General features: G+C 36.2%; 2 protein-coding genes and 1 long non-coding RNA gene across 9 annotated transcripts; 2 read left to right on the top strand and 1 right to left on the bottom strand.

Annotated features, from left to right (window-relative positions):
* The first annotated feature begins 12,245 nt into the window (after window positions 1-12,245).
* Window positions 12,246-13,677, top strand: LOC122294802. 2 transcript variants are annotated; one of them, XR_006237739.1, is made up of 3 exons: window positions 12,246-12,364; window positions 12,443-12,517; window positions 13,204-13,677. It is a non-coding gene; the product is annotated as an uncharacterized LOC122294802 (long non-coding RNA). The 2 variants fall into 2 exon arrangements; XR_006237740.1 differs by having other exon boundaries at window positions 13,013-13,677.
* A 1,961-nt stretch (window positions 13,678-15,638) lies between these two features.
* LOC122295190 (NEDD8-specific protease 1) lies at window positions 15,639-18,430 on the bottom strand. Its single transcript, XM_043104300.1, has 2 exons — window positions 18,266-18,430; window positions 15,639-16,743 (listed from the first exon to the last, which is right to left on the bottom strand). Exon 2 carries the CDS (start codon window positions 16,718-16,720, stop codon window positions 16,016-16,018), a length of 705 nt encoding a protein of 234 aa, XP_042960234.1. The 5' UTR covers window positions 16,721-16,743; window positions 18,266-18,430; the 3' UTR covers window positions 15,639-16,015.
* Window positions 18,431-30,240: 11,810 nt separating this feature from the next.
* On the top strand, window positions 30,241-51,109 carry LOC122294298 (V-type proton ATPase subunit a1-like). Of its 6 annotated transcripts, XM_043102917.1 has the most exons (19): window positions 30,500-30,641; window positions 31,313-31,357; window positions 34,221-34,278; window positions 34,971-35,093; window positions 35,284-35,391; window positions 35,931-36,041; window positions 36,132-36,305; window positions 36,509-36,646; window positions 36,997-37,104; window positions 37,640-37,747; window positions 37,904-38,052; window positions 38,169-38,322; window positions 39,270-39,430; window positions 46,635-46,841; window positions 46,952-47,135; window positions 47,217-47,300; window positions 48,790-48,983; window positions 49,068-49,127; window positions 50,404-51,109. In XM_043102917.1, the coding sequence occupies exons 2-19, from the start codon at window positions 31,317-31,319 to the stop codon at window positions 50,606-50,608; spliced, it is 2,367 nt and encodes a 788-aa protein (XP_042958851.1). In that variant the 5' UTR covers window positions 30,500-30,641; window positions 31,313-31,316; the 3' UTR covers window positions 50,609-51,109. The 6 variants fall into 6 exon arrangements, with proteins under 6 accessions (XP_042958852.1, XP_042958853.1, XP_042958855.1 ...); XM_043102916.1 differs by lacking the exon at window positions 34,221-34,278 and having other exon boundaries at window positions 30,242-30,641; XM_043102918.1 differs by lacking the exons at window positions 34,221-34,278; window positions 35,284-35,391 and having other exon boundaries at window positions 30,241-30,641.
* Window positions 51,110-72,089: the final 20,980 nt, after the last annotated feature.

Here is a 72,089-nt window from a genome sequence, read left to right as displayed (position 1 = left end):
TACAAAAACCAAATAGCACCGAATGCTATACCGGAGGACAACGGCCACCTAATGCCAAAAGTTAATAGAAGATCATATCATTATCAAAGGAGAATGATTTACTAAAATTATCTCCTCATTGAAAAGAGTTGCGCTAGTTGCACTGTCAGGCCTCAACCCCGAGACCCACCAAGCATCCTCTTCATTCCTTTAGCAGCAACCTACGCCATCAAGGTCCACAATTGTAGCCAAGACATGCTACCTCGCTACTGCACAGCACACCACGAGCAGTTTGAGAGCCACGCTACCAAGTTCCCTTCTACAAGGTGAAATATGTCAGTCCACTGCCTAGCCAACGTGAAACCATGCCATCACTGCCCAAAAATTTTCAACCCACCACATGTCTCTGTTTTTGCTTCCCAAAATAGAGTAAGAAAAGCCCTCCCCATGTCCCTCGGTTTTTTAGCCATGTTACACGATGGAAGCCGCGGCACGTAACTCCCGATCGGTCGCACACCTCCTTGTTGTCCCTCGGTGAGCAATTGACCGAACATCTCTCTCTCACCCTTCATCTCTTTTTCTCTCTCTCCATCTCTTATCAACCCTTTCTGTCTCATCACTTTGTCTCTCTCTCTCTCTCTCAATCTTTATCCACATCGCCGACCACCCAGTACCGCCCTGATCCACTGTTGCGAGCTCCCTCTTGTGAGCAAGGCCTCCGTCGCATGTCTTCCCTCTCTTGTGAGTTTCGGCTTTCCCTTCTAATAGATGGGTGCTTATGCAATTAGGAAAAGTTAATGAAGATTAGATATAGGATATTACGATTTTGTCCTCGGTTTAAATACATGGTGTTTTAGGGATTTATTTCTATGAGCTTGTTTCTACTTGGGTTCTTTTTATTTATTTATTTATTTATTTATTGTGTTATGTTAAGTTATTTTGAAGTAAAATATTTTTGGGTTGAGTTCGGGTTCTAAATTATTTTGGATCGGGTAATATTTTTATTTCAACGACTTTTCATTTTTAAATGGTTGGGTTTTGATTTTTTTTAAATAAACTTCTGAATAAGTGGAAATTTGGTTAAGTAACTATTATGTGGACATCGATGAATTTGGGAAGTGACGATATTTTAGAGTTAAGAGAATTTTTAGATTTTTGAGGAATTAAAATAGTTATTTCAAGTGTAAATATGAGGTAACTATTCATTATGAGATTTAAAGTTACATAAATTTTTTTCTTTAGGTAACGATTAATATTCATTTGGCACTGTTGTGAGGATATTCTAAAAAGTTAAGAAGTTCAAGTAAGCGGGATTCCTATACTAGACTTTGTATAAAAATAAAATGAACTAACGTTGATTTATGAAAATGTGCATTATATGTTATGAAAAGAATTATGAAAACAACATCAGTTATTTGTTCGACATCATTCATGAACTTTGATGAAAGAGAAATCATTTTTGTCATGATAGATGTAGACATGAGCTTATTTTCCGGCATTTTGTTTATGAACTGTGCAAAAGAGAGCGAATATGAAATTTTGTACATAAATTATATTTTTGTGATCTGATTCTGTTATGTTTTAAAGATGTTCTAAATTCTGATATAATATGATATAATTTCTGAAAACTTTTGGTATGATATTCTGAATCTGAATATGGTTTGTGGATGGTAATCTGTTTGACCTACCACGGGTGCTAATAGTGGCTTCTGTTTGGGTTGGTACCGGCTATTCTGTTTTTGGTGCATTCACATTGGAAAGAATGTGATTTTTTTGGTGGTCTTTCCTATGTGCACACTTGGGGTTCTGGGAATAAATAATGTGATGACCCGCTTTTACATGTATTTTCACTGAAGGGTTATTTTTAATTTAATTAATATATTGGTTTATTTATTTTAAATTAATGTATTTAAATTGGTTTTTAATTTATTTGGTGTTGTGTTTAATTTATTTAGTCATTTTACGGTTTTTAATATCGTTTTTGGCGGATCGGTTTTAGGTTTCTGGAGTGAGGATTGGATCTCATTTCTTCTCTTTTCTCTTTTTCTTTTTTCCTTTTCCTTTTCTGTTTCTTCTTTTCTTTCTTTTCTTTCTTCTTTTTCTTCCTGTTTTCTCTCTCCCCGCGCAGCTCTTCTTCCTTTTCTCCTTACCGTCGCCACCCCTTTGACCGCCTGGTGCACCACCGTCCGGCCGCCGTGTAGTGCACCACCCCCACCATTCTCTTCCCCTCCCACCAGAGATCATCTCCACCAATTTTTAGAGCCATCACACCAGCCGTTAGCCACCACGAGCCCTTAGAAGTCACGACACCTGCTCTGTTTTTTCCCCTGTCGTCGGTTGCTTTCGCAGCCCAAAACTGCCGCTCGCAGGGGCGTGGCCTACACCACCCACCCATTTTTCTTCCCCTCTCACCGGTGAACATCCCCACCAAGTTTCACCTCCATCCGAGCCACCGTTAGCCACCACGAGCTCCTCCAAGTCACATGCTTTTTCACTGATTCCGGCGCCGTCGCACCACCTCCGGCCACCATCTCTTCAAAACTTCTTCCCCTACCTCTTGCCGACCTAAACCACCCATTTTCGGTCTCGATCCGTTGCTAGAGTAGCTCCCACGAGCTCAACTCTGATTTGAGCTTTTTCCGCTTCCTTCGCCATTTCTACCGCTACCCACGGCCAAAACTCGTTTCTTTTAACTTCATAAACACCTCCAAACCATTCCCTATCAATTCCGAGCCTTGGTTTTTTCCCGTTCGAAAATGGGTAATTTATTACCCACGGCCACAGTGTAAATTACACTGTTACGTTGCTTTTCCTCCGCCGTTTGCAACGCCTCGAGCTTTCGAAAAATACCATATAGCGCTGTAAATATTTTCCAAACTCTACTTTTAGATTTAAATGTATTTTTCTCTTACAATAAATATTTATCTGCTGGTTGGTTGATTCCGGACTGAGTCCGAGGAGTTTAGGGTCGGATGGATGAAGACAAAGTTGCTTGGATTGTTGTTTTGTGCATTGTGGTTGCTTTTACATGGTGCATCCACGTGCATTTTAATTAAATTGAGAAAATCCCGTTTTATTGGCGTAAATAGATTTTGGGAGTGTGTCTCACGAGCCCAAGCTGGGATGGGTTATTATCTCAGTGGAGCTCCTCTGGTCACTCGAGAGCGTAATATACTGAGTGACATCCCCTGAGTTGTCGTTGGGCGACAACGGGAGCGGGGGCTAGAGGATGCTTGGCTACGAACGCGTCGGGCGCGAAACTGGGCATCGCTCTACGCACCAACTTCGTGGCCCTTCGCTGGTGAGGGTTAGAGGATGCTTGGCTACGAACGCGCGGGGCATGGAACTGGGCATAACTCATTTAGGTGTCACACTGAGTGGTCGTTACCTGCGGTGTGACACAGGAACCAGGGTGTGCGGATGACCCCTAGGGGAGGTCATGGTGCATACAGATTAATTGGTTAATGGATTGAGTTGGTTATGGGCCAAATGTGACTTTTGGCGTGATATTTGGAAATAATATGTTTTTGGGCCAAATGGAATTTTTGGCGTGTGTGGAATAAAATATGGTTTTATGAGTTTCATGCATTGGCATTCTTCATGCATATTGTTTGAGTTTTAATATGCTTTTATCTAGTGATATTTAGATTTTACTTACCTACGGCATCATTTTTGGTACCGCAGTTTTTGGTGCAGAGTTCGAGGAGGAGGAGGAGGCTGAGCCCGAGGATGCGGCTCCGCCGGAGTTTTGAGTTGAAGTTTAATCTTGTAGTTTGGTTTGAATCTATATTTATGTTTTGTAATATTTTAATATGTAAGTTTTGAACAGCTTTGTATTAAATAAAAAAAATTATGGTACTTAGTTATGACCTTCGTTATCCGCTACGTGTTTCTTTTTGCACATTTGTTGCTTTTACACACACTTGACACTCGTCAATATGGTGGTGACCCGTGTTGTCATCATCCGGACGTCTCGATTTTCCCGTGTCTGTGCATGGGGATTTGGGGGCATCACAAATAAAGGGAAGATTCACATTATGTTTCTGCTCTGTTAGCTATCAGGGTTTGCACAACCCTACTGCGGAGGCCAAACATGGTTTCTGATGTAATATGATGTTTTGGTATGATGGTGGTCAGTTATACTATGTCAAAAGACTTTGAATAAAATTACTTTTGAATATGAATATTTCTGAAACTTCACTCTGAGTTTTGATAACATGTTTCTGCTTCCGTACTCTGAAAATGAAAAGGAAAATATTCTATTCTGCATTCTAATTTTTGTAAATGTTCATGTTTACATACTAGTATATGTCATCTGCTTACTGAGTTGTTAATAACTCACAACTTATCTTCATAACATTTTTCAAATATTTTTTATGGTTCAGTTGGAGAACACGAGTAGGAAGTATTGGAAAAGTTTGATGATCATATATGAATAAATGCTAAGGGTACAAATATTTTTGGAGGATCATATTTTGTAAGTTTACCTTTGGCGGTTATTTTGGTACATCAATTTATGGAAAATTCTAGTCTTTATGGAGTTGTTCTTCTATTTTATTGAGGGTTTTGGTTAGTATTTCTATATAGGAACATGGATATTTTGGTTGAGCAAATGAAATAATATTTTATGGAGTTTTTTCCGATTTTATAGTTGTGATATTAGAGTTAATATTCAATAATAAGAGCTAATTTCGGACCTCCAGGATTGAGGCATTACAGTTGGTATCAGAGCTAAGTTTGAGATTCTACAAACTTTATGGATTGAGGTTTTGGGAAAGTTAAGGTTTTAGATTTGATTGGCTTATACTATAGGTGTGACGCCCCCAAATCCCCACGCATGGATACGGGAAAATCGAGACGTCCGGATGATGACATCGCGGGTCACCACCCTATCGACGTGCCAAGTGTGTGTAAAATCGACGAATGTGCAAGAGAAATACGCAGCGAAAAGCAAAGTTAATAACTAAGTACCAGAATTTTTCTCAATATAATACAAGCTGTTTAAAACATACATAAATAAAATATTACATAACACAAATATAGTTTTAAAAACAGCTACAAAGCATAACTTCAACTCAAAACTCCGGCGGAGCCGCATTCTTGGGCTCAGCCTCCTATTTCTCTTCGAATCCTGCACCAAAATCTACGGAACCAAAAATGGTGCCGCGGGTAAGTAAAATCCAAACACCACCAGATAAAACATATAGAACTCAAACAATATGCGTCTTTTTATATAGTAGTTTTTTTTTTTAAGTAGAATTTTTTGACATAGCAGTTTTTTTTTTTTTTATAAACAGTTTTTTTTTATAATAAATATATATTTTATTAAAACCGAAAAACCGGACCAAACCGGACTCGAAACCGGTAAAACCGGAATACCGGTTTAGGAGGGTAATTGATAAAGGGTTAGAATTGCATAATTAAGTTGTTTAAATGAGTGATTTATTTTATCAAATAAGGATTGAACACTTGATCAAATTCTAATATTGAATTTCAAATTAATTGATGCCAATATTTTTGCACATCAAAGTCTCATATTTGCCCTTGAAATACTTAAACTATAACATCATTTCATTTATATATTGTAGGGCATTTATGGGAGGAAAGAAAGAGTGGGACTTATAAAGAAATAAAAGAATTGATTATGAGTGGAGTAGGAACACTCACACAAGCAGCATTACATGGACAGCAAACAAACTCACTCGGACTCACACATGCAACATACACATATGCAGTGGACTCACAGCACTTGCAGAAAAATCTTCATGCAGCAAAGACACTCACACACGTTGCAACACACTCACACATGTAGAACAGAAAGTACTCGGACAGCAGCCACTACAGCAAAAGAAAGAAGACCACATGGACAGCACACATGCAGCCTCATTCGGATAGCAACTCACGCATGACAGCACCCACACCATTCACGCATGCAGGAACACATGCACACATGCAGAAAATGCAATCATGCAGCAGACCAAACCCACATGGACAGCACGTTACAGCAGACCAACACATGCAGACATGCAGAAAAATGCAAACATACAGACCAAACTCACATGGACAGCACACCAATGCAGAAAACATGTTGCTGGAAGGCAAGCTTTTCTTGCTTCTGCACATGGAAGGTCAATGACAGCTCACACTTTGCATGCTGGAGCAAATCACGTTGATCAGGACAGCAAGAAATCAGATGGAGTTTTCGGTTTGGCAGCAGCAGGAGGCAAGACTTGGGCAGCTGTTTTTCTTGACTTTTACTTTCATTTATCTTTCTTTTTTTTTTTTCGGTTTGGCAGCAGCAGTAGCTGGGGAGTATTTTCTTTTCTTTTTCTCGTTGAGAGAGGCAGCAGAGGAGGGGGGCTTTGAGTTTTTATTTTCTTTACTTTTCGGTTTTACACCAGTCGGCTGGCTTTTGGCTTTTTAGTTTTCATTCTTGTTTTCATGTAGCTGGAAAGGCAGATTCGGCCACAGCAGAAAATTTTCTTTCTCTTCCGTTAGTAGCAGACGGCTTGCTTGTCTTACTGGAGTTGTCTTCGTTTGGAAGCAGCAGGTGGCAAGACAGCAGCCGGCTGGTTTTGCTTTACAGATTAGTTTTCATTCTTGCTTTCTGTTTTGGACGCTAGAAGCAGAGATTTCATTTTATTTTCTTTGGCTTTTCTTTCCTAATACAGATTGATCTTTCGGCAGTTTTTTTTTTTAGCATTTTAATTCTTTTGGTTCATACCTGAGCAGCAGGGTAGTCCTTGGTTACCTTGGTCGGCTGGTGTGATTTTACTTTTTTTTTTTTTTTCTGCTTTACGTTTTACGTTTACATTCGGAAGTTGGAGTTTTAGTCGGTCAGATTTTTATTTTTATTTCTTTCTTCTTAGTTTTGTTCCGACGGGACTTGGGAGCTCTCTCTCTTGTTTTTAGTTTTTTTTTCTTTTTCGTTTTCCCAATTTTTGCTTCTTAGTTCTTAGTCGTTCCCGCTTATAGGTCTTGCGAATTCATTGGGCGTTTTTACTTTTCAGCTTAGTGTTTATTTTTATTTTGGGTATTTTTCTCTTAAATTTTAGCATGGTTCAACTTAGCTTAATTTTTGTTGTTAGAGTTATCATGTGTAGCTAATTTCTAAAACTTGGGTTGTGGAATAAGACTTAATTTATTTTGGGATCTAGTTTGATGCAATATTTTGTTGTTGAATGTTGATTTCACTAAGTTACTAGTTGAATTTAAATTGAAAATAGATTGAAGCTCTTGCTCTTGTTTTGTTGTTGACGTAAGGCACAACAAAAGCTTGAAAATTATCAAGGCTTCTCTCGTTTGTTTGTTAATGTGTGTTCGGCTAGTAAAATAGAAAATCCCTTAGGAAAATATTGCAAAAACTTGAGCTTAACCTTTTTATCTTCCGATTATCAATACCTTGATTGGGTTGTTAATCGAGAAAATTATCTAGAATCCAAAATAAAGAGAATCTCACACCCAACCCAAGTGTTTGTTAAATTGCCTTTTTTAGAAACTCTAATTTCAACTTCGATTATCTTTTTGCATTGCATTTGAATTTTATTTTCATTTCTCATACTTGATTCATTTGTTACTCACAAATCTCTTATACATTTTGATAACCCATTGTCCCTGTGGAATACGATCCTGGACTTATCCTTAATACAACTTGACACTTCTACACTTGGAAGCACATTCGAAACCGAGTCAAGTTTTTGGCGCCGTTGCCGGGGACAACTGGTGCTTATTAGAGCATTCCTCTACTGCTGAGAGGACGTTTGTGGAGCTGTGAATCTCTTTACAACCTGGGTGACATCTAATCTTTTTCCCTTCTCTCTGTTTATTCTTCATAGTCTTTGATTTTCTGCTCCTGTTTGTATGACTGGTTGGACTAGAGACCATACATCTCGACTGTTTAGGACAGAATCATTGACATCTTTTAGCTCTGCATCATCTTCTGTTGAATCATTATCAGACACTGATAGCATCATGGCTGAAAATGAGCATCATGATAGGGAAGTGGAGAATCCAAACAGGACACTTAGAGAATATCTTCAGCCTGTTAGGACTAGCACACCTTCTTACATCATTTTACCTATTAATGCAAATGCTTTCAATTTCAAACCCGGAATGATTCCATTGTTACCACACTTTCATGAAAAACCGTATGGCTTGGAGGAGCTCGTGGAGGCTAACGGTAGCTCGGATGGAGGTGAAACTTGGTGGGGATGTTCACCGGTGAGAGGGGAAGAAAACTGGGTGGGTGATGTAGGCCACGCCGCCGGCGAGCGGCGGTTCTGGGCTGCAAAAGCAACCGGCGACAGGGGTAAAAACAGAGCAGGTGTAGCGACTTCCGGCGGCTCTCGAAAGCTAACGACTGGTCCGATGGCTCTGAAAATTGGTGGGGATGATCTCTGGTGGAAGGGGAAGAGAATGGTGGTGGCGGTGCACTAAACGGTGGCCGGACGGCGGAGAACTGGGCGGTCAAAGGGGCGGCGACGGGAAGGAGAAAAGAGAGAAGTGCTGCGCGAGGAGAGAGAAATCGGGAAGGAAAAGAGGAAGAAAAAAGGAAGAAAAGAAGAAAAGAAGAAAAAGAAAAAGGAAAAGAGAAAAAGGAAAAGAGAAAAGAAAAGAAATGAGGTTCAATCCTCACTCTGGAAACCAAAAACAGATCTGCCGAAAACGATATTAAAAACCGTAAAACGACTAAAATAAATTAAACACCACCTCAAATAAATTAAAAACCAATTAAAACACATTAATTTAAAATAAATAAACTAATATATTAATTAAAATAAAAACAACACTTCAGTGAAAATACACGTAAAAGCGGGTCATCACAATAGGCTATAGGACATTACTTGGATATGATTTCAGGTTTAGATTTTGAAGTGAACATAAGTTTGATTGAAAGCCAGGTTTGAGGTTTGGCATACTATAACATATGAGGTGTTAGACATCTGTGGGTTTAGGTAGTAACTTCAGATTTGAGGCATAGAAAGTTGAGAATTAAGAAATGATTATGTGGAAATTTAAAGGTTTGGATTTCGGGTTGACTTCGTGGAATGAATTTTGGTTAAGAATTGGAGGTTTAGACTTGCAACATAGATGTTTTAGAGGAATTATTAGGTTTGTCAATCCAATGTGGTGGTTAGTTCCTTTCGGATGTACTTGATTGAGATACAATGCATTTGGGACTACAAGTTGTTAGAGTGCACAACAGAAGCGTGGTTTTGGTAATATGATAATTTGAGATTTTATTTTGCTATTTGTATGAGGTTCATGGATTATGTAGAGAGTTTAACTAGGTATAATTTTTATGGTGGTTGCTAAGAATCATGGTCCAAAACTCAAAGAGTTGTGCTCGCCTCCAAATCTGAATAGCCTTGTCGTTGTTTTCAATGTTTATGTATATTTTAAATTTTTTGCATTTCTTTTCCCTGTTCAAAGAATAAATTATACTTTGAACAACATCCCTCTATTTTTTAAGACCTAGAAGAATCTAAAGGTCATAATTTTGATAAGGTCCTCTTCCTGTTTCTCTTTTATATGCTTTGTCTTATTGTTGGTTTTACACAAATTCTTGAAAACAGTAGGGGTTTCATGGACGTGGAAACTGAAAAAAGCCTAAAAAAATGATAATGAAAAATGGGTGGTAAACATATAAATATATATAATATATCTATATTCATTATAATTAAAAAAAACTTACAAACTGTTTGTCTTATTTCTCTTGTGATTGCAGGTGGACTAGAAGCAACTATGCATTTCTGAATGAGCCACCAGTTTCTGAGGCTGCTTCCAATAGTTACACTTCACAGTTTAGGTACAAGGACAAGCTTGAGCATTGTTTCTGCTAGTTAGCTAATGGTGTCCTGCATAGACTGATAGACTTGTTTTTGATTGAATTCTGTTTGGGAATCGTTGTCTACTAGTTATTGAATGTGAGTTCTTTTTGAATGTGAGTTCTTTTGGTAGTATAACTGTATAAGGCTTTGTTGCTTTTTTTTTTTTTTTTTTTTGAATCTTTGTCTTTGCCTTTGTTACTAGTTCCTTATCTTTTATTTCCTTGGATATATTAAACCATGAGCTTCGCAGATTTTACACACTGAAAACACCTAGTATGGTATAGGAGAGATCGAAAAGTTTATGAGAAGGAGGTCATGCTACCACTTATGTTGCTTTAATTCATAAATAATCTACTAATAATCATACCAAAAAGATCTGAAATTTTAACTAACATTCATTCTTGGTGATGTTATGCAAGTTATATAAGATCTGAAGATTTAAATGAAAACCATTTTGCATTTTGCATTTTCTTCATGTTTAGAGGATGATCATACACAACTTTTTTTTTCCAGCACTAATAGCATTATGAATGTTTTTACACACACACACACACACTCTCTCTCTCTCCCTCTCTCTCTCTCTCTCACACACACACACACTAGGAAGAAAAAATATAAGTGTAGGGTCATGGTGGTCCAAGGTCTGCATGCATCCATTCAATTAATACAAGATGGAATAAAGAGGTATGAGAATGTTTCCCACATATGAGTTAGAGGCAATACATCTTCACCAGATTGTGCATACCATCTATTGTGTGAACATTCATTATAAACATGTACTGTGGCTATTGTGGAACATCTTTAATCTCTGTTGTCTTTATGAATTTTTCTCCCAAATTTTTGCTAGAGCATGCCTTAATTAATCAGAAGCTGTTATGTAGAAAGTCCTAGCTGACTCCGTACATGTTAGTGAATTGACTCTGTGTTAGTATTGGATAGTCTAATACAAAGAGTAATAGATACAACACTAAAATTTTGTGTGAGTCCTAATCTGATATGATACCATTTGCCATTGTATGTGTCATGTGTCACTCTACCTAGTATAGTACTCCTGGATATGATTCCATTTGCCATTTTATCATATAGATTTGCTAAAAAAAAATGTGCAAGACATAGATATGGGTGCAAGTTAATAAACAAGAAAAATACCCTAAAATCTTATAGCATGAGTCTCTAGAATCTACAGAGAAAAGAAAACTTTTAAAGGGAGATGATATTAAAAATAAAAATAAAAAATTGGTAAGTCAAAGTAGCACATCTTTGATGCTTAATTCCCTCTATCGATTTTACAATTCCACTTGCTTGTTTCATTTGAGTTATTTGATTTGGTAGTGATATTAAAATGGCACTTCCGTCCCTGTAAGGGGTGGATGGTTGAGGTCATGGCTGTGGGTTTGATTTGTATTGTGTAACAGATTCATGCTTGGGGTACTTGAAGCACAAGGATTTATATTCATCAATTCCTCATATAAATTAGATCCCTTAAACGATCCAGTACGTCCAGCTACTTGAAAAAATCTGTTTCCATGTCATCTTTTATTTCAATGTACATTAGATCCCTTGAATGTACGTAGCGTTGCTCATTACTTTCTTAGTACTTGCACTGTAAACTTCCTCGATCTAATAACTTTTTCTATTCATAATCATGTACAGATGGAGCGGTCAATACTTACTAATACCATATTATCATGCAGCATGGTCGTGTTTCTTATCATTCAAATTAATTAATAAGTTCATATTAATGGTTTTGCAGCAACTTAGGAAAAAAGCTTTTAAGTATGCTAAGTTAACAGAAGACCAAAGAGTACGAAAAAATAGAAGACCAAGCCTTGAAGCTTATTAATATTGTGTATTGGAGTTTGATTAAATTAATGTATGTGTTTTGTAATGATCTTAGCAAATTAGTTCAAACAATGTAATATGTAGTGGATTGTTTCGTGCATCTTGCATGCATTTTACATGATGAATATTGTTTTGTTTTTGTTTTTTTTTTTTACATGCATTTAGTTGTTTATATTTTTAGTGTTCTACATTTTGCTATTTTTTACTTAAATTTGCCTCATTTACTTTCACAAAACTTTTTATCTCATCTCATATCATCTAATCATTACAATTTTTCAAAATTTCTATATAAAATAAAATAAATAATTCAACTTTTTCAAATCCTAATACAAAAATAATATTAAAAAAATATATTATAATAATATCTTATTCAACTTTTAACTTTAATCTCAACTCATCTAATTTTATCTCATCTCATTTCTGAAAACAAACTAGGCCTTTAGTTTTCCATTTTGATATATTTTATGCTTTTAGATTAAAAAAAATGCTTCTCAATAATATTTTTTCTTAAAAAAAAAAACATACAAGCTTTTGAAAAAAAAAAAAAAAAAAAAGATTTCCTAGTTTTAAAAATCCAAATTCATCGGAGTTCCGGCCCGGATCTATAACCGGGTTAACCCAGGTCGGGTTCTGGATAAGCCTGGAACCCGGGCCAGAACCTGGTTGCACAGTCCCATAATAAAGAGCTGAAAAGGGTTCTTAGTCATTCGCAGGTGAGGGAGATTTTACATTTCTGCTTCATTTTTATGCTTTTGCGCCTGTGATCTAATCGGAATTGGGTCATATTTCAGGCAAGTTCAGTGCGAGGGCACATTAACTAGGTTGGGATTGGTCAGGAAGCAGTTAACACTGCTGGAGCTGCAAAGGTACACCTAGACTTAATAATGGAGCAGCTGCATGGTTTGCTATTCTTCCCTTTTTTTACTGGTTCTGATGATACATAAATATGGGTATACTTGAGAAACTCTGATTTTGTTGTGGGATATTGACTTTCATGACTCAGGGATCAGAGAGCCTTGGGTGTTGTTTATTTTCTTGACTTAGAATATTGGATACTTAAATATTTAAACCAAAATTTCAAATATGAATGGCTTTTTTTACTGATGTTGCTGACTTGAATTTGCTGAAACTGCATGGCATATTGCATCATACAAACTAAAAGTTCTACAGCTGTAATAATCTATGGATTGAATATACTTGCTCAAAACATTTAGGTTGTATCCTAGCTAGCCTTGTGGGTGTTTTGATAATTTTATTGGAATTTGGCAGCTTGGATTGCTCATATGCCTTTTCTTCCCCTTCTTTTACTTTTTTAAAGGATATTGATTGTGACAATGTTACTCGATTTCTAATGCTTCAAGGGAACGCATAATTCCAGACATAATAGATTGGCAATTCAAGGTCAACCCTTACAAGATGCGAATAAATTACAGGCAGTAGAATTACCATTTCATTTTTGTTTGCTTTTAGAACTGCTCTTAGTTGGTCATCCATGCCAACAGATCTGTTTTCAAACTGAGTTTAATTACTGATTGTGGTATATATTTCTCAGACAAGTAGAGTTTTCTCACTAGAGGAGGGTCCTGGAGTTCTTTTCAAGGCACTTGCTGTTTTTGCTCTGCATCAAATCAACCTTACAATGGCATTTCCTCTCATCCTCAGTCCTCTAATTCCGTTCTTTTCTCTTTTTCACCAGATTGAAAGCAGCTGTTGGGAGCATCAGGTGATAACAGCAATGACACTATTTTAATTCTTTTTCTTTACTCTCTTGCAGAGCATGTTCTGTTTATACTTGCAAAATGCAATTCTTCCTCTTCCACAACCATAACTTGTTTCAGTTTTCAGAAATCTACTCATTAAGAGTGTATCGATTGAAAACAATCACTTCTTATTTGCCACACACTGTATCTTTAAATCATATTGCAAGTGCATGGTACTATTAAATTTCAAAAGAACAGTTGAGCCTGTAAATGAACCAGGTCTCATCATGCATAGAGCTTTTGTGTAGTTTCTAAACACTTGTACGTATCAGATAAAGAATGACTTGGGATTTGATTTGAAGAATGAATAGCTTTGTGAGAATTGAAGGCTTATGAAGTGAAACTAGGAGTAGAAACTGGCCACTGGCCGAGATTGATGGCTAGAAGGAGATCCTACTTCAAGTAAGAAAATTGGCGGACATCTACTGTCGCCGTGCACGATCAAATCACACAATTAGTTTATGAACTCGATCCAAATCTTCTTTCTTAAAGTAATTCAGTGCTATTAATGTGAATCTGATATCCCATGTCAATTTATGTTTGAATCACACTCTTTCCCTATAAAAGCTCTTAGTTCAGTTTGGTTGGTGATTACGTCCAAAGAATAATATAATAATTATAACACAATTTTGGGTTGTCAATTTCATAAAGAGACAAATTAAAAAAATAATTAACAGAATGAACAAAGAACTAAAAAAAGTATTAAATGATTGATGGAGAATAAAAATTAATTTTAAAAGCAAATTAAAGTGAAGAAAAGCGACTAACGGAAAAAATACTCAAATTTGACGAATAGTAAAGTATCAAGAATACCTTGCACAAATCTAGTATATTAATTATTCTTAATCCATTGAATAACTCAACTGGGAACTTAATTCCCAAAATTCTCAATCGGAAGCTATAAATTTATAAACCAAATGTAAATTTTTGAAAAATCATTCACTATTTTTAAAATACGTATATTATTATCATTATTGAGAAAATCCAATGATGATAATATACTCAAGGAATGATATTGCAACAAAGAATTAAATTAATATAAATAAATAATGGATTCAAACATTATCAAAGAACAAATCCATTCAATAGAAAAGCATGACTGAATCCATAAACAGAATAAATTTTATGATTATTCGAAGAAGAAAATATCAACAATAAATTGAGAATGATAAAACAAAAGAATTTTAGTAATTGAAAATCAAATACATAAATTAAAAATACAATTTTATGTGCAAGTTCATCTTCTACTTGAGAATTTAGTTACTCATAAATATAATGGACAATAAAAATCTCAAGAGAAAAATAAAGCAAACGGTGGCCATGAAAATTAATTTTGTTTCTTCATTCTTCGGTTCGTCCTCTCACCAAGGTGTGGTTAGTTCCTCCCCTCCAGTTTCGTACTAATGATATATTTATATAGGGTAAGAAATAAACTCTAATGTCTTTTTGATTCCCGTAAAAAAATCGTTTAAATTTTAAAACTCATCTTGGCAGCCACGTACGTGTTTCAGGAATTCAAATTTGGTAATTCATATTAGAGACAAATTTATAACCCTTTAAGATAGCTTTCCAACGTATCAAGAATCGAATCAATCCGATATGTAATTAGAAAGTTATGATTAAAATACTAAAATATGTTCAGACTGTCTCCTAACGAATTTTAGACTTGAACTTTTTACAGTTTCCTTTTGTGATTTTTTTCTTTTTCTTTTTTATTTTTTAATCCAAATTGCTCTAAAATCACATGAAAGTCCTCATTTGAATTTGACTGGACTTTGACTCACTCTTTTATCAACTCTAAAATTAAATATAAAAATCTAGTTATAAGTATTCCAAAAAGTAAATATAAACTAATTTAAAAAATACACATTAATTTCTATGATTTCTATTTATATTTTTAATATTTTAATCCAATAATAAAACATTTAGAGTTAACTTTCATATACTTATAAGTTGGCCTCCAAATCCAAAACCCAATGCCGCAGGTTCAAATCGTACAGTATTCTTTCGTTGAAAATTACAATGAAATAATTGAACAACAATCTAAATTTGACCATGGATGAGGGCTAGCCGACCTTTCAAATAGCAAGTTCCTGTGGCAATCTCCACAGACGCTACCAGAAGACCAGTCATTGCCCTAATCTACCAATAACTATGAAAGGAAGTTGCCCGAAAATCAAACATGAATTTTGTCAGAAGACGAGTTATTCCTCTTTAACTTGCAAAATTTAACAAAACATCATCATCTGTAATTTGAGTAACGTTCGACTTTAACAACATAGGCATACTAAAGCACATGGAAGAAAGAGAACCTCAAGTTAAACATGGCCATGTGGATAGTTGGGGGAATGGTGTTTCTTCATGTGAGCAACAAGTTTAAAGGTCTATCATCTATCTGAAGTTTGGAGTGACAAATGGCCTTACATGGGTCTCCTAAGCTTCACACCCCCTTTTATCTCTCTTCCTACTCCCTTTTCACCAGGAAAAAAAAAAACATCTAATGCAATCAGATATTGTACATTTTGTAGATAGCTTATGAGTATGAGTCATGGACAGCTGAATTATGGTCGAAGAAGATTTTCCCAAATGTTACTTTTCAAACCCTCATTTTGTAACGGCCAGACTACTTTGTGGCATTAAACCTCTGATTTCACTCAGGATCTCATCTCGCATCGTGGCAACACTTGATGGAGTGACTTGTTGCTTCACAGCAGAAAACCACAAGCCATCTCTGTCCTTGTCTTCCCCACTTTCTTGCCAGCTGCATATAGCTCTTGCAATGGCTGTCACATATAAGCCACAGTCATAACTGTTTACTTGCTGTGGTGAATCATTACATTCCAGATATCTAGCACCTGGTGCTGAATTGGAGGCCCCCATATATCCAACAACAGCATTAAATAGTTGCTTGGCATGCTGTTTATTGATCCCCCTAAAGCTATCATGATGAACAAATACATTAGATTTCTTCTCAAATGCAAGTAAGCTCCAATGAGACCCGCCTTCAGCTTTGCTTACATCGTCATTGTCATTTACAGGAAAAATTACCAGTTTCTTGTCAGGCAAATGAAGGGGCTGAAGAAAATCTTGGAGACTTTCAACAACCGGACAATTCATAATCCAGAAAGCAATCGAAGGAGGAACAAGTAAGATGTCCTTAGTAGGATAGCGTGAAGAAAGATAGCTGAGATAGAACTCGATAATGCGATCATTGAGGAAGTATGGGCCGCTAAGGATCTCCAGATCAGATTGTCTGAGTACAACATCATTGTAGCTCAGTATCTTTTCATCAACTCCAGATTTCCCCATTAAGTAGATATCAGCATGTACTCCTAGTCATGTATAGATTAGATCAACATTGAGATTGTGGGCACAGTGTAAGATAATAAGATAACCTTTTGGATAATCAAACTCATACCATTTTCCACAAGTCAAGAAATTACATTATAAATAACAGTCTTCGACAGAGCACTTGATTTTCATCAGCAATCATTTTCTATCAATTGTATGATAAAGGGTTATAAAGCTTCACTCACTCACAATACTACGTGGAATATGAGCTTCATGGTTTGAAGTACATAAAATAAATGTAAATGTAAATGATGGCGAGAACCAGATTGAACAAATCCGAAAATATCTCTTTAACTTGATATGCATCAAAAGGAAAGAAAATAATAATAATTGGAGGAAAGAATATGTAGGTCAACACCCAAAATACATGGCATTAAGTATTCAGCCCACTTCTACTCAAAGCTCAAATCCAATTGAACAATGAATTGCTTGCAGAGAACACCTCATTACCAAGAGAAATACTTATTTTTCATCAATGAAGAAAACATTATGAAGAAGACACTACTTATTGCACCCCTCTATCCCCTCCCTCCATGAAGAAGACACTATGAAATGAAGCATCATGAAATAACACAGGAGTTGAGGGGTCTAAATTAGATGGCCCACTGCTGATATTGAATTTAAATGAAGTATAATATTGTTTCTCCCACATAAGCATTTCTTAAAGGACTTCAACCTAATCCCCATCCAGTCCAGCCCATGAATGACTACCAATCAACTACGCTAGTCTAAGAGTCAATCCTCCCCCAAGGCCATAGAAAGGCCTCTGCGAAGTTTTTTCAAGACCCACCTGATTCCCAGAGCTAGATGTTCCCCTCCCAGCAGGAGTGTAGCTGGATTCAATTTCAAGCATCGAAGGAACAAAATGAGTGCATTATTTTTCTTGCGAATGAATGAGTTTATAACCCACTTGGTGCGATGTACAACCTAAATAGGATGTACAATGATATGATTAACCTCTCAAAACCTATTGACGGTGCCACAACCGACCAACCATTTGCTAAGAGGCCTCTCTCTCTCTCTCTGAATGGGAAGTAAAATGATACTATTAACCTCTCAAAAACTATTGACAGAGCCACAACCAACCAACCAACCTTGAGCTAAGACTATCCACCATGGGTGTGCGACTGCCGTGCCGCATCTGAAACACGGTTGATGCTGTACTCTTCTATTCAAGTAATTAAAATCAACCATCCATAGGTTTTATTACTTGTTTTTTATATTATCTATATCATTTACTGCATAATGATAAATCCATCATTCAGGACATCACCTATAAAACCAAGAGCAAATAGCTTGCGCTTGATAGTTGATACTACTTTATTTAGATAAACATATATTGTGCCAAGTTTTCCCAGCAAACAAACCAGATTAAAACCTAACCCACCAATAAAAAATTAAAAATAAAAAGGATGAAGAACAAGCCTAACCTATGCATCATTAATTGGAATGATTAAATCTCAAAGAAACCATACAATAATTCAAGAAAAAATAGAGACTTACAGAGCGATCAGAGTGATGTTAGAGAGAGGTGAGTGCTAGAGAGAGACTAAACTATTGCCCCGTGCCGTGCCGTGCCGTGCCGTTGAGAGGACAATTCAGGAAACCGCTGAGTATTGAGAATTTGAGATTTGCCAGTCTTTTGCTTACGGTTCAATATGCATTGAAGTTTAGGGAACTTTTTTTAAGCAGTTCATTTTAATTTTTAATATAATACAATAATAAATTTGGCTATTCAAACAATTTACTTTAACAAAATAACTTCTTTTAATAAAAATGTATATTTCAATACGAAGAATTTTGAGATTTTTACGAATTTTCTTGAGACTGGATTTTACGAAAAGGGAGAAAAACACTTGATGTATATTTGTTTGGGAGATTTGCAAAGGCTAGTCGCTAGTGTTAAAAATATATATATATATATATATTATTTTTTTTATTGCTTATGGCCATGCTTGGATAGTGAAAATGTTTTATCTTATTTTATCATTATAATTTTCTTAAATTTATATACAAAATATATAATAAACGATTTAATTTTTTTAATCTTAAAATAATAATAATATTAAAAAATAATATTTTATTCAACTTTTAACTTTTATTTAAAATTATTTTACCTTACTAGCCAAATCATACCTAAACGATGTTCACTCAAGAGACACATTGTCTGAGTGCACTCAACACACTTACACCCTTATATACTTTGGATTTTATTTTATTTTTTGGTAAAGCATGTAAAGTCTTTTACTTCGTTTAGAAAAGTACTTTAGCTACCAAACAAAAAAATTCAGAAAAATATATTTAAATTGACAGATTTTGATGGAAAATATCAGATAGTAAAGTTACTTTTATTATAAAGTAGATCTAGAGTATCATATGAAACTACGTCAAATTGTAAATTTACTTTTATGAAATCTTTTTTGTGGTCGTAGTACTTCTCATTCATTAGTCTTGTTGTTTATGCTTTCCTAGACTCAAAGTTTTGAATTCCGTTCCAATTGAAATATTAGAACGAAATATTCCAAAATCGATATGTTTCAATGTACCATTTTAAGATAATTGTTATATGGATAAATAATTATATATACACACACACACACATATATATATATATATATATATATATATATAACACTGAACAAGGAAAATATATTGAGTCTAGGATTCCAGCTCAAGCTTCTCAATATGGTCACTTCTATCAATCAACCATTAAAATAAAGAGTGCCTTAAAACCAAACTTATCCTCAAGTGCATTCTATATTGAGAATGACAGAAATCTTATCCATGTCATCTTTGATAGAAGAGAAAAAAGCTTGTTACAAGGCTCATGGAATGAGATCAGAGAAGGCTAAAGGGGGGGTGCTTGGGTTTCTGAAAAAGGTAGATCGAAGATGAAAGAGATAGATGAAGGAAAATGTGAAGGGAAGCTAGAGTTCAAATATTCTTATCAATTGGAAAACGATGTAACTTTACACAGTAGTTAAACGATGTAGTTTTGATAGTGTAAAATGCATAGTTTTATCCCTTAAATGGTGTAGTTTACTTTATGTTGCAAAAAATTAGGAGTAAGGGGTAATTTGTAATTTCACTTCTGGATTGTTAGATCCCAGGCTACGGTTGGGGTTTTGGGCATTCTAGAATCTATAAATTGTTATCTTTCTTTGGAGGATTTGGGTGGCCTTGAACTCACCCATGTGTATGATATCCATTGTTTTCAATCCCTTCTTCTCTACATTCATACCTATTGATCATTATCTTATTATAGATTGTTGAGTGCAAAATTATAGTAACCCTTTAAGAACCTTTACAAGTAGTATCACAAAGCCTACGTTCCTTTCATTATCAGCTCACCCATGGCAGATAATACCGAATCTAAACAATAGCATGAATCCACACAAAAGCAATTAGCAAAACAACAACAAAGCATCACAAATCTTCAACAACGTATGGTGATGTGAACCCGTAGGAATGGAATCCCTTGAACTCACAATCAATTTGAAAACTCACCTAAGAAAGCCAAAATCAAATCAATAGAAGAACCTAGTCCACCTTGGTGCCCGTGATATTGCAGAGATGAATGATATGATGCAAACTATTTTTGAAACCAAAAATCTAATGATCCATAGGGAGCTCAATGGAGAACAAGAGTAGGAAGCCCAGAACCTAAGGAGAATTTGCACAAAAGGGGTCAAGTTAGACTTCCCTCACTTTGAAGGCAGCAACCCAGCATAATGGGTTCTTAAGGCAACTCAATACGTTAACTTTTATCAAACACATGGAGCTTATCGTCTATTAATGGCATCCTATCACATGATGGAAGAGGCACTTATCTGGTATCAAGATGCATGGAGCAGTTGTCAGTTCATGGATTGGGAGACCTTTACACAAGCCCTCTAGATTTGGTTTGGTCCCATGACCTACGATGATCCAATGGAAATGTTGACAAGGTTGAAACAGTCCTCCTCAGTGGTAGCATACAAGGCATAGTTCGTATCCCTTTCCAACAGATTGACAGGATTATCCAATGGTCACAAGCACAACTACTTTCTTAGTGGGTTGAAAGATGAGATCCACTTGCCAATCAAAATGTTTAATCCAGTAAGTTTGAACACCACTTTTGGTTTGGCTAAAATACAAGAAGAATATTTAGCTAGCATTTGACGACATCCTAAACAAGTGGGGGAAAGAAGTAGCTTACCTACATCCGCCAACTTGAGTCATGAAAACCATGAGGGGGTTAATAGGTGGGTTAAACCCATAGACCTGCAAGGCATATAACTTGCCATCATACAGATGAAAAACGAAGGAGAGGCCTCTGTTATCACTACGAGAAATGGTACCCAGGTCACATTTGCAAATTCCCAAAAATTTACCTGTTGCATGGTTGTGAAGAGGCAAGGGATGAAGTGATGTTAGAAACCATGGAGGAACCAAAAAAAAAAAAGAGGAAGGGCTGATTGTTGAACCCGTGGAGGGAAATCTTGAGATATCCCTCAATGCAATGGTGGGGACTCCTAATACTGGCACTATGAGGTTGGTGGGGCAAATTGATGGTGAGGCATTGGTTATTTTGGTGGATTTGAGAAGCACACATAGCTTTCTTGATCCATCAGTGGCTCACAAAACAAAACTAAAGGTCAATCAATCAGCTAAGTTAGTAGTGCGTGTGGCCAATGGAGATGTGGTAAAGAGTGAAGGGTACTGTGAGGCCATACCTATCAAAATTCAAGGTAATCTATTCTCTTCTCCTCGTTACATTCTTAAGCTGGGTGGTTGTGACCAGGTGTTGAGACTTAACTGGCTAGCAACACTAGGTCCTATTGTTTGGAACTTCTCAAGGTTGTGCATGGATTTTGGGAAATGAGGACAACAATAGGGCTATGTTTGCCTCCTTAGCTAAAGGGAATGGCATGCTCTTGCAAATAGGCCAGCAAGAAAATGAGCCACAAGGGAATTTGAATAGTTCAGATATTGAGGGGTTGCTAAGTGAGCTTAGGGTGATATTTAAAGAACCCCAAGGTTTACTTCCCCTGAGAAACCAAGACCATAAAATAGCATTAAATGAGAGTACACAGCCCATTTCCACTAGACCTTATAGATATCTCTACTACAAATAATAGAAATTGAGAAGATAGTAGCAGAATTATTAAAAAACAGGGTAAGGAGGCCTAGTTCTAGCCCCTTTTCATCTTCAGTGTTGTTAGTGCATAAGGCAGATGGGGGTTGAGATTATATGTTGATTATCGAGCGCTAAACTAGGAAATAGTAAAAGACAAGTTTCCTATTCTAGTGATCGATGAGTTTCTGGATGAGTTGGAAGGTGTTGTGGTGTTTTCAAAGTTGGATCTAAGGTCGGGCTACCATCAAATCAGAATGTTGCCTGAGGACATAGCCAAAATAGTGTTTAGAACTCATGAGAGACACTATGAGTTCTTAGTGATGCCATTTAGGCTCACTAACGCCTCTTCTACATTTCAGGGGCTAATGAATAATGTTTTTAGACCATTGCTGAGAAGGTTTGTTCTAGTGTTTTTTTACAACATATTAGTCTATAGTAAGAGCTGGGAGGAGCACTTAAACGACCTGAGGCAGGTGTTACAGCTACTACAGGATCACAAACTATATGCAAAATGCTCTAAGTGCAGATTTAGGGTAAAAAAATTTGATTAATTGGGTCACATAATTTCAGATCAAGGGGTCAAAGTCGATCTCTCAAAGATGAGTTCTATGCTGGGTTGGCGGGTTAATGGGGTACTATCATAAATTCATCAAGAATTATGGATTGTTAGCAGCCCCACTCATTGGCCTTCTAAGGAAGAATGCTTTTTCTTGATCACAGGCAGCAAACCAGGCTTTCATTACATTGAAAAAAGCTGTCACCCAACCCCTTGTCCTCAAACTTCTTGATTTTTCACAACCATTCACAGTGAAGTGTATGCCAGTGGGAAGGGCATTGGGGCTGCCCTAATGCAATCATGGCAGTTAATAGCTTTTTTTGAGTAAGATGTTGAAAGGAAGGGCCCTCCTCCTCTCTACTTACGAGAAGAAACTGCTAGTTATGGTTACTGCAGTTCAAAAATGGTGCCCTTATCTCTTGGGGCAGTTCTTCATCATCAAGACATATTAGCCCTCTATCCCTTAACTTCAACTCTGCCTGTCACCCCCAAAGTGATGGATAGATTGAGGTGTTGAACAGGTATTGGAGGGATATTTGAGGTGCTATGTAGGCCATAAACCTACAAGATAGAGCCAATGGCTGCTTCTAGCAGAGTGGTGGTACAATAGTACCTACCACAGGATGATAGAACTCTTATCAATGTCATCTTTGCCAAAAGAGCAAAAAGCATGTTACAAGGCTCATGGAAGGAGATCAGAGAAGGCTAAAAGGGGGAACTTAAGGTTCTGAAGAAGGTGGATTGAAGATGAAAGAGAGAGATGAAAGAAAATGTGAAGGAAAGCTAGGGTTTGGGGAGTGTTATAAATTGGGAAACGACGTAGCTTTACTCAGTAGTTGAACAGTGTAGTTTCGGTAGTGTAAAACACATAGTTTTATCCTTTAAACGATGTAGTTTACTTTATGTTGCAAAAAGTTAAGAGTAAGGGGCAATTTGAAATATCACTTTTGGGTTGTTAAATCCCACGCTAGGGGTAAGGTTTGGTTTTGGGCATTCTAGAATCAATGAACAGTTATATTTCTTTGGAGGAATTGGGTGGCCTCAAACTCACTCATGCGCATGAATTCCATTTGCAATCCCTTCTTCTCTACATTCATCCCTACCGATCATTATCTTATTATAGGATTATTGAGTGCGAAATTATAGTAATCTTTTGAGAACCTTTACAAAGCAGCCAAACCAATCAGAGACATAATATAACCCATCAGATAGAGCAACACAATGAACTTAAGAAAAATAAAAACAAAAACAAAAAGAATAGTCTCCAAAGGACTCGCTTCTCTAATTGTCAGCATAATCAAATGAACCCATGAAATGGGAATTTGTAGTAGTTTTCAACCTCAAAAAAGAAGGCAAGGTTGAACATAAAAAAATATGTATTCCATTCTTTGTTATCTAATTTGGGACTATTGATACAAGAATAGAAATTAAATTATAGAAACATCTAAAGCTTCATTTAAGTAACATGGAAGAGCAATCGAAGAGAATAGAGGAAAACGTATATTGATTTATTTGTCATACACAAGATTCAGCAAGAGACAAAGAGAGAGACAATACATACCCTTCTCCCTTCTTTTCCTCTCTTTATTTCTCTTCCTTGATCCTTTATTCAATATCCGTAGGTAGAAACGAAAAAGTTTCCAAAGATGGTTACGGTTTCATCTAGCATCATATTCTGCAAACACCCATTCCGGGTTCAATATTCATTGTTTGAGATTATAGGGTTTACGCACGGAAGGTGAAAAGGGTGATGGGAGAAAAATGACCGCAAAATTACAAGGGCTTGTTCAGATTTACAAAACATCTCAATTCATCTCATCTAATTATTATATTGTTTTTGAAATTTCTAAATAAAATACAATAATCAATTTAATTTTTCAAATTCTAAAATAAAAATATTATTAAAAATATTATTCTAATAATATTTTATCTCATTTTCAACTTTCATCTCATCTCAATTCACTATTCAAACTTCTCCTAAGTGTACCCTCATTATTCGAAATATTTATGAAAATATCATTAATGCCTATTTCGAACCAAAACTCTAATTCAAATATTGAAATTTGACTAGAATGAACCAAAAGAGGATAAAATGGCCTAAATTTTGATCGGAATGAAACGTACCACTTAGTTTTGTGTCAGTTAGTGTTCTAGCACAAACAATTTCCACTATTCTAACTGAAATGGAACAAAAAACAAAACCTTACCAAGACTACCTATTCCTTGAGTCAACTTAGATCATAACTTAACATTGCATTTGAATGAAGCGAGCTCAAGCCAATTTTAATTATGGATCTTATAGTCATGTGCAATTCTGTAAGGGAAATACTCTAATCATAAAGGGATTATACAAAACCAATTTCACAAATTGATGTGGTTCTTTAGATTGTAAAGTTACTTTTATTATAAAGTAGATCTAAAAGATTAGATAAAGCTATATCAGTTTATGAGATTATTTTGTGTAATTCTTTTGTAAATATAACAGTACTCATTCCATAATACCATCTACGTGACAAGTATGTTAGTGATGTGATTGGAGGTTCTAACTTAAGTTTCTTTTTTTTTTTCCTTTTTTCAAAAAAGAAAAGTTAATTTTTCCAAAAGGTGTTGCTACTCAAATTGAGAATTTTTATCGATGATGTGTACCAACAACTGCAAATGTACTTTTTTTTTCTTTCAATCATTTTTATATATTTTAAAACATTTTTAACAAATAAAAAAATATCAATTCATTAATAATTACTTTCTTAAATATTAAGTAAAAATTAAATAAAAAATTCAATCGATCACTTTTATCGTTCAACTATGCAAAAATTCTAGATACTCCCTAGGAGTGGGGTCCCGCACATATTGATGTGATTTTATACATTTATTATAATGTTAAATCTCATAGAAAAAGGTGACCATAACAAGTAAGAGGATTGTGTAAATTAAATTAATTTGTGCAATTGTAAACATGTAATTTAAAGACCAGAGGCTGAGGTTGTTGGGTTTCAACCATTTTGACCTCTATAGTCAATGTAATTGCATTTATCTATGAGAATATAATTGTTAAGTTACATATCTACTGTAATCAATTACATTGGGCATATTTAGGACGAGTAATGCTATTATACTTGTTAATGCCTTAATTTGCACAACAAATCGGAAGGAAATAAAGAATCATTCTCGGCCCACGATGATGATACGGTGTTCTTCATGTTCATCCATGAAATACATAGTAAACAAGTAAATAAAAATAAATAAAGAGAGACACAAAGATTTCCATGGTTTAGCATAATACATATGTCCATGGGTTATTTGGGGGGGAAATCCACTATGATGGGTAATTTTACAATCTCTCATTGCTTCACATATCTTACAATATAATGGTAAAATCTAGTGGAGTCGTTGTGTAGTTGAATTTATATGTAGGGAGTTTGTGTGGAGAGCACTATAGAGTTTGTCAGATTTGTGGGGATCTCCTCTTTATATAGAGATTTATTTCTTTGAAGTGATTGAATCCAACTTGCCTTGTTAAATCTTTTTCTTTTTAAGAGTCTGAGTCTCTTTCATTTTAGAAGTCTGAGTGTCTTTTCTTTTTGGAGTATGAGTCAACTTGTTTTATCTCTTCTTTGTTTTATTTCTTAGCTTGATTTTCGATCTTATCTGTTTTCATTAGAATAGACTACTTGGTATCGCAAGCTTCCAGGGCCTTCATCAATGTCAAAGCATGGCTGCCTGTGAGCATCACCTGTGTATCACCAACCTTCACCACACTCTAGTAGAACGGCTTAGGTTTACAAATCTCAAACTTATAATTTGTATTATACTAACCTATTTGGTTTTTGGTGAAAACCTCTCAGGGCAGTTGAACTCAACCTCTCGCTAAAACAGTGCTATTAAGCATCCTCCCAAACACCAATGAAGAGTCCAAAAAACTCACGGTGCCTACAAAAAAGGGTGTGGATGACAATACAAGCACAATATCTTCTCCACCAAACACCGAGTGTTTACGCTCGTGCCATAACTAACGCCAGTAGGTTACCTTTAGGAACGAGCCACCGAGCTCCACAACGCCTCGTGCAAGTTTTCTTCGAGAAGGAGTCGATGGGCTCAGCAACTACCTAATGTGGATTCAGGGAGTTGATGGGTTTCCTGACCACTAAGCACAGGTTACTACAAACAAACTTCAACGTGAACTCCAAAATAGGGACATCAAACGACGATTTACACCAAGAGGTAGAAAATCCACTACTACCAAAGATAACAAAATTGATCACAAAAATAAACACAAAAAACCAATTATAGAAATATGCACTCTTTGCCGACAATAAACAATCTCTCAAGCACATATCCACACAAATAAACAAACTCAAAATAGAGCTCCATGCTCACCTAATGCGGTCGAGTACACCTCTTGCCAAAGCAGAGCTCCACGCTCACACCTCATGCGGTCAAGTACAACTCCTGCCAAAGCAGAGCTTCATGCTCACTTAATGCGATCAAGTACATCTCCCGCCAAAGCTGAGCCCCGTGCTCACAACTAATGTGGTCGAGTACATCTCCCACCTATCTCTCCAAGTTGAGCTCTTCACCGCTTAGCATAAAACAAATAGAAAATCAAAGACAAAAAAGGAAATCAATGACCAATTTTCAAAATTTATTTTGTAGATTATTGACTTAAAGATTCTCAAGGCCTTCTTGTCCAGCAAATCACCCTCAAGATCACAGGTATCTGTATGGGTTAAATCAACAGTCTATAATTTAGTCTCGAGATAAGGCCAAATATCAAACTAAGAGATAAAGCCAATAGCAAATAAGACAAGAGACTTAGAGTCCTAAAAGGAAAGAAACTTATGCTCCTAAAAGGAAAATGCTTCACAAGGCAAGTTTGACACAATCACTCTAAAGAAATAGACTTTTATATTAAGAGGAGATCCCCACAAATCTGATAGACTCTACAGGGCTCTCCACACAGACTCCCTACGCACAAATTCAACTACACAAAGCAACTCCACCAAATTTCTCCATAGTATTGTGAGGTATGTGAGGTTATGAAAGATTGTAAAATCATCCATTATAGTGGATTTCACCCCCAAATAACCCGTGGACATATGCATTATGCCGAATCACGTAAATCTTGGTCTCTCTTTATTTATTTTTATTTGTTTGTTTATTATTTATTTTATGGATGAACGCAAAGAATACCGTATGGAAACCTGAATCATCATTGTCGGCCGAAAATGATTATTTCGTACTTTCCAATCTGTTGTGCAAATTAAGGCATTAACAATACTCCCTAATTTATACCACTTATTTTACTTCTTTGACGTAACACCATAATATAATGATATGTGACTTATTAAATAAATAAATATATATTCAAAATAAAATGACTCACCTCAATAACCACAAGTGGCCAAGACCATCCTTGGGACTGGCGAACCATCCATGCAGTAAAGTGTTGGTGTGATCATATGCAGATGATTACATTTTATTCATATACAAGAAGGGAGTGGCTGACCGCCGATCTTGGTGTATATACAAGTTTTACACCAACCAATCAAGAGTTGCCACATAAGGGTTGCTTTAAAAGTGAAATAAATCTGGATGTAGGCTTTTTACAGCTTTTCACCTACCTCGGGACTGATACCTCTCTCTCAGACTTTTCTCTTTATACCCATTTGCCTCTCTCTCTCTCTCTCTCTCTCTCTCTCTCTCTCTCTCTCTCTCTCTCTCCTTCAGATAAACTGGACCTCAGCCTTCCCCTCTTTGGCACTATCACATTTTGTCGCTCTCCTTAGGCCAAAGGGAAGTATTTTGACGTGCTCACAAGGTTTTTTTTTTTTTTTTTTTTTTTTTTTTTTTTTTTTTTTTTTTTCCTTTAAGCTTCTTCTAGCAATTGCGTGCAATTAAAGTACAAGAAACTTAGCAAGTTTATAACTCTGCCATATTGCAATAAAAGTACAAGAAGCAGACGCAGCAAAGAAACATATCACCAAACAAATATCACCAACAAGAGCTGCGAAACAGACACCACGAGATGGACTTTTCTTCTAGACCTCACAACCAATATAGAAAACAGAGTATGAGATTGAGGATTCAGATGCAAAATCAACAAAAGATAACCAACAATTCTTTGGTTTGTACAAATTCCTTCTTCTTTGGTCTGTACCTGCGTCTATCAAATCACAACCCAAACTACCCAATCGACATAACAAACATAACATCCCAAATCGATGAAATTGACAGAGTGCAAGAGAAGTCTGTACTAGATACTTCGCGAGAGAAGTTTACTGCTACTACTTTTGAACGAGATCTGTTTTAGTAGATAAAGAGAGTGCGAGAGAGGGAGAGAGACAAGACTAAAACGTCTTAAAGGAAGCCTCTTTTGTAGAATGAGAAAAAATACTCTTAGTGTGCATCTATGATATTTTAAGTGAGTCTTCTATGTGTCTATTATTTATTGGCTGGTATAATTCTTAAATTTGCACTGGTTTCGACTTGAAGCTTTTCTCATACAAGAAACTGATGTATTGATATATAATTGGAGGGTGTAAACAACCGTTTTACAACATTTTAATTATGAACATGATCTATAGTATGTTATCACCGAATTACCTTTCATGTTCATTAACAGCTTATTTATTTTTCTAATAAGTTCGAGTATATTCTCAAGCTAATTATAATTTCAACAAACGAATCTTTGTTTTTTGTATATATTTTTATATGACTTATATATAATACATGTGATTATATTATTCAAACAAAGCATTTAAATTAAGAGCGATGGACAATGTTTGTATTAAATTAAGAGCAAGTCACAATGTTTTAATTTATATTATTATTTTTGTTTTGAAACATGAATAAACATGGTATGATACCAATTGCTAAAATCTAGATTAAAATATCTCATAATTTTATACGAATTCAATGATTTAGGGGGAAGAAATACACACATGAATGCCTTGATTAGTATATGAGTATTTTTCAAAATTCTTCAACATTTCCTAACTTTTCTCATAACTTCATCTTCAAATATATATAAAAATAAATGTTTGGTTATGAAAAGTTTTCATAGTGTTTGAAATTTTTTATGAGTTATTCTATTATCAAGTCAGTGTATAGAGTACATATTCACATCACTTAAATGATAATATTTAAATTATAAGATTTATATTCTAAAACTAATATTTCAAATCAAATTATATTATATAAATATTTTACAAAATGTGTTCCATATACCGACTGAGGAATATAATTTTTTATTATTTATTGTATTTTAAGAAATGAGTGTGGAAGTTTTGAAGGTTTTTTTTTTTTAAAGTAAATTTTGTATTGAGATTTGTAAAAACATATAGTTGAGTTTAAAATTGGAATATAACTTTTTAAGAGTAAATTTTGTTTTGGAGTTTATAATTATAACATAAAAAGTTGAAAAAGTTGAAATGGAATTTTTTTTTTTTGGTTGAGATTAGTGACGTTTGTATAGAGTGAAATATCCATTTGATAATAATAAATGATATTTACAGTTGTGAAATGTGTCAGTGCTGTAATAATTTTTTTTAAAAAATGAGTAAATACGAAATTTATATAAAAGAATTAATTTTTAATAATAAATTCTACATTTTTTAAAAGGATTATATGGTAATTATGCTCTGCATGGCTGTATATAATATTATTTATATTTTTATTATAAAAATATTTTATAAAAATAAATTCATAAAATAAAGTGATTTGATAGAATAGATTAGATTGAAAAGTAAATTTATCAAAATCATATTTTATTTTTGTAGTAAGACTCCGTAACCGTAGCATTCACGTTCCCCTCGGACATATATGCACTGTAAAGGAAAGCAAATATTTTCCGAATGTGATGGCAGTTGGCATTGCAGAGGGAAACTGAAACCCAGCCGAAGAACTTCCCCAAATGAACGAGACCCCGCGCGCGCACACTCCCCACTGAGACGAGAGAGGGAGAGAAAAAGAGAGAGTTTCAGATCTGAAATCAGATCCTCAGGCCAACAAGCAGTTTCCGGTAGGTTCTTGGGAAAATAATTTGACGGAGGAATTGTATTACGGAGAGGTTCATGGACAACTTGCCGCCCATGGATCTGATGCGCTCCGAGAAGATGAGCTTTGTCCAGCTCATCATCCCCGTCGAGTCCGCTCACCGAGCCGTCTCTTACCTTGGAGAACTCGGTCTCCTGCAATTCCGAGACGTAAGTTTTGACTCCGATCCCGACTTTTGCTATATTTCGCATTGGCATTTTTGTTGCTGTTTCTGAGAGATGTGAGGAAGCATGGAATGATGTTTAATTCGAGTGTTAGAGGTTTACGTTGGTTTTGCTTTTTGGGTTCAGTTCGGGTTTGGAGATTCAGCAGAACCGGACTTTTAATTGCTTCTCTTTCCTGATTTTCTTTTAATTTATTTCCTTTAAGAAATGGCCAGTATTGAGTAAATGCTGACAAGCGTGATATGGGTGTAGAGTCTGGCCTTGAGTTTCCTAAAGTTGCTGACGCTTGAATTCGAATAAGTCCTGACTAGATTTAAGTTGCCTTTCTTACGTGATAGTCTTACGACATTGAATTGCAATTTTCCTCTTCTGCCACAAGACTATCAAATATTTCCATTTTTTTTTCCTTAGTTTCCATTTTTCGCTTAAACTCCAAGTTAGAAAAAATATCCATTGATCAGAATCAATGTTCGTGGGCTACTGGAAAACGCAAATTTGAAAGCAAATTTTTAATATTTTGTTTCCTTCCCTATAAAGCTTAACAGTTTTGGGCCTTTAGGATCAAGGTCGGGGTCATATTGAAAGGAAATGATGCTCTAATCAGGTAATTAATAATCACATGTACTCATTCTCGTATTTTTTTTTTTTCTTGGCAGTTAAATGCTGACAAAAGCCCTTTCCAACGAATGTTTGTTAATCAGGTATCTTCTTGTTATCCATTACAACTACTACTCATCGAAAAGTTGATTAGAACTACTACTGTAATCTACGTGCTGACTATAAAGTTTTTCTGAAGTAATAGTTTCTTTATTTTTTTTGGGAATTAAAAGAATTGAACATGATTTGATTTGCATATGTATTATTTTATCAGCAGTTGCATGATTATTATCTTCTAAAGACATCTGATGCTACCAGTTATGAGTGTCTCGTACAGATGTGAGATCCCTTTTTTGTGCTTTTATTATTTATTGGCTCCTTTATTTCAAATTATTTTTATTATTGGGTTTTACTATTTTATTTTATTATTACTAAGTTGTTGTGTAGTTTATTTTTGTTGTTTGTTTTGATCTTTTTCGGTTTGGGCCCTTAGTGTTGGTGGCTTTGTGTGTGTGTTTTCTGGTGGGCCCAGCCTGTGTGCATGAGGGGAGCCCAGCCCCTATGCCCTAAACGGCACCGTATTGGTGTTGCTGCCAATGTTTTGAATACCGTACCGGATGCCGTACCGATCAAGGCACTGGAACGAAATATTTCGGTACCGGTACCGTTTTGTGTACCGTTTCGAGATAGTCGATATATGAATAAATTATACATAAATACATATATATATATAAATTATAAATAGTCTGGTTTGAATTGGAGATCAAAAAATGAGTTTGTAGTTTGAAAAAAATGAAAAAAAGAAGAAGTAAAGGCCGAAATATCGGCCGGTATGTAGGCCGGTACATGCTGAAATATCAGCCGGTATAGGCCGGTATTTGGACCGGTACGAACCAAATAAAATTTCTGTACCGGACCAGTGGCCGGTACGGTACGAAATTTAAAACACTGGCTGCTGCCCCTCTTTTCCTTTCATCTTCTTTTCTTTTCTTCTTTCTTTCTTTTCTTTCTCTCTTCTTCTTCTTCACTCTACTGAGCCCATAACCCTCTCCCCTGCGTCGCCGCCTCTCACGGCCAGCCAGCCTGTGTCACGCGTCCACCACTACTACGAGCACTTCCATCATTGCCCAACACCCCCAACTTGTGAGCCCTGCGATTTGTTTTTCTCCCCCTTCCTCTCTGCAACCAATGTCGGATTTAGCCATGGAAATGGCTCACCGCCTCTGGAGGCCGCTAGATGCGTGCCACTCGTAGGTCTCTTGTAGACCCCATGCCGTCTGCCACCCCCAATTGTGGTTGTTGCTGTGAATGCCGAGAGCAGCCCCTCGGCCTGCTCCTCATCCCTCAAACCATCCCTCAATCGGCTTTTCTTCCTCTCAAAATCGAGAGCTCTAGCGTTTCCCCACCCTTTGATCTTCATCCGGCAGCCTTTAGGAGAGATTGCGCCCTAGCGCTGCCATGTTCAAGGCACAACCACCCCTGAGTGCCCCACTTCCCTTCCTTATCATCCGTGCCCCTCGATTCTACCCAACCCGCAAGTGATAGCCCTTCTCAGCCGCTGTTTTGCCGTGCTCCGCCGTGCCGCACTATAGAAACCCTCTCTTCTGCCCACTAGCAAACCAGATCTGATGTCCTCTAAGTGAAGAACCCACCAAAAGCCCTTTGCCTCGCCTAGATCCGTTGCTGCCCTGCCGTTGCTCTGCCACTTTTGGTGTCACCTTGAGACGTGCACACTTGTTCAATCACGGGACCCCATAGACCAGCAAGCACTCAATCTTCTAGATTTGCCCGTCCGTGTGGTGAGTAACTGTCCAATTCGACCCTTGAGTTTAGAATGTAATTTTATTCACTAAAGTTGTATGCAGTCTGGTTGGGTTGAAAAGGGCCTTGGGCCCGGTGGAGAGTTGGGATTGAACTCATAGTAGTGGTTGGAATTGGGCCATGGGCCGGATTGGAGGATGGGATTGCGCGTGTAGTTGGTTTGTGAAACTGTGCACTTTTTGATTGCTATGATATTGTGTGATGTGTGTATTGCAATGTCATCCAATATACTACTTGTTATGCATATGCATATTTATTGTTAATCGCCTACTTTTTTTTCTGTGCTGTGTTATGCCAAATGCTATGAAATGAAAACCGATTTATTTATTTATTTTTTTGTGTTCTGGTGATAACATGTGGGTGCGTGCCTATCACAACTCCAAGCCGAGATGAGACATTATCTTGGTGGAGCTTCTCTGGTTACTTGAGAGCGTAATAAACTAAGTGATGTCCCCTGGGCTGTTATCGGGCGACAGTGGGGTTGGTCAAGACGGTAACGCTCTTGGCATAACCCGTGGGGCATCACTCGTTATGAAATTACATGCACGGTTATTACCCATGATGTGGCGAAAAGAGTCAAGATGTATGGATGGTCCCGAGGGGAGACCATGATGTACATGTAATAAATGGTTATGTTTGGGCCGATGGGGTTTTCGGCGTGTGTTGTTAAAAGATGTCCTTTTTAGAAAAAGGGGTGGAAATGTTCTTTGTTTTCTTTGTTGCTATGACCGTTAATTATGTTGGTTGTATAAGTGTGTGTTTTAAACTCTTAGTTGTTGCTTGTTTGATTACTTGCTGAGATTGAGAAATCTCACCGTGGTACTCTCATCTACGGTTCTCGAAACTATAGACTTTGATGCAGAATGAGGGTATGGGCTAGAGGGACCGGCTCCGCCGAAGGAGTGGTTTCTGGAGCTTGTGTTATTTTTATTTGTCATGGGACTTATTATCGCTTTATTTATATTTTTCGCCGGATGACTATATAACCTCCTAGAGGATAATTGCTTTTGTTTTTAAATTTCTGGTACTTAGCTTGACTACCATTTATTCCGTTCTGCTACGTTTATTATTGTTGTACACTTATTGCATGTCGCACACACCAGCACTTGACGATGGGGTGCGTGATCTGTGTGGTTATCATCCCAGTGTCATGACGTCCACCAGCTCGCGCGTGGGGGTTGAGGGTGCCACAACAGACATATTGGTAATTCAGTGAATGGAATTTTTGGAAGGTGTGCTAGTTTTTTTTTTTTTTTTTTTTTTTTCCCGGTAAACAAAAATTTAGTGATCATAAGAATAGGCAAAACCTCAAGCGGCGTGCTAATTTTTACATGCTTCTTGTTGATGTTACTCTAGTGAACTAGTAGGTGTAAGCATCTCAATGCCGGACTTTGGTTTTATAGCCTTATTTTTGCTTGATGTTTCCATTATTGTTCAGTTGGATGAAAGTATATATGGAAAATTATTTGAATTTTATAATTTTAAATGGCTCAGGTAAAGTATGTAAAGTGCAATTTTTTTGTGAAGTTTGTGTATTTGAAATGATTTGGTGTTAGGTGTTATTTCAAATTCATAAGACATGTTTTTGTTGGACGAAGATCCTAAAAGCTCATTTCATCATTTAGTTATGCTAAAAGTTTTTCTTCATGTCCCTTGAATTTAAATCCCCAAATACATATGCAACCTAAGCTAAAATCCTTCAATGTACCTTTGCAAAGAGATTTCAGTGAATTTTTCTTCATGTCTCTTTTTTCTGGGATATGTACCTTTTGAACTTATGTCTGCAACTAAGTAATTGTGGTGAATTTGCTGAAGTCATTAACCACCTTGATATTATTTCGTGTTGTTTTTTATATTTGAGAATGATCTTAACTCTACTTGATACCTTTTCCAAAGGTGAAGCGGTGTGCAGAGATGTCAAGAAAGCTACGATTCTTTAAGGATCAGATTAGTAAAGCTGGTCTACTATCTTCTGTACGTCCAGTTACGCAACCAGATGTTGAGCTGGAAGAATTAGAGGTTATTTTCTGATTATTGTTCCTGTTATACTGTAATTTTTTATTTATTTATATTCTTGCTAGTCTTCGCCTTCAGTTTTTTCGGTTCAGCCTGAGCATGGAGCTCTAATTTGAAGGCACTGAATGGGTACCACCTAATGTAAGGAATGCTCCCCATGCATGTGTATTATATGTTCTTTCTCTGATTCCAGATACAACTTGCGGAGCATGAGAATGAGTTAATTGAGATGAATGCTAATAGTGAGAAACTTCGGCAGTCATATAATGAGCTCCTAGAGTTCAAGATAGTATTGCAAAAGGTAAATTTATTGGCCATACACACACACCCCACTTATATATCGACAGAGTAGTAGGTATGTGCTAGGTGATCCTATCCATTGTGGTCCATGCCAGGCTCTGTTCAACCTCATTTTTTACTTATATTTCTACTTAATTTTTTCATAAGTAAAACAAATAGATGTTTGAGTTTTAAAATTATGTTAATTATTTTAACAATAATATTTCCCAACTTCACTTATTCAAGACAAAAGTAAAACAATTCCCTAGTACTAAGGAAGTTTATATTTAACAACCACCAATTTTGGAATATTCTTCTTAATATAGGGCGTTAGTTTTCATTCAATTTCATTGTTCTACTGGTTATGTCCTAGTACTATAATTTAAGATCTTTCTATATTCCATCTGGTTCTTTAATATTTTTTTTTGCAACCTTTCCAATTCTGAAAAGCAGTTTTTGTTTTTGAGAAGTCATAATATATGAATTTCACATTTGAAATCTAATGTCAAATGTTTTTTCCCTATCCCTTCTCATATATAGATTTTGTTTGGACAATTTCAGGCAGGCAGCTTTCTTGTATCAAGTGGTACTCATGCAGTTTCAGAAAGAGAATTAGATGAGAATGTATACTCAAATGATGACTATGTTGACACAGCATCCCTACTTGAGCAGGTACTTGTTCATTAGGCCTTAAAATGCTTGATATGTTGTGTAGAGTAGAAATTATTACCATGGTTGAATTTATCCTAATACCTTTGACAGGAGATGAGACCTGGAATATCAGGCCAATCTGGCTTGAGGTTTATTAGTGGGATTATATCCAAATCCAAGGTTCTTAGATTTGAAAGGATGTTGTTTCGTGCTATGAGGGGAAATATGCTTTTCAATCAGGCACCAGCTGATGAAGAGATCATGGATCCCATATCAAGTGAAATGGTTTTCTTCCTTCTCGTTACTGTTGATTACTTCGATGTTTGTTGTTCCCCTTGATTCCGTTAGCTGCAATTGAAATTCTTGGTGTTTGAATCTTTCTATCCATGTCCCTGTTTTACCATCCTGGTTTATTATGTTTTTTTTGGAAAGAAGTGATTGGGTCTTCTTGTGCAGCCCTTCTAATTCCTCTGAGTTGACCTTTGCAGGTTGAGAAAACAGTATTTGTAGTCTTTTTTTCAGGAGAGCAAGCAAAATCAAAGATTCTTAAAATTTGCGAAGCATTTGGGGCAAGTTTCTACCCTGTTCCTGAGGACATAACCAAGCAGAGGCAAATAACTAGAGAAGTAAGTAGTCTGATCTTGTTCACTCTATAGATAGCCAAATCTTCGGAAAAAGTTGGAAACTCATAGTGACATTCTTGCTGTTTCTTCATCAAGGAAGTCTTCTTATTCAGTGTCAGTTTTAATTGAGTAATTTTGTAAATGATTTGCTCTTTATTCTGTCAAAATATTCAGACCCTCAAGTTTTTATCAAATGACATTATTCAGGATTGTTTTTGGAGTTATTTATTTCAGTGGAACTCGACTTTCCTCTTGCCTTAATTATCATCTAATGTTACTTATATTGGTAATTTTTTACTACTGTTGTATCGGGTATATTAGTTTGGCTAAAAGTTTTGAGTGTTTTGTTTCAGGTTTCATCACGCCTTGATGAATTGGAGGTAACTTTGGATGCTGGGATCCGTCACAGAAATAAGGCCCTTGCTTCTATAGGTGTCCACCTGGTGAAATGGATAAGCATGGTAAGCTTCCAAGCCTTTAGCTACATTTGTATTCAAAATCGTCCTTGAAGATTTTTAGAATTTTTATCCTAATTTCCTTATTGTGTTTTACTTTCAACCTAAACATATTTTAACACAAAAAGTCTCAAAATACTTTTAATCTAATCATCTCCCTCATTTTTTGTGACAGAAACGCAAACCAAAACAGCTTTCAGACAAAAAAAAAAATGACAAAATTGTTCTTCTCAACCATATTTTCAATGGGCCCCACTTGCTTCAAACCCAATTCAAAACCTATTAAAAAACTTTCTCAATCCTAACATATTTTTGATGACCCATCACTTTCAAAAAGCCCTGCAAAGAACCTATCTCAAACTTTTTCACAAAGATTTCAGAAACTTTCTGAAAAATATGTAATCCTGCAAACCATTTATGTCATGTTTGCTCTCAGTAGTGATCCCGTTGAACATGTGAACTGATATGTGATGACTGCATGAGTATGATTTAGCATTATTGCCGTGCCAGTGACTATTTGGCGCTTCCCATACTTTCCCAGGTAAGAAGGGAGAAAGCTGTATATGATACTCTGAGTATGCTAAATTTTGATGTTACAAAAAAATGTCTTGTTGGAGAGGGATGGTGCCCCATATTTGCAAAAGCTCAGGTAACTTGCTTTGACTTCTCATGATATTGATTTCTATTTTTGGTTAAATATATGCTTCCCAGCTACTTAAAAATTTTTTTTTGACTTGTTGACAGTCTTGCAAGCTTAATTATTGTTATTTTATTTTTTGGAAAAAAAAAAAAAATGATTCAACAGCTTCAGGCTGCACTCCAACGTGCAACATTTGATAGCAATTCACAAGTAGGCATAATATATCATGTGATGGATGCTGCAGAATCACCTCCTACATATTTCAGAACCAACAAATTTACAAATGCATTTCAGGAAATTGTGGATGCATATGGGTGAGTAAAAAATTATACTTATCAATGAGGGAAGGCCTGAATTTAGCTACTAAAATTTATACTGGACAGTTCTTTTTCTTTTTGGTCTAGACCTAATGAAATGATTTGTTTGACAGTGTTGCAAGATATCAGGAATCAAATCCGTCAGTTTACACTGTCATTACATTTCCATTTCTTTTTGCTGTGATGTTTGGGGATTGGGGTCACGGAATATGCTTACTGTTGGGAGCTTTAGTTCTTATAGCTCGTGAAAGCAAGCTTGGTACACAGGTATGTTCTTTCATGAGTTTAAACAGAAGGTACTCTTTGAGAAGGAACCATATGTGTAGTATTATAAATTATGTCCTTCTGTGAAAGGAAAACTTATTCAAGGTTCCTTCATTTTTTGAATCTCTCTAGAGTTTTAGGAATATTAGAGGCTGATTAAAATACAACAGGTCATATTATGATTCAGTAGTCATACTTATGTTAAAATATGCTGCAAGCTCAACTGTGATAGGCATAGCCACCACAAAGTCCATCATCAGCACTGATCTGCACATCTATGGTGCTGCCACTGGTATTGTTCTGCTCCATTTGGTTAGAGTTGATTTAATAAAAGGAACATGTTTCCCATGTGGGTATTAATAACTTAGAATCGGTTCCCTAGGGGTTGGTCAAGTTGCTAGGGCCATGGTCTTGGGGTGTGCTCCTCCCAAGTCTAAGGTTCGAATGCTTGGGTGCAAACAATTTCTAGTGGCCACATCCAATCAGTGTAAAGGTCAATGATTTACCTGATCCATGTGATGTGGGTGCATTACACAGATCTGGGGTTTGACCGGGTAAAAGACATGTTGCATTTGCATGGTCTCCGTGATTCCTCATCCTCAAAAATAACTTAAGAACCACAGCTACAGTAGCAGCAAGGGGAATGCTGTTCTGGAGATTTGTATTACTGGAAAACTATTAATCCTCTCCCACTCTGATGAATGATATCACTTTTCTGAGAGAAACACTAGAAAATTAATGATACTAAAAAAATTTAATGCTGCTAAACCTTTTCCTCAATGAATGATGTTGACGGTGATTTTTCATACTCAAATACATGAAATATCCATGGTCCTAATATTTTAAGGATATGAAAATTTGCTATAAGAAAACTGAGTGTATTTGAGCTAGGAAATTTACGTGTTAACCACGTGAATATCATTTCCTAATTTCATGCATGCTTCATGCAGAAACTTGGTAGCTTTATGGAGATGCTATATGGTGGGCGCTATGTACTTCTTTTGATGTCGCTATTTTCCATTTACTGTGGGTTGATATACAACGAATTCTTCTCTGTACCTTATCACATTTTTGGTCTGTCTGCTTATAAATGCCGAGATACCACATGCAGGTATGTGTATCTATCTCTCTCAAATATCTGAATAAATCGACATTCTGGGTGTTGGTTGTTAATATTCTTGTTCTTAAATGTAACACCCCAATGGAAGGCCCAACCCACATGGCTTATACTCCAAAAGGACTAGTCAATAATACAATTGGACCCTCATTGGAACCTTATAAAGAGCAAGAACTTCTCATTCCCAAGCAATGTGGAATCCCATACACCACCTACGCTTAATCTTATCATATCGGGGTATCACAATCTTAAGGCCATGTGGGTTGGGCCTTCCACTGGGGTGTTACAAAATGGGGTATCACATTAAACCTATATTTTCTAAAGCATTTTATCATTTGCATCCTGCCTAAGCGTTTAACTTCTTAAATGGAATCTATCGATTTGGAAGGAAAAACTCAATATTCCAATATATCGAATAATGATTACATTCCCCTCTATATATAGATGATAATACTCATCTATTTTAGGGATATTTACAACTTACCGGGGAAAGAATCAAAACTACCTAAAACAGAAAGCTATAAAAACGGAAACTCATATCTACGGATTTGGTAATAGACTACCAAATCCCCTAAAATCATGGGATAAGAAATCATGATCTGTTAGCTGTAGATCTCCTCAATCTTAACCCCTAACATTGCTGACAGATCATCAAATTAAATCTCCCTATAATTCTACACTCCCCCTCAAGCTGGGCGGTAAATATTTATTAACCCCAGCTTGGAACTCAGATCATCAAACACCTTTCTCGGTAGAGCCTTGGTAAGAATGTCAGCTGTTTGAAGGCATGTAGGCACGTACAACATCTTGATTATTCCTTCCTCTATCTTCTCCTTTTTGAAATGTTGATCAATTTCCACGTTTTGTTCTATCATGATGTACTGGATTTTTGGCAATGCTGATTGCTAACTGATTATCACAGAACATTTTCATAGGTTCTTCATCTGAAATCTTTAATTCCTTTAGCACCATTCTTAACCATATTCCCTTACAAATGTCGTGTGCCATTGCCCGGAATTCAGCTTCTGCACTGCTCCTTGCACCACTGATTGCTTCTTACTTCTCCAAGTGACCAGATTACCCCACACATGTGCAGTACCCTGAAGTTGATCTTCGGTCTTGTACTGATCCTGCCCAATCTGCATCGCTAAACACTTCAATATCTGTTCTTCTCAAAAAATAATCCTTTACTTGGTGTTAGTTTCAGGTATCTCAGGATTCTATACATAGCCTTCATGTGTTCTTCATTTGGATTATTCATGAATTGACTGACCATGCTGACAGAAGAATCAATATCTGGTCGTGTGTGAGATAGGTATATTAGTTTACACACTAATCTTTGGTATCTCTCTTTATCCACGGGTGCACAATTTTCCTTAGCTCCTAGTTTGGTTGTTGGATCCATAGGAATATCTGCCGGCTTACACCCGAGCATTCTAGTCTCTTTTAAGAGATCTAGGACATATTTTCTTTGTGAGACAAAGATTCCTTTTCTTGACCTTGCAATCTCCATGCCTAGGGAGTATTTGAGATTCCCAAGGTCCTTGATCTCAAATTCTACAGTTAGAAAACTTTTGATGGCGCAGATTTCCTCTTCATAATCTCCTGTTAGAATTATGTCGTCCACATATACAATGAGGACAGCAAGCTTTCCTGCAGGAGAGTGTTTAACAAATAGAGTATGGTCAGTCTGACATTGAGAGTAGCCATGTTTCTTAACTACCTTTGTGAATCTTTCAAACTAGGCTCTTGGAGATTGCTTGTGCCCATATAGAGATCTCCTAAGTTTACAAATTTTGTTGCATGTAGTTTGTGTCTCAAATCCTGGAGGAATTTCCATGTAAACTTCTTTAGCTAGGTCCCTATTTAGGAAGGCATTCTTGACATCTAGTTGGCGGAGAGGCCAGTCAAGGTTTGCAGCCAAAGATAGTAGAACCCGAATTGTGTTTAACTTGGCTATAGGGGCAAATGTCTCCTCATAGTCGATTCCGTATGATTGGGTGAATCCCTTTGCAACCAGCTGTGTCTTGAATCGATTAACACTCCCATCTTCATTATATTTGACTATGAAGATCCATTTGCAGCCTACTAGGCGTTTTCCGGCTGGTAATTCTGAGATTTCCCAGGTTCCATTTTTTTTAAGTGCATGAATTTCTTCAAACACTGCTGATTTCCACTCAGGCAAGCCGAGCTTCTTGTATGTTATTAGGAACCTGGATGTTGTCGAGGTTGGCAACAAATGCTTTGAACTTTGGTGACAGTCCTTCATATGACACAAATGTGTATATAGGGTGTTTTGTGCATGATCTTACACCTTTTCTCATAGCAATAGGAAAGTCACTATCATCATTAGTTTCAGGATTATAGTTACCTAATGGATCTTCACTTGATCTAGGACTTGGGTCAGACTCTTGGGTTTGCTCAAGAGATGCTTGTTGTTCCATCTCCTTTTGGTTCTTTCTCCTCCTTGAGTGGGTAATTAACTCATCATTCTTTGTTGATTGAATAGTGTCTAGATTTTGAGATGGATTATTGGTTTGATCTTGAGAAGGAGATTCTAGGAAGTAAGGAGATTCAAGGAAAAGAGATTTTGAGGAGGAGCGGATTCATGATTTAGTGATGGGCAGGGTTGGTCAGAATTAGGAGAGAAATGAGATGATTCTTCAATATCCCAAAGCTGGTATTCCTGGATAAAATTAGTCTCCCCCTGAATATCAGATTTGGGGAAATAAGGTTGTTGCTCAAAGAAGGTGACATCCATGGAGTGATAGAACTATTTAGTGACGGGTGAGTGGCACTTATATCTTTTTTGAGTTGGAGAGTACCCAAGGAAAATACATTTAAGAGCTCTAGGATCAAGTTTGTCCCTGTGTTGTTGATGGACATGGACAAAAGCTGAGCACCCGAAAACTTTGAATGGGATGGTGGAGATGAGACGAGTATTGGGAAAGGACTCAAGAAGAATTTGACAGGGAGTCTGGAAGTTGAGAATATGAGATGGCATCCTATTTATGAGATATGCGGCAGTGAGGATGGCTTCACCCTAGAAAAATTTTGGTACATGGGTAGAGAACATTAGGGAGCGAGCAACATCAAGAAGATGCCAGTTTTTTCTTTCGGCAATACCATTTTGCTGGGGAGTGTTGACACAAGAATTTTGGTGAACTATACCATGACTCGAGATAATCATTAAGAATGGAGTTGAAATACTCTTTGGCATTGTCAGTTTTCAGAATTTGGATTTTTTCTTGGAATTGTGTTTGGATCATGGTGTTGAAGGTTTTGAAAATCTAGTTTGTCTCTGATTTTTCTTTCATGAGGAATACCCATGTGAGTCTAGTGTAATCATCAATAAATGAAATGAACTAGCGAGAACCAGTAACTTTTTTTATCCTAGAAGGACCCCATACATCACTATGAATCATGGAAAAAGGTTGAGATGCTTTGTAGGATCGGTTAGGATAAGAATTACGAATATGTTTAGAAAATTGATAGACGTCACATTGAAACTTATTTGGATTTTTATTATGGAATAATGAAGGAAACAACTTCTCAAGATACAAGAAATTTGGATGACCTAACCTATAGTTCCACAACATAATTGCACTATCATTAGTAGACCGACTCACAGACAAAGAAATAGGACTATTGGACACTGAACAATCGGATTGGTGAGTTGTTCCTTGAGGAGGATCATTAACCTCTAGAAGATAGAGCCCCGAACACATCTTAGCACTGCCAATTGTCTTCGCCGAGTCCAAGACCTGAAATTCACACAGATTGGAGCCAAATTTAGTAACACAGTTGATATCCCGAGTGAGTTTACTAATGGACAGTAAATTGCAATTTAATTTTGGCACAAGGAGAACTTAATCAAGAGTGACGTTCTTTGAAACTCTAACAGAACCTGTACCAACCACCTTTGAGAGTAAACCATCGGCTATTCTCATAGTTAAATTTTTATAGCATGGATTGTAAGTGGAAAAAAGCTTCTCATCTCCAGTCATATGATCAGATGCTCCTGGGTCTATAGTCCATAGACTTAGCTTCTCCTTTTTAACATTTAGAGCACTCAAAAAATTACCTTTTTGTGCCAAGGAACTGGTACCAACCACAGTGGAGGTAGGTGCAGGTAAGGATTGGCTGAACAATTTCTATCAGACTTCTATCTATTCTTTGCTGAAGGGAGTGGGTTCGGGTGATGGTTTTTCATCCATGGAGATGAGGTTGCCCCGTCCTTCTTTGTCATTGGCAAACCGGGAAGGCTTCCAGTTTGCAAGTTTGCCGTGAATCTTTCAGCAGGTGTCCTTGGTGTGACCAGGATGTCGGCAATGATCACACCATAGTCGCCCTTTCTTTGGTTTGTGATCATTGTTGTTGGATGGATTTCCTCTAACTGCAAGGGCTGAGCTCTTAGGATTTGTGACAGAATCTTGAGAGCCCATCATGATCTTCTTTCGACTTTCCTCTCTCCGAACTTCTGAAAATGCTTCCCAGATATTTAGTAGTGGTTTGGATCCTAAGATTCTTTCTCGTACTTCATCGAGATTCTTATTTAATCCAATCAGAAATTTGTATATTCTTTTCCGTTCAATAATCTGTCTATACCTGATTCCATCATCCGGACAGCTCCAATTGTGCTCCTTGAACAAGTCCAGCTGCTGCCAGTAGCGATTGAGTGTGTTGAAGTTCTGAGATAATCGTCTTTGCCCTTTTCGCATATGAACATCATTACGGAATGGGACCATTAGAGATAGTTGTTCCCATTCAGTTTGTGTCCTGTAATGGGCATGAGGTTACTATCTGCACTACCGTTGCTGGAAGCCATGGCTTCCTGATTGGAGGTGATTTGGGAAACGGTAGTAGTTGAATCACGTTTCCCGTATTTGGTCATATGAGGGAATTATGGTTCAAAGAATGCTCTGATACCATATCGATTTGGAAGGAAAAACTCAATATTCCAATATATCGAATAATGATTGCATTCCCCTCTATATATAGATGATAATACTCATCTATTTTAGGGATATTTACAACTTACCTAGGAAAGAATCAAAACTACCTAAGACAAAAAGCTATAAAAACGGAAACTCATATCTACGGATTTGGTAACGGACTACCAAATCCCCTAAAATCATGGGATAAGAAAACATGATCTGTCAGCTGTAGATCTCCTCAATCTTAGCCCCTAACATTGCTGACAGATCATCAAATTAAATCTCCCTATAATTCTACAGAATCTATGTTGAAATTTTTTAATTAGATCAATCTTGGGCAAAATCTCTCATTTTTAGTTTTGGTTAGTTGAAATTTTTTAATTGGATCAATCTTGGGCAAAATCTCTCATTTTTAGTTTTGGTTAGCTCTCTCTCTCTCTCTCTCTCTCTCTCATGTTCAAAGAGTGGCCAATCCTACCATGCCATGTAAGACCCCACCCTATCTCTGTCGCATGTTCCCACTGGGATCTCAAGGATAAAATGTTCCTACTTGTATTTTAATCATTTAGGATTCTCCAAGTTCCGTTGTTGGCATGGGTTCTATGTTTGATTTTCTGTGGGTTCTAAGCTCTTTAAGCTGTTGACAAAGGGGACCCTCTAGGTCCTAAGACTCACTGCGAGGAGTAGGAAGGTAGCTAGAACAATTTTTTTTGGCAGGGTTAGTATGATTGTGCTGTTTGCCATCATGATACCTGTTATTCAGTCTGAAGTAATGTCAAAGTTTGTGAAAACTTCTACTTATCAAATAAAAAAAAGTTCGTGAAAACTTCTTATGTTGGGAACATGGCATACCTGCTGCAAGGCTGTGCCAATCACTATAGTAGTAATTTGCCATTGTGGACTACGGGATAGCGGTTGCTTCGGTTTGGCCACTAAGAATTCTCATCTCAAACTCCACATTCTCATCTCATTATTACAACTTTCCCAAATTCCCATACAAAATATAATAAACAATTCAATTTTTTCAAATTTCAATTTAACTTGTTCAAATCCCAAAATAATAATAATATTAAAATATAATATTTTAAACTTTCATTTTAAAACTCAAAATTCTCATTGGCCAAACTGAACGAGGAAATGTGGGAAGAGGTGGATACGTAATAGTAAAATTTCTTTTACTTATTAAACATGTCTCGCCAGCGAGCTCGACAGAGCATTTTTTTTCTTATTATTTCTTGGTCATTAGTATTATTTATTTTACTTATAAAAAAAAAAAAAGAAGAAAAGAATTTTCCATTGTTTCTTTAATTGTTGCTGTGCATCTTATTTTGTGAGAAATACGGCTTGTAGATTTTTTTCCTGGTTTCTGTTCTTGTGGAGTTTAATTGTCTGGAAATACTGTAGTCTTCCCTCTTCCCTCGTTCACCCAACACCCACCACCCACCATCAACCCTCTCCCCCCTCCCCCCACAAAAAAAAGAAAAGGAAAAGAAAATGTAAAATATTGGCTTGTAAAGCAGGAGCCAACTTTGGTAAGTGATATATGTTCTTAATGAGCTGGAACTGGCCAATGTATGTGGATAAATCTTTTAAGGCTGGCAATTTTTAAAGGAAGTGGTTGTGATGGTGGTGGTTAATTTGTTTAGCTTAGTACAGGGTGTGTTAACCGTCGTACTGTGGGATCTATTGATATTGACTTCAATGCCAAATAACCAGGTGGTGCTCTGTCAGTTTCATTAACACGCTGTCTCTAATTTTATAGCCATCTTTCCTCTATTTCTGAGAGATTTGTGTTGAGAGCAAGTCTGAATTTTCATTAGATATTTTGTTGGTTCTTTTACATGCGGGATCTGAATTTTTTTCTGATGTCTCTTGGTTCAATGCTATGAATTGTCAACTGCAGTGTAGTTTAATCTTCTACAGGGCTTTTCAAGTACCATTACGTTCAGTACTGGGAAATGACCGTAGTTTAAGTTTGATAGCTTCTCAGGGACCATTAATTTAATAAAAAATCAAGATTTAATGCTTTTCATATTTGTTTATCATTCAATTTCCTCATATTTATGGTCTATTTTGAAAAGTTATTCTCAATTATTAGGCATCTTATGCATTCTTTTGCATTATCTTTATTTTTTGGTACCTGCCTCTCGAGTTTATGCAAGTCAGCTCTTTTATGCAGTGAGTGTAGATGTTCAGAATGTCTTCCAAGCAGAAGTGTTATGCAGCTGTCTGATTTTGTTTTCATTTTTGTTTGTGACCAGTGAAGCAAAAACCACTGGCTTAGTTAAATACCAAGATCCATATGCATTTGGTGTGGATCCCAGTTGGCGTGGAAGTCGTTCAGAGCTGCCTTTTTTGAATTCTCTGAAAATGAAGATGTCTATTTTGTTGGGTGTGGCCCAGATGAACATGGGAATCATATTAAGTTACTTCAACGCTCGCTTTTTTGGCAGTTCGCTGGATATAAGGTCTGCATCTCTCTCTCTCTCTCTCTCTCTCTCTCTCTCTCTCTCTCTCTCTCTCTCTCTCTCTCTCTCTCTCTCTCTCGTGTCGAACTTATTTTTCATCTTGTTGATAGGTACCAGTTTGTGCCACAGATCATATTTCTTAACAGCCTTTTCGGTTATCTTTCACTTCTTATCATCATAAAGTGGTGCACTGGTTCTCAGGCAGACCTCTATCATGTAATGATTTACATGTTTCTGAGTCCCACTGAGGATCTTGGTGAGAATCAGTTATTTTGGGGCCAAAGACCTCTACAGGCATGATCTCCACCATTTCGTAACTCTGTACTTGATGATTTTTCTATTTTTCTATATGGTAATTAATCTAAACTTTTGCAGATAATATTGTTGCTTTTGGCTATGATCGCAGTTCCATGGATGCTTTTTCCAAAACCTTTTATTTTGAAGAGGCTTCATACAGAGGTGCTATAATTTTCTACTTGCCTTCAATCTATTTTCTGCTCAAAAAATTAGCCTTCACCCTTCACTTGAAGTAATTTGATTGTTGCTTTTGACATCTAGAACTACATAGTATAAAAATTATTGATTCATTATTCTGCTTTCCTAAAAGATTTCTCTTGTTTCCTTCTAATGGTGGATGTTTTCAACCTGTTTTTTCTTATTGTAACCGGATCATTCCAATGGTAAACTGAATGCATTTTTTATATGTAAACTGAATACATTACATTAAAATTTCTATCATGTGTAGTAGGCTGGCTCTTGTTAAAATTGCTCTTATGAGCATTTCTTAGTAGTCAAAAATATGTGTGTATGAATGGTTATGAAATTCCTTCCTTTTTTATTTTTTTTATTTTTATAAGTGAATGGTAATGAAATTCCTTTGATCTAAAAGAAGTTGTTTTTACATCCCTCAACTATTGGGCCTATCTCTACACCCACTTTTGGATTAGATAATCATATCATACTCCTCGTGTGCACCCAGCATGGTATGAATATGCTATTATCAAGCAACCAGGAACTCTTTGTCATAGACTTTACAGAGAAGTCATGATGATTGAGCTAATTTCTATGATGTAAAAGTTGTTCTTACATCTTTCAACTTCTGGCTAGGTGCCTTCTCTTGTATTATTGTATACGTTCTGTGTACTTGGGCTAGGCCTAATCATCCTTCATCAATAAGGTTTTTGTTTACTTATTACAAAAAAATCTTTTAACTACTGGGTCCATTTCTTCTCCCACTTTTTGATTAGATACCCACCATTAATTAATATGCCATAGAAGTTAGAACTCTCTATTTGGGGTTTGGAATTCCTCTTTGCTTGATTCAATGTAGTCCATGAAAGTATGAGAGTGGATCTTTTATATAATGGCAATATGTGAACCCGTAAACTTTTGAGGAGCCACAGGAATGACTTGTTTTACACTAGATTTAAGCATAACTCTAGCTTCAAAAGGGAGTGGGAATCTCAGGTGCAGTTCCAGATAGACAAATAGGATTAGTGGTGAATGGGGGTTTCCAATAGCCTGCCTTATATTCATCAACCTGTGAATCCTTGTATATGTGTAGTCATTGTCTATATGGAAAATATGAACTTAAAGGAACTATCAGTAAAAAAGAAGGAAAATATGTATTTTTGGACACCTCTGATAACTTTATCAGGAGAGTAAAAAGTGTATGAAATTTTCTTCTATGTCATATTAATTTCACCTATTAAGCATCCTTGAGCGCTAGAAAAGCTGTGAGTTCATTTGTGAAATATGTTGGCATGTCTCCACTATTTATAAGTTGTCAAATTCAATCTTTATGATACTTTCCTGATTTGTGGACCTAAAATCTATTTCAATCTAGTATTTTACTCGTTTATGTCTGTACAATAGCTGTAATTGAGGGGGGAATTACATTAGGGGCTTGGAAGAGTAGAAACTTGATCTTTCTTCATGATATTGCCAGAGATTTCAAGGTCGGACCTATGGAATACTTGCTACCTCTGAGACGGATCTTGAGGTGGAACCTGATTCTGCAAGGCATTATGATGAGGACTTTAATTTTAGTGAGGTCTTTGTGCACCAAATGATACACTCCATAGAGTTCGTTCTGGGTGCTGTGTCAAATACAGCATCCTATCTTCGACTTTGGGCTTTAAGGTTCAGCCACAATTTTCCTCGCAATTGTTTTCTTTCTTCCATATGAACTGAATTGCCTAATTGATATCTATTGCTCTATTACAGCTTAGCACACTCAGAATTGTCAACCGTTTTCTATGAGAAAGTCCTCCTGCTTGCCTGGGGGTGAGTTTTAATTTTATAAATGTTGCATGACGCACTATCCTCTTTGCCTTGTGGGAATCTCAGGGTTGGGGGGAAGGGCCGTAATGCAAGGCTGAAAATCCACCTAAGATTTGGGAGCATGGGGCATTTAAATTAATTTAAAAAAAAGAAATGATCTTATATATGCCAATACTTGCTGCACGTGTACTCCTGGGATTAGTCGGTGCTTTGTTCTTGGACATTCGGTGCCAATAAAAAAATATGCCAATACTTGGCTAAGGAGGCTTTAGGTCTACATTAGGGGCATGTTTGGACACTTGGTCTCAAAATTTTGTGAATAATAATGAAATGGTTTGAGTGAAGATGTTTTATTGGGTTTTGGGAAAGGAGATAGAAAGAGTTGAATAAAAATATTATAAAGTTGAATAAAACATTTTCACTCAAACCATTTCACTATTATTCACAAAATTTTGAAACATAATATTATAAAGTTAAAAATTTGTTTGAACATAACTTTTTAATATTATTTTTGTTTTGAAGTTTGTACAAGTTATACTGATTTTTGTATTTGAATAATGACTAGGTAATGATGAGATGAAAAGTTGAAGTTTTGAAATTGAAAAGTGTTTGTGTTTCAGTGAAATTGAAATTTTGAGAAGTCTCAGTATCCAAACATGCCCTAACTCTCTAATCCTAAATGCCTTGGTTTTGGGAGTATGCTCCCCCAAGTCTAAGGATCAAGCCCTTGGGTGCAAAGGATTTCTAGGGCCCATGTCCCATCAATAAAAAGCTGATGTTACCTGATTAGTGTGATGTGGGAGCGTTACATAGGTCTGCAGTTTAACCGAGTAAAAGACATATTGTGTTTGCATGGTATCTGGGGTTCCTTCTCATTAAATAAAGATCTACATTGCCTCTCCACATTTACTTCGCAGCTATGTCCCTAATTGTGCTCCTCAATTCCCTTAGATTAATTAGAACCATTAAGCTATAACATGATTTTGTTGTTGATTCATTCTCTCAGTTCTTCACTGACCATACATGAAATATGAAAATATCTTTTAGATTAATGTGGTTTCCATAATAGAGGTTTCCTTTCCTTGTTGGATGATCAATCTCTTCAAACAGTTTCAAAGTAATATACTGTGTTTTCTTATGGATTTCGACTTGTAAATATATCATCTTTTGTCAAATTAACACTTTCAAAACTCAGTTATAAACTGTTATAACCTATTGTACTCGCTGGTGGTGTTTTTGTTCTTATGAGTGGGATTACCGTTGAGGATGGTTATGACAGGTATGACAACCTCGTCATCCGGCTAGTGGGACTAGCCATGTTTGCCTTTGCTACTGCCTTTATACTACTAATGATGGAAACTCTCAGTGCTTTTCTTCATGCCCTGCGTCTTCATTGGGTGGAATTTCAAAACAAGTTTTATCACGGTGATGGGTACAAGTTCAGACCTTTCTCTTTTGCCACCTTAACCGAGGATGAGGACTAGTTCATCCACCTATATATCATTTTGCTTTAAAGGTTCTGAAAAAGAGGCTGGACCATCTTCGAAGAAAGAAGCTGCCCGGGTTGGACATTGATCTTATTTTGGCTGGCAGAAGTTGGTGCTGCTTTTCTCAAACACTACCTGATTTTGACATACAACTACAATTCCTGGCTCGTATGCCTTGAATATGTTGGCATAAAAGGGTTCTGCTTGCACTGATTACCTTCCTTCAAGAGATATGTGTTCTCTGTTCTTTTTCACTTGAGATAGATTTTTTTTTTTTTTTTTTTTTTCAATTTTTCGGGGAGGGGGTTGTAGATGCCATATTGTAAAGCGGAGCTCGGACTAGATGTAGCTTTTCTTGATTTTGGTTACTCGAGTAGGTAGATTTACAAAATTTTATACACACAAAAGCAAATGTGGATTTTGCTGGGAATTGAGCCTTTTTCCTTGTATTTGTAAATTTTTTTCAATGTAATGGCTGATCACAATTTTACCGTCTCATTTTTGTAAGATGTATCATTTAGAGAAACCCGGGATAATTCCATCTCAGCTCCAACAAGGTTGATATTGAAGAATATAAATCATACAAGTTCCCATATATTTAAGGTAATGATTCGTGTGTTTTACTGTTGTCTTATTGAAGCTCTCCACACTGTCACGTTGCTTTCCATCATATCCAAACTTTTATTCACGGTTTAGAATTAATTTAAACGATTATGAATGTTCATTTTGCAGGCCCAACTTCAATATGTGGTTTTACAAAAATTTGAAAATCCAACTCTGAATCCATACTCTGCAACGTCGAAATTTGAGTTTTGCTGTCTGTGTTCTGAGCGACTTTGCTCCGACTCCGATTTTATCATCTAACTTCAATTTGTACATATGTTATAAAATATGTATTAGTTATATATTGATCATGTATACTCATACAAAAAGTATAGAACTTATATGAGTAATGTTACATATAGTCGTGGAGTGCGCAAACAATACGCAATCGTTTTGAATAATAGTGAGATTTACTATTAAAAAAATAATTTTTTCATATGAGTTTCATATTTACTTATTTTTTTCAAACGGATTGCGTGGCGCTTACGTACTCAACGACTACAAATATCATTTCTCAACTTATAAATACGTTCAATACTATACTAGTATGTGTTGATTATTTTAAAGTAATATACTTATACTATAATATAAGTAAACTAATAGTTTAATATATGTAAACATCATAGTATTACTACTATTAGTAAACTACTATTAGCATTATGTGTAATACTATTACTTATACCATTAGTATTACTACTATAAGTAAACTAATATAAGCAAGTATAGAAATAAGCTAAACAGTAATATAATAACATCTTATTGTATAAGTCTAATATAGAAATAATTTAGACACTAGTTTTAAAACAAGTCTAGAATAATAAGTTAATAACACATAATACTATAATATAATAAAATGTAATTAGACACTAGAAATTTGTCTAGTATGGAGGTAAGTTAGAAATAAGTTAAGACACTAATATAGAAATAAGTCTAGTATAATAATTTAATAACATGTAATACTATAGTATAATTGTAATACCTCGTACCTAGAGGGTTAGGAAGTTAGTTCCTGTCATCTAGAGATCACATTCCAACAATATAGATACAACTCTAAATAACACATAAAGTAACTCTATAACACTTAAAACTTCTTTAATCAAAGTATAAATTCCTTGACAAAGACAACCAAGAATTCCTTCAACCTAGGTAATAAAGAATATCCCCAAAGTTTCAATAAAAGTCATCAATATTTTAAAATATTACAAGAAAATAAAAATTTTCTAATAAGTCTCTCCACTAATCCCTTGTACACTTTGGTACTTATTCATTTATACTAAACTAATCTCACATGTCCTTCTTAATCTTGGTCCCTAGCTGAAATCTCAAAGTCATCTGAAAAATAATGAATATAATTGGGTGATTTATCAACTCTTTAATAAGTAATGAACCTATACCACTACGTAAACATAAGCTAATTACAAAATGCAGAAACATACAACTCTCAAGAAACACAACAATGGTACCATCAAAAGCATTTCATTATAATAATAGCATATGCAAAAGACCTTAGGCACAAGCTTATTGAACAACGTAAAAACAAGAACATTGGCCATGTTTACCCCCATGGTAGGGTTGTGCAAATCTAGGGTTAGCCAAGTAAGACATAAATCACTCTTTTGTCATCTATGTGATGCACTCAAAACAAAGGCAATGTTTACACCCGTGGTAGGGTTGTGCATTCTATGGATAGCCAAACAGAACATAAATTACCATGTCACCCAAGTGATTGCACTCAAAATAGAGGTCACCAATATAACCTGTGGAAGGGTTGGATGCCACTTCTATTACCCATGGCAAGGCTAGAGACCATTACTATAACATGTGGCAAGGCCATAACCAAAGTATAATAGAATCTTATGCCTTAGGGTTTTCTAGATAAATATCATATCATAACAAAGTATTGAGCATATAAATATTTCAGACTTCATATTCACATTTTATGTAGTAGAGAAACATAATACAAAAATTGCTCATGTCTGCACCAGTCATGATAAAATGTTAGATTTCAAAGTTCATAATAGAAACTAGTGTAGAAAATAACCAAGGCTGTTTTCTTAGCAAAATATGCAGGTTTTCACAAAATCAATCTCAGCCATATTCAAGCAAAGTCTAGCATGAGAACTGCTTACCTAACTTTTATAGAGTATTATCTAAGGCTAGAAACCAAACCGTAGCATAATCGCAAGCTGATCGATAAGGGTATCATTAACATATTAATAACTTGTACTCGTACAAAACCAACCAATGAACAAAATTATTTAACCTGAAACTAAAGCTCAAAGTGAGCCCATAAATAGCCTATAAACCAATAGTCCATCCTAGTGATTTGGGTTTGTAGGGGCTTGAGTACAACATTCACACACTACTCCACCAATAGATTAACCCAACCTCTTTGCATTTGCTTAAAACTCACCACAACACATGTCACGATCTATAACCATACTGCCAACACATTAGAACACCAACTCACCCTTTTTTTTTAACATTAATTCCCTTCTCCAACCACAACATCATAAGCACGGGACCCTCCAAATGTCAACCGATTATTTTTTTTTTTAACCACAAATCCCAACAAACAACATACAAAACAAGGACAACCCAAACTTCCAATAGGCACAATTACAAGAGCCACGAATTTAACTATAGTTTCAAGGACAATGCTTGAGAGTACCTTACCAAATCTCAGAGTGACAATTAGTTAAATTCAAGGGCGTGGTAGTGTTGTCTATTGAAGTTCACGATGCTCTTGGTGGTGGCATGAGATAGCATGCTAGCTCCTGTTACCCTTATCGGTTGCCACAATCAGTTAGCATGGCTTGGCATTGCAAATTAGTGATGGGAAAGGTAGAGGTGGCAAGGGTCGGCCTGGCAACACATTTGGAGGGAGAGTTGGGATGTGTGGGGGCTGTGTAGGAGGTATCTATGGGAAAAATGAAAAAAGAAGTAAATAATAGGGTTTCATAGGGCTTGGGCCTAGGCTTAAACTTCGGGCTTGGGTCTTAACAAGAGCTGGGTTATTGCATTTCTCCTCATAAAAATTCCGTCCTTGAAATTTGTTAGGGGTTATGAAAATCTCTACATTGACTTGCATAGGTTTGTCCTACATGCTCACGACCAATTCTTTAAATAGCACTTGCATCTGCTATCCTAAGAATAGTTCCCATATCCAAATCTCCAATCCCCCAAAGACACATTCCACAACACCATAGATCCTAATATTATTACCATCACATTTCAGGTGAGTTGCAAGTATGCATCCCATTATTTAATTTGGTCACTTGCTCATCTCTTAAGATGTTATCCCGTAATGGCCATAAATTTGTATTGGAACATTGACCATGCATCATAAAGTCAACAAGATCTACTCTAAACTATCGTAATACTAAGTATCATGTTTGTATTGTGAATTCTAATAAAAAGAAAAGTATTTCCTAATGTATAGCATCAACCTTCCCTCAAAAGAAGCTGGACACTCACAACAAACCTTACTACATACAACTGTGTTCCCCATTAGGATTGATACCATCAAGGCACCAAAGTATTATCCAACATTCAGCTCCTATGGCACAAAATTTAGTGTAATCCATTGAAATAAAAGGAATTAGTCCCAAAGTCAAGTAACATTGTACTTTCTTGGAGAAAAGAGGAAAGGTACATGTAATCAAGACATTGTTGTTCCAGGCCTATCCAGGGGTCAATGCATAAACTCAGGCCGACATTGTATTATGTTGATTGTTGGCTTATGTTGCTATATCAGTCCTTTGGAGCGGGTTGGGAGGTCTTGCTACTATCTAACTACCCTGCTCAATCTATGATGAAGTGACCATATTTACTGCATTGAAAATAGTGTCTAGTTTTTCTCTGCATTCCCCAAAGAGATTGCAAGACTTGCAGCGATTACTCAGTTGGTTATCCTGCACTTGATGTTGGAGCAACGCTGTTCCTTTCATTCCTCTTTTTCTATGGTCCTTGATCCTCGCTAGAGAGAGACGTTGGTGGTGTAGACATCTTCCTCTACTCCTAAAGTTGAGCATTTCTCTTGAGGCTCTGTTCAAACATCATTGCCTTGTCAGTTAGTTGTGAGAAACTTTGAATATGAAAGCCCACCACTTGTTTGTATATTCTATGATTCAAACCCTCCTCAAATTTCCAGGCTTTCTTCTCTTCATCACTATCAAGTAAGTAGCGAAGTGCAATAACTCCACGAAGCTAGCAGCATGTTGATGCACGATCATAGTCCCTTGAATCAAGTTGGCAAACTACTTGGCTCTAACATGTTCGATTTTGGGAAGAAGCGTTCAAAGAAGATCTGCTTAAACTGAGCCAAGTAATGAGGACTACTCCCCTATAAGCTTTCCTGATAGTCATCTTTATAATCCACAGATGCTTAGCTTCACCAGTTAGCTTAAAGGTGGAATCCAACACCTTTTGTTTGTCTATACAATTAAGGACTTGGAGTATTTCTTATATATATTCTAGATCCAATCCACCACCATAATTGGGTCACCTCTTCCATCAAATGAAGGTAGGTACATTCGATTGAACTACTCAATTGTACAATCCTTCTCATTAACTTTGAAGTTGTGACTTGGGGGTTTTTGAGCAATCTCTTCCTTAACTTTTTATGCCACTGCTCAAATTATTTCAGAAGCGCTCGAGTTGACTTCTCTGTCATTATTAGATCCATTCAAATCCACAAAGTTACGAACACAGTAATGAGACAATATCCTAAAAACTAGGCTCGGTTAGACGTTTCCTCAAAAAGCACATATGTAGATGTAAGGGCGATACCAAACATAAAGCATCTCAATTTCTTATTCTTACTCATTTCTACCCATATCTTACTAAAACCTATAGTGTTTAGAATTCATAACCTTAACTCTCATTAAAAATCACTAACCTAAAGTTTTCAAAATCTAAACCTTAGTGTTTGCATAGACTTACATGCTAAAATCCATAAAATCTAAAAGTTTGAATATTATCCAAAAGTCCTAGGACCGAAACCTGGCTCTGATACTAACTATAATGCCCCATACTTAGAGGGTTAGGGAGCTAGATCCTGTCACCAAAAAATCACATACCAAAAATACGGATATAACTCCAAATAATACAAAAAACAGGTCTACAACACATAAAACTCTGTTAATCAAAGTATACATTTCTCCACAAAGATATCCAAGAATTCCACCAATATAAATAATAAAGAATATCCCTAAAGTCTTAATAGATGTCGTTAATATTTCAAAATACTACTAAAAAGAATAACAATTTTCTGAATAAGTCTTGCCCGTGCTTTTTATTCCTAGTCCCTAGCTAAAGTCATCTGAAAAATAATGAAGATAATTAGATGAGCTATCATTAACTCAAAAAATAATAAACATATACGATTGTGTAAACATGAGTCACCTACAAAATACAGAAACATATAGTTCTCAAGAAAAATAACAACTGTATTATTAAAAGCATTTTATTTTTGTAAAGAGCCAGTAGCCACCCACATAGCAGTCCTGTCCGAAGTTTATTAAAAAATCCTCATTTGTGGCGGAGGAATACCGTGGTAACAAGAAGACACTTGGAGGCATACAATAAACCGCTATAAATTAACCCAAACCAAGTGCTAAAAAAAACCCAAAGAAAACCAACAAACCAAAACACAAGACAACAAAAAAATAAAAAAACCAACCTGCATAAAAAACAAACAAACCACCAAAAAACAAACCTATAACTGAATAGCCTGAAGACCAATTTTATCCACTTTCAAAATCCCTTTAAGCAAGTGAGGCACGTCATTGTATGAACTCCATGTACCATTCTTCTAATCAGATGTCAAACAATTCTTCTGATCAGACGCCAAACAAGCCAAGAAATCTGCTCCTGCATTGCCTTCTCTGTATATATGTTGGATCTTGACCTCCAAGGTTGTTTATTAAAAGCATTTCATTATAATAATAGTATATGCAAAAGACCTTAGGCAAAAGCGTACTAAACAACATCATAAACAAGAATAGAAACCATATTTACCCCGCAGTAGGGTTGTGCACATTTTCAGTTAGCCAAGTAGAACATATATTACTATTTTTTCACCAAGGTGATCATTCAAAATAGAGGTCATATTTACCCATGTGGTAGGTTTGTGCATTCTACAGATAGCCAAGAATAACATAAATTGTCTTGTTATAAAAGTGATTGCACTCAGAATAGAGGCCACTACTACAACCTGTGGTTGGGTCAGAGGCCACTATTATTGCCCATGGCAAGACTAGAGGCCACTACTATTATCCATGACAATGCCGGAGGCAACTACTTTAACCTGTAGCAAGGTAGTATCCAAAGCAGAACAAAATCTTATGCCTTGGGATTTTTCAGATGAAAAATATCATATCATAACGTACTATTATGCAGATAATTATCATATAATCATATTAGATATTTTAGGCTTCATATTCACATTTTATGTCGTAGAGAAATAGAGTATAAAAATTGCTGATATCTGCAACAGTCATGATAAAATGTCACATTTCATAGTTTAGAACATAGACCAATCTAGAAAATAATTGTGGTTATTTTTATAACAAAAAAAAGCATGCTTTTACAAAATCAACGTTAGTCAGATTTAGGCAAAGTCTATCATAAGAGCACCGCTTACCTAACTTTTGAATAGTACTATTTAAGACTTGAACCCGAACCATAGCATAATCACAACCTAATCTAGAAAGGTATCACTAACATATTAGTAATTTGTACACATACAGAACCAACCAACTAACAAAATTGTATAACCCAATACTAAAGCTTAAAGTGGGCTCATATACAACCCATAAACCAATAGTCAATTCTGGTGACTTGGGTTTATAATGGCCCATGTACAACATTTACAGACTACTCTACCAATAGATTAACCTAACCTCCTTGCATTCGCGATCTACAACTATACTCCCAACATATCAGAACACCAACTCACCTTTTTTTTTTAACATTCATTCCCTCCTACGACCACGACAATATAAGCAAGGGACCCTCCAAACATCAACCAATTATGAAATCGCTCAACTACAAATCCCAACATATAAGATACAAAACAGGGAAAACCCAAGCTTCCAATAGACACAATTACAAGATCCATGAATTTAACTATGGCTTTGAGGCCAATGTTTAAGAGTACCTTAAAAATTTTTTAGAGTGGTGATCAGTCAAATTCAAGGGTGTGTTAGTGTTGTTTATTGACGTTCGGGATGTTATTGGTGGTGGTGTGAAGTGGCATGCAAGCTCTGGTTACTAGTCGCCATGGTCAATTGGCATGGTGTGGCGTGGCATTTCATATTGGCGATGGGATAGATAGAGGTGGTAGGGGTTTGCTTGGAAACATAAAGGGAGGGAGAGTCGGGATGTGTGGGGGTTGCACAAGAGGTATTTGGGAGAGAGAGAGAGAGAGAGAGAGAGAGAGAGAGAGAGAGAGAGAGAGAGAGAGAGAGAGAGAGAGAGAGAGAGAGAGAAGAATAGGGTTTCAAAGGGGTCGTGCCTAGGCTTAAAATTTGGCCTTGGGTCTAGTTTAAAAGTTTGGATTCAAATTCCGACAAACGGTCGAAGTCAAATTCCTTGCATTCCAACTCTGACTCAATTGATGCTCACCTCTACTTCAATACTTTTTTTTCTTTACTGCCAAACTGCCCTGCTTTGTTATACAGATGAGATGAGATGAGATAAGATGTTTTAAATAGTAATAAATAAAATATTGTTATAATATAATTTTTGAATATTAATTTTGTATTGGGATTTGAAAAAGTTAGATTGTTTATTATATTTTGTATTGAAATTTGAAAAAGGTGTAATGATGAGTTGAGATGAGATGAGATGAGATTTTTTGTTTTGGTTAACCAAACAAGGCCTAATCTCATGAGAAAAATTGATTTGGTTCTTGCATAAAGATGTAAATTACTTTTAGATTATGTTTAGGTAACACCAAACATTCCCAAATTTTTTAAAATGTTTAAAATTTCTCATAGTTTTATTTTCAAACCTCACTCACACATAAGATACATATCTATTTCAAACTTTCAACTTTTTATCTAATTATCTAATTATTACTCAAACACAAAAATCAACACAACTTTCATAAATTTTAAAACAAAAATAATATTAAAAAATTATATTCAAATAACTTCTTAGATTTATCTATTCACTTTCACAAACTTCAATAAAATACTTATTTTAGAACATATTTTTGTTCAATTTCTCTCTCATTTTTTAAAATCCAATAAAATATCTTTACCCAAACTATTTACAAAAGGAAAATTTTATGCACCACATTACCATCTCGCTTTCATCTTACCATGTAAGATGTAATACATTTATCATCAGTGGATGATCCTTTATTAAATATGAAAGTGTGGTATATAATATTATTTTTTATAAAATTTTAAAATATTCTAAGCATCCAAACATGCCCGTAGTAAGTGGCCACTTCCTTCATCACTCCATGAAAAGGTTAATTATGCCATAGATCTTTAATGCTTGGGGTTCTCTATTTCTGGATTGTCCTATTAATATCCCTTGTTTTATCTGGAATTCTGAATAAATCATTTTCATCTCATTTTTATCTATTTCACCAATGTAGATTACATCAAATAGCTTTTAGGGAAGTCATTTTTCGCATCTTGGCGTTACTACATTTTTATATTTTATACCTTAAATTATCAATTTTTTCAAAGGCATCCTCAAGCTATTAAAAAATTACAATATGCATCTTTTTAAAGAGTTGATCCTAACATGGATTAAAAAAATTTTTTTAAAAAAAAGGAAGAAGAAGATGTACATAATTACTGGTGGAACATAAAACATTACATAAATAGTTTCATTGATTAAATGGGTTTTTGTTTGGTCATGTTACTCTTTTTTATGATGTTGCATCACAATGTTATGACTATTTGAAATCTGGAAAGACCTCTCTCTTAGCTTTCCATCCTCTTGTAATAAAAAATAATTACTAGGCTTCATTTATTTTCACAGATGAGATGAGATGAGTTAGGATAAAAAGTGAAAATTGAATAAAATATTAATAGAATATATTATTTTTATTTTAGAATTTGAAAAAGTTGAATTGTTTATTTTATTTTATGTGAAAATTTGATAAAGTTGTAATGATTAGATGATATGAGTAGTTTTGTGAAAGTGAACAAGGCTATGTACGTCTCTCTTCAATGGCTTATCTTTTCATGGACAATTTGTTTTGTCAGGGAAAAAGCACACTTAGGCCTCGTTTGATTACACAATTTAGATGAGATAAAATGAAATGTTTTGTTGAATAAAATATTGTTATAATCAAAAGTGCAGTCACTTTTATGCACTTCACTTATGTGATTGGTTGCGTATTAAAAAAATTAATGCAGCCAATCACATCAGTGGAGTGTGTAGAGAGTACGCAAACGTGATTGTGTATAGCATTACTCATTTTTTAATATTAATTTTATTTTAGAATTTAAAAAAATTGAATTGTTTATTATATTTTGTGTAGAAATTTAAAAAAGTTATAATGATGAAATGAGATAGTTTGATATTTGGTAACCAAACCAGGCTAATTTGCACCCTCAATTTATTAATTAGGGTTCAACATTTTACACTCTAAACTATCAAAGCTAATACATTGCATTCTTTTACTGAAAAAACAATACTTTGCATTAAAATCAATAAACAGTAATGTTAGGTACAAGTTAAAAGAGACAAATTTTCTTTATAAAAAAGTGAGTTCTACTAAAAAAAAAAAACATTTTTTTACCTTTTTATTATGGCATCTTCTTTTTTACAAAGGAACTACACAAAATTTATCTATTTAAAACTTATGCATATCATTACTCATCACTAAATTCTACTGTTAAGATTGACCACGATAGATGATATGCTATAATATTGATGGTTGAATATTAATGAAGAGTATTTAGTATCAATTTTTGATAGATTGAATATAATATACGGGTGTAAAGTAAAAACTCTTTATAAGTTTGGGAATCAAAGTGTATTTATCCCTTTCCATTGTTCCGAGTTCATAATGTGCCTTGTGTCAGTGCTGCTACAACCTCAAGCCCAAGCCCAAACTTCTGCTAGCAAGCCATGCCTTGCCAAGCCCATGAATTAGAAGTGCCAAAAATGCCAATAGTTGGTCGATTCTCTTTCATCCCTTGTTTTTTTTTTTTTTGTATATTTAATAGATGTTTGTCACTTTAAATACCAACGAAAGATTTTTTAGTAGAAAAATTGGAAGAACTGGTATAATCCAATTGATGCAAGGGAAATAATATTTACAGTCGTGGAGTGTATAAGTTTTGTGCAATCTCTTTGAAATACGAGACCTACATAAAAATTAATTTTTTAAAAGTAAACTCACTCTTTTTCAAAATGATTGCACGACGCTTGTGCACTCCAAGACTGCATGTAGCATTACTCTGTTTGTGTGTGTTTTAAACCCTAAAAAGGAAAATAACAACAAAAAGGGTGTGGAAATACTTAACACAACACATTTGGTCTACAAAATGTTTTTAGAGTAATGCTTAATACAAGTTTTAAGTTGTGCAAGTATTGACCATATCTTTTGTTAAAAAATAGATCCCATAAAGAAAATGAGTTTTTATTTTATTTTATTTTATAAATTTAATGGTGGGATTCACAGTTTTACAAAGGAACTGCACGAAACTTGTATATTTAGAGCTTATACAAATCATTAATCAAATTATTAATATATATAAACTTATAAAGTTATTATCATAACTTCAAAATTTGGTCGTCAAAGATTATAGATAAAGTTATAAAAAAATTACAATATAAATAATCTAAGCAAAAGAAATCAACTCATGAACAAGTTTGAATTTGCTTGAGTATTAAATAAGCTGCTTATGAACATGAAATCCAATTTAAGGAAAAGTTCAAACTCTACTCATATTCAAATAGAAGTTAAATGAACAAAACTTGATCACCACCCATTACTCACTCAAACTTAACACATTTACGCCTCTAATTAGATGGAAAGTGTTTGGGATATTTTCACTAGGGACCTAAGGCCCACAGGGGCCAACCCAAGCCCAACATCAGGCAGGTTTCTAGTATTCTAGATAGCCTGAAATGACTCAGCCCAAACCATAGGAGCCTTCCAACAGCTTGGGAAAAACCTGTGACCCATGTAAATTGAGTATATAACTATACATGCCAAGATGAGATGTTACAGGGGAAGCGCTAGAAGCCAGGCCAAAGGAAGGAGAATGAAGCACGCCAAGAGGAAGGGACTGGATTCAAACCAGTGCCAAGAGATCACGTCGCATTAAATGAATTCACCAGACAATCACGCCGCATTAATGACTTATCCCAGAGGACCACGTGCATTAAAAACGGTATGACGAAGGGAGCTTCGAGAGGACTTCCCTTTCTCCTAGCCATAGGGTATGGCCATCTGACCCTCTGGGCTAGGTATTTAAGGTCCCTTGACCTTCAGGTAAATGGATCGACTTTCTTCTTAATCAAATCTTATCGCTTAAACTCTGCATTCACTCTCTTCTCGTACTCCTTAATAAGCCATTACATAGTCAGGCATTAGAGGTTACCCGAGCCACCCTAGGACCACACTTCCTAATCCCTTCTTCGTTGTTGTAGGCCCCGTTAGCAAATGACCCTAACTGCTGAGAGCTCGACCTATACATATACAAGACATGTCGTTAACAGTTGGCGTTGTCTATGAGATTTATAAAATTCCAAAAGAAAACATGACCTTTGTATGCTTGCGAAAACCCATTCTCAGTTGGTACGGGACCAAGAAGAAAAAACCTCAGACAACACGAAGACAAATTTGGCAGTCATAGAACAGCTCGTTGAGAGGCTCACCAATGAGATGAATGCTCTCCATGAAGAGAACTGGGCTCTCAAAGACAACCTTCAAGAGTCTGCGCACCAAGGAGATCAAAGTGCTAATGAGCACCAAGAGTCCAGGAGGGAAGAAGAAGGAAACAATGATCAAGAAGAGAGGAAGCGCATGCAAGACGAGTTGCCCAACCTCATGGGAAAGTATGAGGAAGTGATGAGAAAGATGGGCAACTCCTCTACAATGGACCAACTACTTATCAGTAAGGGTTTGCCCTACAGCGCAAAGGTAATGACAGTTTTGTTATCACCAAGATTCCGGGTTCCACCCATGGAGGCGTATGACAAGACCCGAGACCCAGTTGAGTACTTTGAAACTTTCAAAACTCACATGACATTACATGGGTTCCCAAGAGAGGTGGCCTGTAGAGCCTTCTAGCTGACTTTGAGGGGACCAGCATAGACATGGTTCAGATCCCTATCGCCTGGCTCCATTGAAAATTTCGATGAGTTGGCTTGCTTATTCCTCACCCATTTCATGAACAGCAGGAGAAAACGGCGGCCTACCGCTTTCCTCCTCACCATCAAAGCAGAGGAAAGATGAGAATTTAAAAATCTACCTAACCAGGTTTAACAATGAGCATATGACCGCAGAGGACCAAGGCGAAAAGATCACCTTGGTAGCACTCCTTGAAGGAGTTTGGCCCCGGTTGACATTTATGGCAAAACTAGCTAAAAGGATCCCTGCGATTCTCCAAAAGTTTATGGATCAAGTCAACAATTTCATAAATGCTTCCACGCCTTCGTCGAACCTAGGCGACAAGAGCTAGAGTGAGTGGACAAGAGAGAAAAGGGCCAAACCAAAGGCCACACCCAAGAGAAGGCCGAGAGGAAGCAATAGGAGGTGAGAAAAGAAGAACCTGCCGCAAGAAATACACCACGTTGGTACGACCGCTGAACGTTCATCGTCACTAAGGAGGATAAACGACCAACCCCGGATGAGCATTTCAATTGGATTTCAACCATTTAGGATTTTACTATGTTGAAACCCTCTTTGATTTGGCTCAATTTGGTTGATCAGATGAAAGAATAGGATTTTGCTTAGGTGGCATGATCTCATACATTGATTTCCTTCACAAATCCATCTAATGGTTTCTCTTTGTATCAAGTATCTAATATTATTCACCAAGTATGACTAAGATTTTTTTAAGTGTCCAGATAAAACTTTTCTAACCTAATTTAGACATTCTACACTCTGATTTTAAAAACACTGCACTAGGTGTGTACTATTCACTCTGGGAAGGTAAAAAATAAAATTTGTACTGAAAAATCCTAAATATTCATACAAACTTAACTATGCAATTTTTTTTTTCTTTTTATCAAAATTCTACCCTGAAATGCCTCAAAAGAAGCAAAATGCATTTTCAAATAAGCGTATTGTCTAAAAACTGAAAATGAGATTATTGTGCCATAAAATCCTAAATAATTAACTGAGTCAATTGGCGCAGATCATAATGTATTCTAACACTTCTAACTACCTCAAATAAATAAAATCACACTTCTAGCATCATAGTGAGTGATAACACTGACTATATTGACAGACTAAAATCTATGCGATTAGTCGATTCATGAAAGTTTACGGGATTTTCATGAGATTCCTAAAATCTATAGAAATTCCACCATTAAATTTCTAGTAAGCTGTTACACAACTCTTCATTCTCCACCTAAAGTGAGTTTTGCGACTCCTGAAGCTTACACGACGACTCTTAAGTTTTAAGGGCCCATTCTCTAGCCATGGCTAACTCTGCCTCTAGGTAGCTCCTCTCCTCCCTCTCTCCATTGGCATAACGGAGTGTCATCTTCACCATGGATCAGAGATCCAAGTTCTCCCTCTCTACCACCTCCTAGCCATCAACTATGTGTCCAACCAACCTTCTGACTCCATCCGGATCCCAAAGTTAGAAGAAAGAAGGGAGTAAACCTATGCTAAAGAAAAGGACACAAAGCGAGGAGTGTGAAATGGAGAAGAACCTCGGAGAAACTTTTTTGCAATAACTTGAACTCCCGCTCTAGAGCCTCCTCCCTCCAAGTCTTACCCATCAAGCCAAGGAGAAATGGGAATGGCTTCACCCGCGGCCTCCTAAGAGTGCAATTCTACCCTCATCGTCTCATCTGGGACTTCTTCGCAGGGCCAACGGGTAGAAGAGGCAAGAGCGCCTTCATTCATCAGTAGGGAGAGAAGGGCGACCCATCCTCTACCCCAGGGCTACATTGGTCTCCCTCATTGGAACTCTCCGCTATTGCCACGGCCTTCCCTGGGCTCGACGAGGTAAGAGTGGAAGGGTTGATCGTCGAGGTTCCTGTAGGACTTGATAAGGTAGGGACATCGGGCTCAATCGCCAATTGATCACCTTCGACTACACTAACATTTGCATTCACCATCAGCCCGACAACAACAGCAACAGACAAAGAGCCACCATCAGTGATCTCATTGCAATGGGATTTTCAAGTGAAGGTACCCTTATCAGCAGACTCCAAGTCCACTACAAGATGGCATGAAATTTCCTTGAATTCAAAAGCCTTGGCCAGGGATGGAGTAATGGACGCCAAGGAAGGAGACATCGCCACATTAACCTATGGGGGCTATTCCACCACCCTAGTTTGACAATGTGCTCAGTCCAAAAGAGCACCCCAAAAGTGCACGTTAACCAAGTTTGCCCTCCGGGAGACATCCCGCGCCCTTGCTAGGGCTCCTGTCCCCCTCTGGCTAGGCTCAACAACTTGGACCACAGGGGAAAGGGAAATGATGAAACGTGCCTGGATTAGATGACTCCCCATCTCCATGGTGCCGGGTCGACATCACAGAAGAAAAAGAAGGGGCGAAGGGTCGCCCAAACCTGGGCTGCTTGGCGCTAATGACCACAGCCTCCGGGAACGAAAAATCATCCCCATTAGGCTTTGAACAAGCTCTCTTCCCCTTGCCTTTAGGGGATAGATTCGAGGCTTGTTTCCTTGAAGAATCCGACAGCGGACGAATGACAATACCGCTAGTGGAAGGAACGACGTGACCTATTGGGGAAAGAAAAGCGTCAAGGCTATTCTCCCATAGGACAACCTCTGAGTGGACCAATAGGAGGTGCTGGGCTGCCCAGTCCCGCATGATGGTGATGTGGCATAACTCGCTTGGCATGGTGATGGGACACATAACCCTATCGCTCGACACGACCCCCTAGGAAGCTTTAATCGAGAACTTAGCCCAACCATTCTGACCCATGGGGAACTCTCATCCATTGTCGAATAGGAAGAAGAACTTGCCAGTCCAGTCTACTATTTTGCGATACCTTAACTCTAATACTACCAAGACGTGCATTCCCCTAAAACTACAAATTCCCTTGGCACTCCCCTCTTCACATTGTGGGTCAAGAGGAACTCATGGTAGGTAAGGTCAGCATACTCCAAGTCAGATTTCAAAAAAGCTTGAAGCCACAAAATGCAGCAATAGATTAGGATCCACCAAGTGTTCTTATGAAGCTGAGTGGGAGCCAGTCACAAGCGATGCAGGATTTCGCAAACCAGATGAGGGAAAGGTAGTCTCAGGCCACAAGAAAACGTGATAGGGAATAGGGTGAACCGCTTAGCCAAGCCCTGGGACTTTAAGAACTACCAAATCCGGAACGCGGTAAGTCAAGGTCAGTGACTAAAGAAAGTCAGAAGTGGCCTCGGAACACCAAGAGCAGCCCGCATATCCTGGCTCCCATGAACCGGCCTTTGGGCGGTGCTCAGAACTCGCAAGGTTGGCAGATTTTTCAGTAGTCATCAAGGCAGTAAGAATCAAACCTAACGAGGGAAGCAAAAATGATTAAGAGTGAAGAGAAAGGAAGAAGAGGAGAGCAATGAGAGTGTGACAAAAGCTATCAGTTCTCAACACACTACAAGCATGAAAGGGAGAAAGGATTTAAAGACCCCGTGTGGCTATGCAGTTGCGAGGAGAGAATATATGATAGTCATCATTATGGAAAAGATAGAATGACAGCCTGAGAAGTGTCAGTTTCGACTCTGAGAACAGCAAGGGAAGAATCAAAATCGGGCACGTGGAATCGTCGACCCTCTAACATTTACAATCGGCAACAAAAGGAATAATTGGCAATACTAAATAGAGCAAAAGAAATTCTCATATGTCTAAAATGATGAAAATTGACAGGATAATTGTTGGGGGTATTTTTGTCGGGGGCCTGAGGCCCACAGGGGCTAGCCCAAGCCCAACATCAAGTAGGTTCCCTATATTCTAGATAGCCTGAAATGGCCCTGCCCAAATCTGTAGGAGCCTCCCAACAGCTCGGGAAGATTCCATGACCCATGTAAATTGGGTCTAACTATTCGGGCCAAGAAGAGACATTACAGGGGAAGTACGGGAAGCAAGGCCGGAAGAAGGAGAAGGAAGCACTTAAAGAGGAAGGGACTGGACTCAAAACAACACCAAGAGATCACGCCGTATTAAATGAGTTGACAATCACGCCGCATTAATGATTGATTCAAGAGGGCTATACTGCATTAAAGACAGTATTGCAGAGAGAGCTCCAAGAGGACTTCCCTTCCCCCCAAGTCTCAAGGTATGGCCATTTGACCCTCTGAGTTGGGTATATAAGGTCCCTCGATCTTCAGGTAAAATGATTAGCTTTCTCCTTAATCAAATCTTCCTGATAAAACTATGCATTCACTCGCTTCTCTTACTCCTTAGTAAGTCATTATTGACTTAGGCATTGGAGGTTACTCGAGCCACCCCAGGACCACACTTCTCGATCCTTTCTTCATGGTTGTAGGCCTCGTCAACAAAAGACCCGGACCACTAAGAGTTCGGCCCAAAGGTATATGAAACACGTCATTAATAGAAAGCATAACCAAAAATGTGTAATATTGCAGCCACATCATGTATATTACATGTTAATTTGGTTGCAGAAATTAAGTCATGAGATAATGTATGAGAATTACACCAATATCTAGCCTAATTATAATTAATACAGGTCAAGACTGATTACAATTAATAAATTAATTTCTGATCTGCTACTCTGAATGAAGTAGTAATACTACTACTGATTATACTTAGTAGATTGAGAATGTTTGCTGAATTTGTTGTGCCAGTTCCCCTGCGCTAAGTTGACATTCAATTCCAACCTATTATTAATAAAAACACATACCCAATCAATAATTAATTAATTAGCTTCGATAAATCTAATTAAAATCAAAGCTGCAGTGTTTTTATATAACTATAGATCATAATCCACAATGAAAATAAATTAAGGGCAAGTAGTGGAAGCGGCTTCAAGCTTGCAGGTATCAAAATCTCTAGAGGAATGATATTTGTAGTACTTTTAAAAAGTCATGCGCATTCTTTTTTTAAAAAAATAAATATAATATTTATATGTATCTAAAATTTAAAAAAAAAAATTATTAATTATTCCTACATTACATACCATATGTAATTTTTTTTCTTATCAAATATATGGTATATGGATAATAAATAGAAGAATTCTTTTAGTTTAGTAAGAATAAAATAAAAAAATAAAAAATAAAAATAAGAAATTATGTATGGTGTGTGGATGACAAAGAGATACTCTTGAAAGGAAAATACTTATCCTACGTATGATGGCCACTGATGATTGTGATCAATTGAGTTTATTTTATTTTTAATTTTTTACTTAATGGTTAAATAAATATTTTTTAATAAATTTTTAATTTTTACTATTCGGTAACTTTCAAGAGGCCTCTTGAAATTATCCCAAAGTAATATTAAATTATTAATGACGATGATCGGTAACGTATTTATGGTTGGTGGTTGCCAAAAATATGCATGCATTAAATTCAACGTTAAGGTTGGTCGACAGTTTTGTACAAATGGGTGTTAGCATTAAATACAACGTTAAGGTTGGTCAGTTTTGTACGAATGGGTGTTAAATTCATTTAGACCACCTTGTACTAGTGTTTCTCAAAGATTTCCTTCTTTAATATCGAGGAGCAGGAGGCCTGTCTATTTTGTTTGGTAAACAGAGACATGATGAATAATGACCACTGTTCCTGTAAGTGTCTTCGTCGTTTCTGTTTTGTAATTTGTAGACGAATCCTTCGTTTTTCAACTTCCTTATTTTATTTTCAGGGTTGTCTAGTCCAATTTCAGTTACAAGTAGATCGAACATCCAAATAACAGCTGGTTATTGTGAGGATTAGGCCCGTTTAGAAATTAACTAATATCTAAATACGTAACTCTTAAATTACTAAATTTATTTTAACTTAAAATTTCTTTACTCGTATGATCTAAAACATTTTTTCAATTTGATATCTCTCTATATATGGGAATCAGAATATTTTTCAACTTTTCATAAATATATCTAAACTCATTTTAATATCTAAATACATTTAAACTCATCTAATTAGGTAGACCCTATAAAACTCACTTCACCATTTCAACTCATTACTATTTATAAAAAAAATTAACTTAGCTCAATATCCAAGTGGGGCCTAAGGAGAGATTTGAATAATAAGTTGAGATGAGATGATATGAAAATTAAATAAAATATTATTAGAATATTATTTTTATTTTGATAGTTAAAAAATTGAATTGTTTGTTATATTTTGTATGAAAATTTTAAAAAATTATAATAATTAAATAAGATGAGATGAGATGAAAAACTTTTCGTATCCGAACCTAACCTTATTATAATTATAAGAGAAATATTAATGCTTTTATCATAAGAAGTGATATATATAGCTACAATCCATCTACAATCAATTAAAAATTTATCAAAAAAATTAAACACATAAAATTAAAGCAAAAGTGAAAACTAATATTTAGAAAAAAAAATATAATTTTACTAAATAATTGTGTAGAAATTGTAAATAGTTAATTTGTTGCTTTATCATTTGTGTTAAAAAAGGAGGCTTACGAATCCATAAGCTAATGAGTATTAATGTTATACATAGTCATAGATTATATAATGATCATTACATATTTTTTTTAAAAAAAGAGTGAAATTTATTTGTAAAAAATTAAACTTTTTATATAAATTTTATATTTATTCATTTTTTTCAAGTCCAATTTACTATTGCAAATATAATTTTGACGAATATGAAATGCTCTTGACACTGAAGAGACGTAAAGCGAGAGTGGAAAACGTAGAAGTTGTAAGATGGCTATAGCTTTACCTCAATGGTGAAGGAGTTCACCACGGTTTCTTCAACAGTCCTTATGCTCAGGTGGAGAATTTGAAGGGAGAGTTCTTCGAGAGCGGAAATTATTTTCAAGGCTCGCCCAGGAATCCGAGGAGATACTGTTTTCAAAAGAAGTTTTGGTCCCGAAAAATTCACCTCCACTTCTGCTATGGGAGACTTGGAATTCGCAGCAAGCTCATTGACAGTAATAGTACTCTCATTTATGGAGGAAGTATTAGATGAAGAAGATCTCGAAAGAGATGGCTCAAGGGAAGTAGCCATGGTGGTGGCCGGAGAGAGGTAACCAACTGCTTGGTGCAACCATGGCTTGTATGGGCTACATGGCTGTGGGATTCTGGGACTCACGGCTAGGTTTTAGTGTTTTGTGTAACCGGATCATTCCAATGGTAAACTGAATGCATTTTTTATATGTAAACTGAATACATTACATTAAAATTTCTATTATGTTTAGTAGGCTGGCTCTTGTCAAAATTTCTCTTATTAGCATTTCTTAGTAGTCAAAAATATGTGTGCATGAATGGTTATGAAATTCCTTCCTTTTTTATTTTTTATTTTTTTATAAGTGAATGGTAATGAATTTCCTTTGATGTAAAAGAAGCTGGTTTTACATCCCTCAACTATTGGGCCTATCTCTACACCCACTTTTGGATTAGATAATCATATCATACTCCTCGTGTGCACCCAGCATGGTATGAATATGCTATTATCAAGCAATCAGGAACTCTTTGTCATAGACTTTACAGAGAAGTCAAGATGATTGAGCTAATTTCTATGATGTAACAGTTGTTCTTACATCTTTCAACTTCTGGCTAGGTGCTTTCTCTTGTATTATTGTATACGTTCTGTATACTTGGGCCAGGCCTAATCATCCTTCATCAATAAGGTTTTTGTTTACTTATTACAAAAAATCTTTTAACTACTGGGTTCATTTCTTCTCCCACTTTTTGATTAGGTACCCACCATTAATTAATATGCCATAGAAGTTAGAACTCTCTATTTGGGGTTTGGAATTCCTCTTTACTTGATTCAATGTAGTCCATGAAAGTATGAGAGTGGATCTTTTATATAATGGCAATGTGTGAACCCGTAAACTTTTGAGGAGCCGCAGGAATGACTTGTTTTACACTAGATTTAAGCATAACACTTCACAAGGGAGTGGGAATCTCAGGAGCAGTTCCAGATAGACAAATAGGATTAGTGGTGAATGGGGGTTTCCAATAGCCTGCCTTATATTCATCAACCTGAATCCTTGTATATGTGTAGTCATTATTGTCTATGTGGAAAATATGAACTTAAAGGAACTATCAGTAAAAAAGAAGGAAAATATGTATTTTTGGACACCTCTGATAACTTTATCAGGAGAGTAAAAAGTGTATGAAATTTTCTTCTATGTCATATTAATTTCACCTATTAAGCATCCTTGAGTGCTAGAAAAGCTATGAGTTCATTTGTGAAATATGTTGGCATGTCTCCACTATTTATAAGTTGTCTAATTCAATCTTTATGATCCTTTCCTGATTTGTGGACCTAAAATCTATTTCAATCTAGTATTTTACTCGTTTGTCTGTACAATAGCTGGAATTGAGGGGGGAATTACATTAGGGGCTTGGAAGAGTAGAAACTTGATCTTTCTTCATGATATTGCCAGAGATTTCAAGGTCGGACCTATGGAATACTGGCACCTCTGACACGGATCTTGAGGTGGAACCTGATTCTGCAAGGCATTATCATGAGGACTTTAATTTTAGTGAGGTCCTTGTGCACCAAATGATACACTCCATAGAGTTCGTTCTGGGTGCTGTGTCAAATACAG

This window comes from Carya illinoinensis, chromosome 14 (assembly GCF_018687715.1).
Source record: "Carya illinoinensis cultivar Pawnee chromosome 14, C.illinoinensisPawnee_v1, whole genome shotgun sequence".
In the NCBI taxonomy this organism is placed as follows: domain Eukaryota; kingdom Viridiplantae; phylum Streptophyta; class Magnoliopsida; order Fagales; family Juglandaceae; genus Carya; species Carya illinoinensis.
Note: the sequence above shows the minus strand (reverse complement) of the source record. Positions and strands in the feature narration are given on the sequence as shown.

What these genes read in the sequence shown, in the direction of transcription:
- LOC122295190 (XM_043104300.1), bottom strand. Translation starts at nt 16,720, where the DNA reads ATGGGGAAATCTGGAGTTGATGAAAAGATACTGAGCTACAATGATGTT.
- LOC122294298 (XM_043102916.1), top strand. Translation starts at nt 30,510, where the DNA reads ATGGACAACTTGCCGCCCATGGATCTGATGCGCTCCGAGAAGATGAGC. An exon ending in CCATATTTGCAAAAGCTCAG is followed by an intron (nt 37,748 to 37,903) that starts GTAACTTGCTTT and finishes ATGATTCAACAG; the next exon opens with CTTCAGGCTGCACTCCAACG. An exon ending in GGGGCCAAAGACCTCTACAG is followed by an intron (nt 47,136 to 47,216) that starts GCATGATCTCCA and finishes AAACTTTTGCAG; the next exon opens with ATAATATTGTTGCTTTTGGC.